This window comes from Microchirus variegatus (assembly GCF_963457635.1).
Source record: "Microchirus variegatus genome assembly, chromosome: 14".
Classification (NCBI taxonomy): Eukaryota; Metazoa; Chordata; class Actinopteri; order Pleuronectiformes; family Soleidae; genus Microchirus; species Microchirus variegatus.
In genome coordinates this window covers 236583-291054 of record NC_139815.1, presented here as the reverse complement: position 1 = coordinate 291054, position 54472 = coordinate 236583, and the positions used below count along the sequence as shown (strand labels likewise).

The window sequence follows — 54472 nt, the reverse complement described above, 5'->3', positions numbered from 1 at the left end:
AAGATGTAATTATTATAAAACAGAGCATTTGTATGTAAATATTACTGTTAAATAAAAAGTGAACATTGGCCTCAGGAAATCTTCACACACCCCTGGTTTTGACTGCACAGATGAAACATTTACATTTACGCTTTACGCATGTATTTTCTTTATGAGCTGAAAACTGATGTCATATATTCTGATGTGTGTGTTTATCACTAAATGTCAACAGTTGCTTTGATAAAAACTGTTGTTTTTGTCATCCTGTGTTTCCTGTTTTTGTGGAATATAAAGAGTGAATGTGTGAGATGACCTTTGTCATTTGGTATGGGCTAATGCAATATATGTGTGTGTGTGTGTGTGTGTGTGTGTGTGTGTGTTTATATTGTAAATCCACTTATACGTAACACAGTTCTGAAGGAAATTAAAAAGACAGAAGGATATATTTTCTCTCCGCTTCACTTTCTACATTATACTGCGTCGTGGATCCATCTTGTGTTTTCACCACATAGTTTATATGATTATTCCACTCTGTCACATGTGTTTATATTTACAGACACCATTTCACAGCTGCCTAATTTGGTGTTAGTTTTTTTTTATTAAAGTGAGTTGTATTAAATCAGTGTGGACAGTTTGTCCTGCTTTGCTCTCAAACCTTCTATTTAACATAGAGCTTAATCTGTATATAATAATATGTCAGATTTAAGGATGATAATAAAGAAGCATCCATTAACAATAGAGTGGATTCTTTCAGTGTTTTGTCTGGAATATGAAAAAATATGAGTGCAAAGATTCTTGAATACAGTGTCTGATGTGACGAGGTTAGCACAGAATAAACCTGGGCTTAAATCGGCCGATATGAGATTATACCTCAGGTTTATTATGGCCAAGGCCACTTTAAAGTGATAGTTTGGAATTTTGAACATAAGACCTATTTTCCAACTCAGCCGGTGTGATGGAGACGTCTGGAGACGTTTTTAAGAAATTTCATTCAGTTCTTCTAGTTGCTGAGTTCGCTAGCTATGGCTAGTGCAAGTCAATGGTACAAGTTAGCATGGCATTAAAAACACTCATACTGACTCCACAGTGAACCTGAGGCAAATCAATTAAAACACTAGAAGATTGATGTACATATCTGTGTTGATAGAATAATATTTGAAACAAAACTAACGTCGCATCGCATGGATTTTTGAGGGACTACTTTCTCAGCACTATACTTGGTATGTATGACACGCTGCTGCTGCTAACAGCACATAAATCCTTCAAATTGCAAGGTTGGTTTTATTTCAAACATTCTATCAACACAGATATGTACATCAATAGTCTGCCGTTACAATTGATTTGCCTCAGGTTCACTGTGGAGTCAGTATGAGTGTTTCTAATGCCATGCTAACTTGTACCATTGACTTGCGCTAGCCATAGCATCAGCGAACTCGGCAACTAGAAGAACTGAATGAAATTTCTTGAAAACGTCTCCAGACGTCTCCATCACACCGTCTGAGTTGGAAAATAGGTCTTATGTTCAAAGTTCCGAACTATCACTTTAACCCCGGAGTATGAATTAGCCTAGGTCCAGACTGTACCACTCTAGGTCCAGACTGTACCACTCTAGGTCCAGACTGTACTCCTATAGGTCCAGACTGTACCACTCTAGGCCCAGATTATTCTCCTGTGTTGTTGACGACTTTACTTTCTAATTTACAGGTTTATTCATAATCTGCGTTTAACTCTATTTAATTATAACCTACATGGTGCTTTTTTCTTGTACGTAGAGCCTCTAGAGTGTTTTGTCTCAGTATTTCACTAACAACAGTCTGACTGTGACAAAACCTCATCACCCCCCCCCCCCCCTCTATTAAAAATAATTGGACACAAATTGTCAACCTCATCCTTTGTTTCTGCTCCGTGATCCAGGAAGACGACGAGTAACGACATTTCAACAGCAACAATAATAATCTAAAGTATGAGGAATGAGCGTCAGGACGTGTTTTAAACATTTGAGCTTAAATGGTAAAAAAAAACGACGTGTCAGATTTATTTTACACAAAAAAAGTCGACACAAAAATGTGTTTGACTTATAAAGAGTTACTTTCACTGGCTTCAAAAACACAGAACGATCTCATGCAGGATTAAAATCACTGTTTTCATCCAAATACAATGAATATGTGAAGGGAGAAGATTGTTAAAGTCACAAGCTTTGAGAGGCGCAAATACAAATATAATTCTACACAATAGAAAACACTATTTTGAAATGTGAATTAAAAAAACTTGGAAAACATCGCTTATTACAAAGACTTCGTTTAAGGGCTGTATCGCCCTCAATATTGAGATTTTCCGAGACCACCCTTGGGAGCAAGGGCTACCCAGAATGCATTGCGTGTTTTCACATAAGAAAGATGGCGTCGAAAGCAGAGTACGCTACAAATGAAGTATTTTCTTTGTTAATAGAGATATAAAAATGATCTTAGTTTAGGCCCATATTATGGATTACTGACGTCATTGTTGCCTAACATTTATTTTTATTTGACCATCTTTTGTCAATAGTCGGCCGGTGTGGTTTACTTTTCAATAAGTCGTGGTGTGTGGTAACTGTCAGCTGAATATTTGTATGAGTATCATCTTATAACTAACTGACAACCTAATAACTTGACTGACAAACGGATCAGAATAAATAATCCTGACGTAAATGTCTTCTTCTTCTTCTTCTTTTTTGGAGTTGACAGACTGGACGCAGCTTTCTCGTTATTCTGCCCCCTACAGTCTGAAGACGTATCTGCATTTAAGGGGTGTCCCATTTCTAAGTGACAAAATAACCCTCAACACTTGTTTTTGAGGCCAGTTAAGATTAAGGGTTGAGATTGGAATTGGCCCTAAGTCTGTCATTTTTCTGTTGAGAAGACGACGTAGATGAGGAAATGTGAATCACGTAAGAATCAGACTATTATTATTATTATTATTATTATTATTATTATTATTAATAATAACACAGAGCTGACTCAAGAGGAGGAAGAAATTAAAAACAAAGACATTTCCACCTGCTGAGCTCTTCACACAATCACTGTAAAGGTCAGTGCAGCTGAAGTTCTAACTCATCAACATGTAGTCAGTGAGGATAGATTAGGATTATACAGTGTTACAGTATTTATTCCACAGCTGATGTCTCAATACTAAGGTTATTATGAACTCTGCTGACTCTGGCTCTCTGGACTCTATCATACACTGACATGTATAACTGTCATTTACTCCTGTTTATACTTGACTTCTCTTGTTGTATTATGGTCTTTTTCTGTGGTTTAAACTTAAAAAAAACCCTTTATTAATAAAGTGTTATTGCAAACACAGGAGACAACATTATTACTGCATCCGCCTCAGCTCTGATGACAAAGTGCTGTTTCTCCATGACCTTCTTATTGTATGTACTGTATACGACGATGGGTGGAAAATCCAGTCTGTTGCCCGAGAAAAGAAAAGGGAAAAACCTGTGCAGCTTCATGGTGGGAGTAAGAAAAAACAACAACCCTGGAATCGATGCATTCACTAAATAACAACAGCAAAATAAACACATTTACAGACGACGGCGGCGATTTTATGAGACTGAGCCGTGTTTACAAAGCACTCTGTGTTCAGGTCATTAGAGAAGATACAGACTCACCGTTTACATTAATAAATGCACATTTCTGCCACTGGCTGACAGCAAACATCACTCATTTATGAGCTTCATTTATATCTAAAAACATATAAAACACTGAATCACAGTTTCTTTTCACACAAAAAAACAACATGTAATTCCTATAAACATATAATCTCTATAAAGTGAATTAAGTTCATAAGTTACTGTAGGTGTTTTATTAGGATTTCCGCTGGCACAAGTTTTGGCTTTTCTTCTTTATTCATTTGTGTAATCTCTACCCCAGATTATAATATCTGATAATATTCTACACAGTCACTGTTCAGTTTTGTCTTTTCGTTTGTGAGTTACGTAAAACATTGTTTGTTCTTGTTGTTTTCAATTGTTCAGTTCAAGGTCTATGTAATTGTTTTCCATTATTCTTTTCAAATAATCTAATAATATTCTTGCCCTGCCATTGGTTTAGATGTTTCCCTGATCCAAACAGTCAGCTCATCAAAAAGCTCTGCAGAAGCCTGATAACAGCTGTTCTTCTGGATCAGATGTGCCATGAAATGCCACCTTTCAGCTTCACAGAGCTTGTGTTGACAATGAGTCGCTCACAATTCTGAAGACTAAGACACAATTCATTCACATTCATTGCAAAGTCAAATTATGAAAATAGTCTTTTAATATAAATGACATATTCAGTGCATAAAATACAAATGTACAAAAACATTGATGGAAACATCAGGGTAAGTATATATATTAAAAATCAATCAAATCACAATCTTGTGAGTTAATATCGTCTTCAATGAGTTAAAGTGATCGTCATAAATAGGACTGTAAATAATAAATAATGAGTCTTTCTTCTCTGCTGATAAACAGGTCGTCTAAATGGACTTCACAGTTGAAGTGTGGACGTCTACTTGGGCGATCTGCATCTGTCATCCAGAGGAAATATACAATCATTGTGAATTCAGACCAATTCTCCTCACACTGCACTATGAGAAATTCAAGGTTTATTTTAAAATCTGATTTAGATACAATTCAGATTTAAACAGCACAGATGCACCATCGACAGCAGACAACGGTCATGTTTATGAGACCATTCGCTACTGAAGTGGGAGATTATGGAAGATAAATAAGATGCACATGTACAACTTTATTGATCCTCTGCATTCAAAAACATCACATCTGAGACTGAAATGACTTGAAATGTTCACTAATAATAATGAACGAGGATCCATTGAAAATATGTGCAAAGTTCTTAAGGAATCATTTTTCATCAGTGGAAGAAAAATAAATATTGATCACTGATTTTCACGTTAATGTGAATGTAGCCTATGATGTTATTCCACTTGTTTTGATATTTATGTATTTTGACATATTTAAAGGTGCCATATGTAAGAATGTGGCCAAAAACAGTTACTACATTCAAATTCTAAATACAGAGGTCTTTTAAGTTTTCGTTTTCTGACGTTTTCAGACTCTACTGACTGCAATGATTGGTAGATGGCGGTAGGTGGCGCCACATGCCAAAACATGATTTCAAAACATAAACATGATTTGTTGTTGGTGAGTTCAGTTTGTTATATGAACATTATTCCTGAGTCTCTGTGACATATTAGGAGGATTTTATGATTTATTACATAATGCACCTTTAAACATTTGTGGAATAAGAAATACCTCAAATATAGTTAAAGCGGGTAAAATAAATGCATTTGGTGTTTTTTTTTGGTCCTGTCTGATAACATGGAGGAGACAGGGTTTATCATCTATTTTGCAGCCACCTGTGTGTATTTCATGGGAACGAATGTCTATTTCCTGCACAAATGTTGACATATTTCATGGGATTTACCTGCAAGAGGTTTGATCAAAGCGTTGACTCCTGTGGGCACAGATGGACGAGTTGAGCTGGCAGCTCTGGGTCGGCCGTGGCTGCAGCGTTGGCTCAGGAGGCGGAACGCAGTCGCACTGCTCCACATCTATTTCACAGTCGGGCATCCATGACCCGAGTGGAAACTCTTGAGCAGGAAAAGAAAAGATAAAGTATAGGTACAAAGAAGTGTAAGAAATCACTTTTCATCTCGTAGTAAACGCACATTTGCATACACACACACACCTGGTACACTGGACGGGTATGGTATGCATCTGTCAGTGGAACAATCCCAAATCAGTCCACTGGCACAGAGTCTCCTGGAGTCCTCGGCTGCTGAGAGCTGGATCATTGGAGAGCAGCTGTAAAATAATCCACACAGATTATGCGAAATATCACAAAAAATTCAGCGTAGAAATATAAGAGGTTTTCTTGGACTCACCCACTGATCCTGTGAGCCTGAGCGTTACGGCGTATGATGGCAGGCTCCATGCACCTGCACTCTGTGTGATTAGCTACTCTTATTAGCACGGGTTCAGGAGCAAAGTTGAAAGGAATCACACTGAGAACCTGAAACACAGTCAAGACTTTGGATGTGTTTGAAAAGTAAAGCGCAGAGATTTAGTTTAGGTTGAGAATGAGTAACAAAGATATTCTCAAAAGTCTGGCATCGCAAGGAATCATTATTAGCAAGAGGCATTTAAACAGAATATTAAGAGCCAGGTTACTTTACAGCAGGGGTCTCGGGGGCCACATGCGGCCCCCCCACATAATATCATGTTATAATAATGAAAACATGACCCATGACCTCAACACAATGTGTAGCTGAGGCACAGCTTCCATCGAGGTGATAGAATATAATATATGTTTCGTAGAAATGTTTTTTATAACAATAATAAGAAGACATTTGGTCATAATTATCCCATTATTAAATGTATCACATACAACATTCAGTTACATATATAAATACACTTGTTTTGAATTTTGATCACAGTTGTCCACACTATTATTTATGTCATTTAAAATAAATATCTGTTTTTGATATTAACACATTAATTTTGCATCATAAATATTATTATTAAGTATATGTGTGATATCATGATGCAATATTGTCAACAGTTGGTTTTTCCCCCACTTTTTGTTCTCTAGTCCGGCCCCCTCTTGACCACAATAGATGTTCATTGGCCCCCAGGTCATTTGACTTTGAGAGCCCTGATTTACAGGTTGCAACAGAAATAGTATTTCATGGGAACAGATAAGTATTTTGTGCACAAGTTTTTACCTATTTCACTGGAATTAATTTGTATTTCGTGGCAACAAATTAATATTTAGCGTCTGTGGCGCCGTAGGGGCTCCATATGCTTGTTAGTTAATATTAGAAACAACATTTGTCAATGATCAAACTCACAGTTTTATTCACATGAACAGTTGTCGTGTTCCTGCAGGTGATGCCCTCTTGATTGCAGCAGCCACTGCACCTGTCAGTGGGAAAATCACACGTGGGTAAAGCAACCTGCATAAACTGTTCCATAAATATATAATATATAATGTTATCGCTGAGCCCTTGAGATTAGATAATCCTCTATTAGTCCCACAACAGGTGCATTTTCTTCCAGTACCATATCACATATGTTGAGTTTGTGGTTTCAGGTCAAACAAACCTGTGAACAGAAACACAAGGAGGCTTGAAGAAGATTGAAGGGTCAGTGTTGAGCTCTTGGGCCACGTCCACACACGTCTCCCTCGGCATGCACTGAGTCAGCTGCCACTCGTCATCGATGGCTGTGAACGTCACGAGTTCACGTGAACACAAACACACACTCAGAGCTGCACAAACAAACCACATACGGTATCGTCTTTTCGAACCTTTCAGGATTTCCAGGCTGAAAGACTCTGCGGCGTATCGCGTGGATCGGTGAGAGCCCACTGACGGTGGAGAGGAGAAGGTTTCCGGCTGCTGCTGCAGCCTCATACGACACTTCCACAACTTCCAGTCAGGGAAGTGAGTGAGTCTGAGCAGCTCGTCCAGGCTGGAGGCCGAGCGCACCTTTCTCTCCCACTGCTTCATGACCTGATCAGGGAACACACGTGAAAGTTATATTACACATAATTATTGATGACATTAAGTCAATAATTACACTTTTGTTTGGATGTGAAACAATGTGTGAGAGTTTGAGTGCAAATTTTCAGGATATATGGTTGTTTTCTTGAAGTTTTATATAAGTGTGGTTAACCTGTATCTGTTTGGAATTACACTGGTTAAGATGAATAAATAAAGCATCTACTCTTTAAAGGTGCCATATGTAAGAATGTGAAAGTTTGAGATTGGGATAGAAGATGAATGAATAACTGAATCAAAAGTAATCTGCTGCACTGAGGTGTAATTCTGTCTCCCCCTAGTGGCTCTCTGCAGTATAGATTATAATCCCTGCTCCCTCCATGATTACACATGTGCCCAAACTTAAAAACCCAAGTCAATATTTTCATGTGAGCACAAGATGGCAGCACAAGCACAAGCAAGTCTTCACACGCACACACGCACACACGCGCGCACACACACACACACACACACACACACTAAAGCAGGGAATCCAAAATAATGTTCCTTGTGAGCGATTTTACTGTTTTGTTTTGATCTTCTTTCTTTAATTGACTTTAAAAGAGCCAAAGGGAGTGAGAGAGTGAGGGTTAGAGAGAGGGAGTGAGTGAGTGAGTGAGTGAGTGAGAGACAGGAGGAGGAGTTTCATTCTTCAAGTCAAAGTCAAAGCCAGGATAATAATGGACAGTAGTTTTGCCTCCAGAGGGCGGAGACACATCAAAGAGGACAGTCATGCACTTGTCTGTGGAATGCATTGTTTACTCTGGACGACTGTACGTAAGTGCTCTGATGTCTTACGTGTGTGTGTGTGTGTGTGTGTGTGGGGGGGGGGGGGGGGGTTCACTGCTTCCACTTACATCAGAGAAACAACAGAGGAGAAAACAGGGAGGTTTCCCTCCTTTTCAGAATGTCTACCAGAGGATAGACCTGCTCATGAAAAACAGAGAAGAACTAAAGGAGACTGAATCCACATGTGATGCCACTTTAATAGGAACAACTGCTGGTTAAAGCTACTGCATGTAACTGTTGATTATGTTGTTATTATTCTGTTTTGTCCTCATGAACACAAATGATGTAACACTAAGTGTACGCTGCTTCCTTTATCTGAAAACAGGCTCTGTCAAGCAATACTATCAGACCTGACTGAGGGAGCAGAAAAAAACAGCCTGTAACTGCTGATCGACTGATCATCACACACACAAACATCTACAGGGATTAAAGAGAACGGTCTGACAGAAGAGAGGAAATAACGCCGTGATGTCAGAGGAGAATGACCAGGGTTAGGGTTTGAGACGAGAGAGAAAGACAAAGACTTAGTTCAAATGTCAGACTCTGAAGCAGATGAAGACACACACCAGACACTTTCATTCTTTAACCTTTAACACCTGCAGGTGAATCAAAACTTCAACTTCAAATGGTCTGTATTCCAGAAGGAAGTTGTGGAAAAACAAAGACGAAGCTGAATTTATCTCCAATTCAATTTAGTTTTAGTTTTGATGAAATCTCATAATTACTTTTCATCGAATCAGGTTTGGCTTTAAAGTTGGCAGGTGTAAAATGAAATAAAAATAAACAGCATCATATTATTGGCCAACTGTGGCACTGACTTTCTAAAGCTCAGCATCAGCACTGGTCAGAGAAATACCAACATCAGTCAATCTATCCTGAACACCGTCTTTAAACATCAGCAATAAAAAAAAAAAACCACTCCACTATTATTATTATTATCTTTGTGCCATGCTTACCCTACTTCCTGCCTCTCTGTGAACACTGAGGCTCACGTCCATCCAGCTCAGCAACATCATCAAAGTCACCAAATAGGAGAGTCTGCACAGCGTCCTCCTCGTCCTCATCCTCTGTTTGGCTTTTCCCTCTGAGAAGAAGAAGAAGAAGAAGAAGAAGAAGAAGAAGAAGAAGAAGAAGAAGAGGGAACTCCTCGTCTTTCACAACGCTTACAACCGACTGCCTCTCTGACACAGACCACACACACACACACACACACACTGAGTCAGGTATGGTGCAACACAAACTCCTGATCCTCCAGCTGTACTGTCCAAGTGTGTGTGTGTGTGTGTGTGTGTGTGAGGCAGACGTCACAGCAGCCAAATGGAGAATGCTAAAGAGGCTTTTAAAAAAACTGGACCTCTTTGATGCAGAACCTGAGGTCTCTTAAAAATAACAGCACAAGCAGAAGCTGGAAGTTACGTCAGGAAAAGTGTTCCTTGAAGACTCTATAAATGATCTGCACAGTCTTCTTTGCGTCCACCTCCTGATACCATTGTGTGGAAGACGAAAGGCCACACAACCACTTCCTCTAAGATCTTGGCTGGATTGTGTATGTCAGTGTGTGCCCTTGTGTCTCTCCCACTGCTGCTCCAGCATTTCCTTCTCCGTCTGTCAAGTGGTCGGTTTCCCCTCGGCCGCTTAAATCCCCCATCAGTGTCCTCTCCGCTCTCTGCAGCAGCCAAAACCGCACACGGCCAGGAAGAGAGCGATTAACATGTGTTTTTAAATGTGATCCAGACCTCCTGTAACATGTGAGGGGAAGTGAGAGTCCAGAGCAGGGCCACCCCCATGTCCCACAGACACCCCCAACCCCCCCAACCCCCCCTCACTCACTCATCCAGGCCCTTTAGACTCAGCATGAAACTGACATAATGGATTAAATATGACAGTGGATAAAAAGTACACCAACACTTTAGGTTAGGGAACATATTCACTATTAACTAGGCGCCATATGTAAGAATGTGGCCAAAAACTGTTACTACATGCAAATTCAAAATACCGAGGTCTTTAAGATTTAGTTTTCTGACGTAACTGGCAACCCGTGGTTGCTCGGCAGCTGAGAATCTACTGACTGCAATGATTGGTAGACGGCGGTAGGTGGCGCCACATGACGCCAAAACATGATTTCAAAACATAAACATGATTTGCAGTCTGCAAAATATATTTTTTAATGCAAATATTTTGTCTGTACTGTTGTTGTTGGTGAGTTCAGTTTGTTATATGAACATTATTCCTGAGTCTCTGTGACATATTAGGAGGATTTTATCATTTATTACATAATGCACCTTTAACTAGGTGCTTACTAACATGCATATAAGTGGCATACTAGCCCTTTATTAGAAAATATTAAGCAATTAAGTGTAAATATTACACCTTATGTAGAAAAAATCTTATCATAAAACGTATTGTTAGTGGAGACAAGTTAAGCCAATAAGAGACATTTTCCCTCAAATCTGTCTTTTACAAATGAGAGGTTCAAGCTACGATTGAACGGAAATGGGAAAACTAGCAATACAATAAAAAGGCAAGGCAGCTTTATTTGAATGAACAATTTTAACAAAAGAAGCCCAATTATAACACAAATAAAACAGAAGAGTATAGAATAGAATAATAAACGAGAAGATGAAAACATAAAGTTTGACTAACATGGAGCATGAAATAAAAGTAGTGTTTTTAATCTGGATTAAAAAAAAACAAAAACCAAAAAAACCTGAGTCAGTGATTTGTCGGCAAGCAGCAGAACTTTAAAGTCTTTGTGTAATGTTTGAGGTGAGCAGATCCAGGTTTACTTTCATTTTAACTGCGACAGAAAGTGGACAAGCTTTTAACACAGCCTCAATTAATGACTGGTGCAAAACTAAATGTTTGTTAAATACAAATGTCAGGTTTTCCTTGGTTGACCTGAAATGCGTGTAGTGGCTAATGATTAGCTTAGTTGAGTGCATGCAGACGCACAGTAGCAGCAAAGCTGTGGCTTCACAAAGTTCTCCCTCTGAAAGACATGATGAATGACATGTGTCAGGCAGCAGGGCCTGGAGAGAGATTTATTTATTTGTTCTTGCAGCTGTGGTGATGCACGAGACCTTTTTCCTTTCCGATGAATCATGTTGCTTGGAAAGTGCACACGCACGCATGCACATTCTCACACTCACACACACACACACACACACTGCATCACTGTTTTTCCCCTGAAGTCGCCAGGAAGTTTGTCAGCGACCAAACACAAATGCTCCGGGCTGTGAACTAACAGGTGTACAGCAGGAGGGACAATCGTGCTTTATCACGTAGTTCACCTTCTTGTATAGCTGTACATTTTATTTATATATATTTCATCTCATATTTCTATTTCCTATATTTGAGTTGCCTGAAACCCTGCTGCTGTAACAGAATATTCTGAATATTTATAATTTTCCTGTTTTTAAAATCAATAAAGTCAATTTTCAATTTTCTATTGTCAATTTTCAAGCAATTTTACTGAACAAGTTTTGATAAAATTAAAGGAAAAGTCAGCTCAAACTTCAATAATGATATCACTAATTTCTTACTGTGAAGGATTGATATTGATTGATTAAATATTGATTAAAAATATCCTTAAAAAAAGATTTGATTCTCGATCATCATTATGACCCATATTTCTTCGCCATATCATTTCATCCTCGAGTCCAAAGCTGCTTTTCCACTACATGGTCCTGGCACACCTCGCCTCGGAACAGCACGACTCGACTCTACGCGGTTTGGTTGCTTTTCCATTACTACGGTACCTTGTCGATGTGGGGGCGGGGTCATCACAGCACGCACAAACTGGTGTCGCGTAAATGAATCATTAGAATCAGCTCATTATAAAGATTTGTTAGACTCTGTCTGACACAGTCACTGAACTGAAATACAGTGGCAAGGTTTGTGATGAAGAAAACGCTGGCTTCAAAGCAGTCTCTTTTTAACTGATCGACAATTCGGCATTGTTGGTTCTGACCAATCAGTGGCCGGCAGTCTGATGACGTCACGCACAGTATCGGCTCGGCTCGATTGGAACCTCGTCAGAGCAGGTACTAAAAAAGCACCATCGCTAATGGAAAAGCAAAAAAGCTGTGTTGAGGTGAGTCGAGTCATCGGGTGAATTCCAATTCCTTGCTTAACCCTCAATCTCAAAAACTCCCTCTAGTGCAAGTTCTGTCCCGATTCTCAGAAAAATTAAGTTGAGGGTCAAGTTTAAGGGCTGTATCGCCCTCAATATTGACATTATCAGAGACCGGTCTTGGGAGCAAGGGCTACCCAGAATGCATTGCATGTTTTGACATAACAAAGATTTGGATTTTACAGACTGGACGCAGCTTTGGCTTTATTCTGCCCCCTACAGTCTGAAGACGTATCTGCATTTAAGGGGTGTCCCATTTCTAAGTGACAGAATAACCCTCAACACTTGGTTTTGAGGCCAGTTAAGATTAAGGGTTGAGCTTGAGGGTTAAGATAGGAATTGGAATTGGTCCATCATGTAGTGGAAAAGTGAATATTTGTGTGTATGAGAGAGTTTGCACTGATTCAAAGATTGAGATGTTGTGTGAAGGTTCCCCACCCTCGGCTTATGAAGAGTCTCTGATCTTGGATCTCCAGTTTTTGGCTCTTTCAAAGCCATTTCTGCAGCTCTGGTAGTCTCTTAAAGCCTCTCTGATCTCGTCCTCTGTGGTCATCACAAATGGACCTGAGGGGCAAACAAAGGTGAGTTCTGCAAGTGACTCCTTTAACACACAAAGATGATTCATGTGGAGAAAAAAAAAAACCCCATGTCATACCGTGTTGGACCACAGGCTCTTTGATTGGTTCTCCAGCGATCAGCACAAAATGAGACTCTTCTGAGCCCTGCAGAGGAAACAGGAGGTACGGTCATCATCTTCAGCTGATGTGAACAAGTGGGGAATAAATCAAGAAGAAAATCGAACATTTCTGTTGCACAAAGGTTATGTTGTGTTTTTCTGACGACTGACGGAAAAAACCAGACACAATGAAATCCATGATTGGGAACTTTTCCTCAATCAGTTGGACAAAAACCAACTGCTGGTAGAATTTGCATTTTGGTGATCAAGATTTCATCAGACAGAAGACGAAAGTGGAAAAACTGACTACACAGAATTTAAATGAATTTAAAAGAAGAAAGCAAAACAAAACAAAAGTCCTCCAATATGTCTGTATACAGGAGATGTAAGTAAGTAAGAACACTTAATAGAGCACAGAAAAAAAATAATATTTTCTCTTCCATCTGCTGGTACAGGTTTCTTTTAAGGGTCAATGACATGACGTGCATATTTTTGTGTCTGTCCATTATTTAAAACAACAACAACAACAACAACAACTATTTAATCTTTTCATGACATCTATCACTTTATTCTATAAAACCTATTCATTTTCATACATTTTCAGTAAATTCAAATAATTATATTCTTTTATGTTTTGGCTTCTCAAACCCCTAAGACATCAGGTGAGCAGACTAAGAAAACTATTAAAAATATTATTTTAATAATGATAAATTCCAAATAAAATACTGGGAATTATTTAATGTTTGAAGTCTTTTGAAAAATGTTTTTTCCCTAATGTCAATAGTTTTAAAGCTGCTAAAATAACTGCAAAACATTTCCTAAATATCAGGGTGGTGCAACCATAAACATTGGACTTTATTTTGAAGTCAAGGTTTAGAATTTTTTTTTTATCATATAACTCTTTATTAAAAAAAAATAAAAAAATAAAAAGTGTTCTTGTGAACTTCATGAAAAAGGTAGAAAATAATGCTTCATCCAAACAGAAGCTTTTTAATTTGAGTTTAGTTGCAATTGTCCTGTGGCACAACTGCAAGGAATGTGACTATATAATGCTATTCAAAGCTCTAAGGTTATCCACAACACTTCTAGAATGTTTATTAGTTTTGAATTTAAAGATATTACACACTTTAAATCATTTTGGATGATAATTTGTACATTTTAGAATCCACTATCACTATCAATATGAGCATGACACAGGGCGAGCATTAACAATGATCCAGCTGCACGGGAAGCATATGTTGCAAAAAGAAAAGAGAGATAAAGTATTTTCCTGTTTTAAAATGTGAAATTGGATGTTTAAAACCTGACAAAACAGAGAGCAAAAATCTTAAACTATTGTAAAAAAACAAAAAACCCACAATGATAAATAAAATAATGTTTATCTGATGTAGACACCTTAAGGTATAGTTGCCAAATAATTAATTTTAAAATAAATATTAGGAATGTATATATATTTTTATAAATATTTGGTTGGGCCACCTGACATTTTTGTTGTAAAAAATGACATTGCATTACATCTACATTGAAGATACTTTAAAAAAATACCTTTTTAGAAGATTTATTTGTCATTGACCCTGAAGCAAAATAAAAAGGGCATGGTGAAAGTATGCAGTTCACACTGTTGACATCAGAACAAACAGCTTCAGAATCATCATTTATTCCAGACCTCTTAACTGGACCTTAAATGTGATTCCACGTTTATTCTATTAAAAATGCTGTTGTTAAAACTAAATATCTAACCCTCCTCACCTTGTTCTTGATCTTGACACAGTCTCCATCTCCAAACACCACGGTGTGATGAGACTCCACCTCCTGTTGCTCCTCATCTGGACCTTCAACACAGTTAAGTCAAGTTTTTACCCTTGAAGAACACTGTTTGAAATATTATTATTATAAAGATGATTGATTTGGTTTGTGGTCGACGAGTATATTTGAAAACAAATAGCAATCTATGACTCTCGGGAGGAGATGCTTCTATGTGGCAAATACAAGTTTAAGTCTCACTTTTTTGTGATTCACCAAAACCATGTTTAGGTTTACCACAGGTTTTGACACATTGTTTTAAAGGGACATATTATGCAAAACCAACTTTTTTAATCATTTTAATACTTATATACAGTTCGACTGTAGGCGCGCTAACATCGCTAAAGGAGCTAACAGACACTCAAAAGCGAACATATTATGAACAGGGCTGTTTTGTCAGAGTGATTGAACTGCTGTGGTGCTTCATCCTTAAGGTATTTTGACCAAAGCATGTCACAGACATGTTCATCAGGACACCAGGGAACTAGGTTAACTTGTATATGGGATAATATGAGTCCTTTAAAGAGAAATAGAAGCACCTGTGCGTTGACCTTACACTCTCTGCCTTGAGACTCTCATTCATCAGAAGCAGCTGCTTCAGCGTTTGGCCAGACAGCCTTTGTTCAAGTCCAAGACTACAAAATTCACGTAAATGTCTTTAATCTCAGCAGGCGTTTTACTTTGCGCCGTGTCATCATATCAACATCTGTCAACAATTGCAACTGGTCTGGGTGATCCTGCAGTGCAACACTGACGGAGAACAATTAAATCAGCACAAACACAAACTGTCTGACAGGGTTTGTTCTCATGACGTTGTCCAATAAGTAGGAAATACAAAGTTTGACAGGAACATGAGACAACAGGGCGTAGTTTTTACATGGTGTGATAGGTGACTGATCTGAAGCCAGATGTTAGTCATATTTTATACCCAAGAGTGTCATATTCTTTTCCAGTGAATGCCGGGTAAGTGTTTAAATTGAGCTGATCTCGTCTGACGCGTGAGGACGTCATTGTTTCGTGGCCCCGGCCGGCATGAATCCATCAGGCTTTAAAGTGGAACACATGGGCCTTTTTGGCTAAATGCGGGAAGGGGAAACGGCGATTGGACGGAGATCACACGCACAAACGTTTGTGGAAGAACAGCGTGAGAAGAAGAGTGTGTGAGTGATCTAAGAGGCCACTGATACAACCCAGGAAACCGTGAGTTCTTCTTGTTCTCGTGTTCCTCTGACGTGACAGACAACACAAGACAAGACACTGCAAAGATAAAAGAAAAGAAAAATAAAATAGGTATTCTTCACTCACCGACATGAATGGATCCAGATAATGTGTAGATGAACGCTGTCCATCCTGTCACACACACACAGATACTTAAATTAGTGCATTAAAAAAAGTAGTATCAAAAGTATCTGACCTTAAACTTGAAATAACTTTATTGACCACCTGGGGGCAGCAGTTTTTAACAACTGTGCTAATTATTGTAGCTGTGTCTATCATCGACTAAGGGTAATGTTTGACTCTTTGGTTAAATAAATAAATAAATAAATACATAAATGCTCGACTGTTTTCACTAGGTACTTGTTGTTAGGAGTGGGTCAAAATATGGATTTGGTGATATATGGTCGTCCTTCCTCGTGCACTATGACAATAGGTACTGGTTATTCTTGTGGTGGAAGTTACCCTGGCTGAAGAAGAGGGAGTTTACAGTTAATAGATTCTCCATTCACGTTCAATACATAGACTTTATGCACTTAAATCTCCATGTTCTGAAGAAATAGAGAAATCCTGCACTTTTGACTTTTCACTGATGTTCTGTTTTCTTCAGTTGGACAGATATCGTGATGTATTGCGATATGATCGTCTGTGATATTATTGGTATCGTGGACCATGTATCGTTAGCACCCAAACTTGCTGACTGAGTCCTCACATCTTGACAGTGATCAAATTCAAATTCAAGCACCAATTCTCCTCAAATTCAAGGACTGAATGTGCTGACACAGCAGCTTAAGATGGGAGATAATTTGCAGCACGCTCTGCATCTGGACAAGTGAGATCAGACTGGCCTTTCCATGTTTCCTATGTTCAAATACGCACTGACATCACGTCTGTTTGCGAGAACAAAATGATGCTTTTAGTGAGTCCGTCTGTCTGACTGCACAGATGTGTCTGATGTCAACGTGTTTGTGTGTCATGAGACAGGAAAAGAGACACAAGAGACTCTTCTCAAGTGAAACAAAGCACTACTCACTAGATTATTAAGATCAAAACCACAAAAAAGAAAGAGAACATATGTCATGACAGTGGCTAAAGTAAATCAAACGCTTATTAGTGGAAAAAAAAGGACAAAAGATGCTGCAGGTTGGACGACGTCAGCTGAGCTGGTGTTCTCTAATCCACCCCTGTCCAGCAATGATTGAGAGTCTTCAGACCTGTACTTAGTGTAGTCCTGGGTCGTAAAAACCAGTTCACATAGAAAAACTATATTTATTTATCTTTTATGATGTTAAATTTTCATATAACGCAAGACCGGTGTGTGAAATTCCGAACGTTCCACAGCAAAATACTGTTAGAGGGAGGACCCTTATCACTGCTGCACCACTGCATGATCAGGGCTTAGCTGAAGAAGTAACTGTGGTAGGAATAACAGGTGATACAAACAAACAAGTCAGAAACGGGACGATACAGATGAATTAGTGTTGTATACAATATAGAAAATACCATGACAGACATTCTTGGTCAACACTAGAACTGAAAAAATCTAACAATTTCCTTTAGAATATCGCTATAAAATGAGATTTATTCAAAACAAATCCCTACCTCGGGGAACAGGCTGCACATGCAGGGCTCCTGTCTGCAGCCGGAAATCCAGGTACAAGGTCGGTGTCCTCGTGAAAATCTGAGACTATGGGGAGGAAACAAAGAAGAAGATTATATTTACAGTCTAACACACAAACTGAAAACATTCTGTGGCATTAAAATCAACGTCAGAATCTACTATGGATTACATTGCTTCCACAGTTCATTTTGTGAGTTTACATCTATTTTATGACAGTTCACATATATATTTCACAAGTTTTACACCACTATTAGCATAAAAAACTCAGGTATTTATATTTAATAAGTGATATTTCTTTGTTATTGAGCATGTAAACTAGATATAATGGGTATTTTTTTTATCATATTTTTTAGGTGCACAAAAAACACCTTCTCAGACCCTTTTTCAGTGAGTTGTATATCGGGCTGCAAACTATTATTTATTTGACAAAATAATCACACGCACACGCGCACGCGCAAGCACACACACACACACACACACACACACACACACACACACACACACACACACACACACACACACACACACACACACACACACACACACACACACACACACACACACACACACACACACACACACACACACCTTTGCTCCTAAAGCCTCTCCAGATATAACAGCGACTGTAACTCCTCCCTGGCTGCGTTTAGGGACCTGTGAGTCTTTCAGATCTTGGTACGCTGGTTCCACCATCTTGTCTCGACTCGGCAGGTTCACCCACAGCTGTAGTCCCACCACCGGCTCCTCTGACACCGGCATTTCAGCGTGGACCACCCCCCGCCCTGCAGTCATCCACTGTGGAGGGACACAAGGAAGGATTTATATAATGTATACAACATAGTAAAAGGTCCGGTGTGTTACAAATTGAGTGTGCTACCCATTTATGTAGGTTAATAATTGCTTTAAAATAAAATAATTTGGTTTCATAGCCTGGGAATAAGCCACTTTAATGGATTTTAGACAAGGGCCTTGATTTATGGAGGCCGAACAGCAGACTTTCTTCATCTGGGCATGAGAGATGTTTGATGGAAGGAAGTGAAAGAGAAGGGAGGCATTGGTACAGCATACAGAGTAGAATATCAGAGAAGAAGACAAACACTGAGAGAAAACAGGGAGGAAGGAGAAGAAGAAGAAGAAGAGAGGAGACCAAGAACCAAAGGAAGAGTAAATAAAAGTAACACATGATGGAATCCAGAAGACGGCACTGAACGTGGGAACAAACAAGATGATAAAGTAAACAACTGGTGATGCGGCAGGAAATAAGAATTCAGTGACATGGTCCAACACTTTGCTCAAAGCAAAAAAAAACAAAACTAGTAAGATTAGTTTGACGAAATGACGTGTGTTTTAAATCAGGCAGTGAATCTAAACACTGGGACTAAATGAAGTTCGGTTAAAGAGCTTCTGCTTGGAGATGGAAATTTCCACTCTGTGTTGATGCAGTAAGTCATCTGTGAGTGTTCATAATGCTGCATGCTGGGATATTTACTCTCTGGATAACCTACAAGTCATGCTGAAATGATTTCATTGCAACTGTTACATAACTGGATGTTAAATAGTCATCATTTATAAAATACAATATATTTTCCCTACACTGATATAAAACAGAATCTAAGAATTCATCTTTTTCTCTCTTTTAATTTCATTTAATTTGAGACTTTGCCGAGTTTTCCCTGGAGGCAAAGGCAGGCGTCGAAGCATCTGCTTCTCCCACCAGAGGATCCACATGGTGTGTGTGTGTGTGAGTGTGTGTGTGTGAGCACACTCAGCTGACAGATTCAAGCTGAGTCAGCAGCCTGTGTGTGTGTGTGTGTGTCTCACTTTACAGCTTTAAAAACACAGGAAACTAACCCCAGGGCATGATATCCAATTAGTGTTAGAGTGCACAACATTATAATGCATATGTAATGTGTTTGTTTACCGAGAGGATTTAAGTTGCGTCCTCTGCTCTGCTATAGTACAGTACATATAGCTGTAAACATATCAGAATCAGAATAGTTTATTAATCCCCTCGGGGGGAGAAATTGTCACATTTGCTCCTTCGGAATCAAAATAACACACGGAAATTAAATATAATGAAGGGTGAGCAGCAGATAAAAGATAGACTTAAACATGAAATAAGTGTTTATTAGGTTCTATGACAATAGATGAATAATAAATATAATGTGTCAATGTAAAGTGTGTACATATGGATTATCGTAGCATGTATTAGCAATGTCCTTGAACTCTACCACATTTACACTCACTGATTACAGCTACTCTGGTAGATAATGTGTTTCTTCTGTCTGGAGAAAAACAGGAAACCTCTTCGTCTACCACTTTTATCAGCAGCAAAGGTTGGTTGTGTGTCGTGCACTGCAGTTTTACTGCTGTTGAGAAGATTTTGTGAACTGTAGGAAAAGATCCAGGCAAATAACATCCTCCATTTACAGTGTTTGTGTGAAGATCACAGTCTGTGGCTTCATATTCATATGTCGTAAAACGTGAGAGTAGCATCAGTCTTTTCATAAAGGGGATTCAAAATAAGTGAATCAAAGCTCTACTCACACTGCTATAACTTAAAAAAATATATTTTTTTCATCATCAGAAACAAATGTTAACATTTTGGGACAAAAAATCAACATAGTGGACAGATTGGATTCATGTATACGCAGGAATCTGGCAACGTGTCCTCGAACCACCTCCAAACGTGTTTTTCATGCACCACATGTGAGCAGATCACTCAGGATGAATGTTGACACTATGTCTAGGAACAGGCCTCAACTCCTTAGAAAGAAAGGGTGAAAGGGTTCCAATTCCTTGCTTAACCCTCAATCTCAAAAACTCCCTCTAGTGCAAGTTCTGTCCTGATTCTCAGAAAAATTAAGCTGAGGGTCAAGTTTAAGGGCTGTATCACCCTCAATATTGAGATTTTCCGAGACCACCCTTGGGAGCAAGGGCTACCCAGAATGCATTGCGTGTTTTCACATAATAAAGATGGCGCCGAAAGCAGCGAAGCGAGTGCGATACAAATGAAGTATTTTCTTTGTTAATAGAGATATAAAAATGATCTTAGTTTAGGCCCATATTATGGATTACTGACGTCATTGTTGCGTAACATTTATTTTTATTTGACCATCTTTTGTCAATAGTCGGCCGGTGTGGTTTACTTTTCAATAAGTCGTGGTGTGTGGTAACTGTCAGCTGAATATTTGTATGAGTATCATCTTATAACTAACTGACAACCTAATAACTTGACTGACAAACGGATCAGAATAAATAATCCTGACGTAAATGTCTTCTTCTTCTTCTTCTTTTTTGGAGTTGACAGACTGGACGCAGCTTTGGCGTTATTCTGCCCCCTACAGTCTGAAGACGTATCTGCATTTAAGGGGTGTCCCATTTCTAAGTGACAAAATAACCCTCAACACTTGGTTTTGAGGCCAGTTAAGATTAAGGGTTGAGCTTGAGGGTTAAGATAGGAATTGGAATTGGCCCATAACCTTAAACCTTACTTGTTCCTTGTTCCAAGACAATTGATTCAAATGAATGGCTCATTATCAGGCATTTGCAGTTCTTGCTGATGAGCTGACCTTTTGGAGGAACCCTGCCTTAAAATATGAAAATACCTTGAATTTCTTTGAAACACTATAAGACCAATTTCTACACACGTACTTGCAGATCTCCAGGTTTCAGACATCCAGAATGGCCACAGAAGTCTTCATGGGCTGAGATTCCCTGTAAAACATATGTTACCTGAGGGAAAACACATACACACACAGCGTTACTGTGTATCATGGGACATGATGAATAATATGGCTGTAAAGACTTTTTAAAGAGTTGTTCTTCTTCAGTCATTGCTTATTGCAAAATACTAATGTATATATTATACAATCATACAAAACATACTTATGGACTGCATTGTCAATTTATGCAAAAAAAAGCACCATATTTCCTGTGGTCAGGAAGGAAAAAAAAAGGTTTTATATGTGAGGTCACGGGTTAAAAGGTGAACATCTGCGATCACAGGCTCCTGCGACGAGCTGCCTGTGATCTGTCTCCACAGCTGTGTGATTTCAAAAAGTCATGTGAGCGTGAGCAAACACACCTGCTGAAATGCATGCTGGGAGTGCAGCCTGAACCTGTCCTCCCTCACTGGGAGATGTAAGCTGCGTCTGCCAAATCAAATACTTTTCAAGGATCTGGAGCTGGTGATCTGAGGACACTTTCTTCTCCTTCTTTTATAAAGTTTGATAACATCACACAACAGAGACATGTAACAATAATTATGGGATATGGTGATGTATATGGAATTTGATTTTAGTGAAGCTCGCTTCTTCATTTTCTTATTTGCGATTCTGACCATGAGCGGAGCTTAGGAAGCTGCTTAGGAAGGTAGATGTTTTTTTGTTTGTTAAATAAAGTCACCTCAAAATCCCTCCAACTGTCAAAGTGCATCAGGCCAAATCATGATGCTCATTTCCTCATTTTCAAAAAAATCATTAAAGTTATTCCCTAAGATGTTTGCTAATATTTTCAATGGATCCTTGTTTTAATGATTATTTCAACCCAAGCTTTTTTCTCAGCTGACCTTAAGAGGTTATGCACATTACTGTGTCACTGTATAATATACAGTAATAAACCTGACACCTCTGATATTCCATATAAACCCAAATCTTCATTTGTGGAAAAGTAGCACAGTCAATGTCCTCTCTTCACGGCGTCCCTTTGTCGCCATCTGGTGACAAAAGTAGGTAATTTGATCCTCTGCAGTAAATATTGGTCCTATGTTTTAATCGTTATGCTCCTTTCTTTTAGTTTAGTTGTCAGATCACATCTTAAGCCACTAGCCCCTTTTTAGAGGTGCAAACTTGGAGTAAACTTGGAGTAAGAAAATGTTATTCTAAAATTTTTGTTCCTCTTTGATAAGCTTAGATGATGTGCAAAGCATACTTCGTTGTTTAATGAAAATGAAAACACCCCCGCCTAAAAAATGGTATCATCCTCTTCTCACCGTTACGTTCTGTGTACCTGCACAGGTGCACCGCTCTGCAGCCCCTCATCACGTGCGAGCGAGTATCTGTGTTGTGAATCAAGTAAGTTGCTCTCAAACTTTTAGTTTAAATAGTTTAAACTATTTAGTCAGTCCATAATGACTGAATATAGTAGGTAATATAAACCAGCTATATGCATGTTGTATCAAATTACTTTTATTTATTATTATTATTCAAACCCACAATGAAGAATACAGCTTCTCTTGTGAAAGGGATTTGTGCTTTTAACAAATATTGTGTTTATAAGCCCAATAATAATAATAATAATAATGATGATGATGAAGATATTTAAAATGACACACATCTGTGTGTTTTTGATTAGGGTTGAACAATTCATTTAGAAATGTAATCGAAATCGCAGCTTAGTGGGTCGTGGTGGTGAAGCTCATGACCCAAGAATCACCCCGTCTTAAGCTCATTGTGTTGTAATGCATACATACTGTTTTTAGCTGTATTAGGTTAAGATGAACTGTACCGTTTCAAACCCTCTGTGAGGATGGTCTGGAAAACCTGAGGGCTTGCTCACTCTGAACTCATCCAACATCAGGAAGGGATCCAGGTTCCTCAGCTGCAAATAAAAAACGACTAATGAAAAGCAATATGGGAAAACAAAAAGGTGTGTTTATGGAAGAAAGAATTACAGTTTCACACTGGTTAGGAGTCACAACTCCTAACCATATATATGGTATTAAACATATATATATTATTACAATATAAAACATTAGAAAACACTTAAATCAAATATGAAAAAGGGTGCTTAGTATTGTGTGGCTGGATTTGACGATGAAGCCATTGAAAATATAAGAAATTACTTTATTTTACAACTATTCATCGATCAATGGCTTTTGGGTGTTTTTTTTCTTACTACTTGAGGTTTGGACCAATCCACATTTTACAACATGCATCCATCATCTACCGCTTTATCCTCCAGAGAGGGTTGAGGGGGTACTGTGCCTATCTCAGCTGACATAGGGCGATAGGCGGGTTCACCCTGGACAGTTCACCAGCCCATCACAGGGTCACAAATAGAGACAAACAACCATTCACACACTATGGACAATTTAGAGTGACCAATTCACCTAATCCCCATATCACATGTTTTTGGACTGTAATGTATGAAAACACTAAAATCAAACCAAAAAAGAGTTGTTTCCTATTTGTCTGGTGCAGGTAAATATTTGACATTGGTGCTTGAGACACTGGGTCACATGATGAAACTATGGATCAAACATAAACATGTTGGTGACTGACTTACCTCCTTCCTGCCGATGCTCCTGCGGACGTGAGCACCAACACCCTCTGACTGCTCCACACTCACAACGGCCTTTTCCACTTTCCTCACGTCCATTGCACTGGGGAAAGAATTCACCATTAAGCATCAAACATGCGCTAATGGTGTTTAAAATCACTTGTTCTTGTTCTTTCACACAATCATAACATTATATTTTGCACCCATTGTTCATTGGTGTTGGTGCAATTCACCTCTCTGGTACATTGTTGAACTCAAATTAAAATATTATCAATGGGGATAAAACTTAAATACTGAATGAATCGACAAATTCCTTTGATAATCACTGCTGGCAAATGGAATAGTGGACATTGTTTGCACTATCAATAGGTAAAAGGGTAAAAGTAAAAGGGAGTGCGATGATGTTTGAAATGTGTCAAACCTCAAATGAAACTTTCCACCAGCCACAAGGTTAGCACACAAATCACTTTTTGGCAAGTGGAATACTGCAGGTTATTGTTTGCACTAGCCCTTTACAGGTAAATCAACAGGTAAAAGGGACTGAGTGGCTATAATGTATGACATAGATTCACCTAGCATGAAACCCAGTGATTTTGACAGAAAAATATCCCCTCATCCACAAAGTAGGAGCACAGATCACTATTTGGCAACTGGAATTACACCTGCCCTGACAGGCATTTCACCAAGTAACAAAGGTTGAGTTGGTAAAATTGTAGCACAAATCACTTTTTGGCAACTGGAATACTGAATGTTATTGTTTGTACAAGCCCTTCACATGTATTTAAACAGACGAGAAATAACACATATTTCTTTTGTATTTAAGGTGAAGTAAGTAGTTTATAGTGCCATCTAGAGGAGAGGCTGAAATTTACAACAAAGAACTGCTCCTCTGCTCACCCCCTCCCTTCCCTGAGCGCTACGGTGTCCTCAGCTGGTCAAATGTCGTCCTCGTCGTCTTTCTCCGTGTCAGTAGATGAGGTCCGTGAGGTGAGGGAGAGGGCGGAGCTACCGCGGCCGTAGCAGACGAAGTGGAGAGAGAGGAGGCGGGACTTCAGCTACAAGTAAAGAGACGCTTGATTTGTTCTCTCACGTTTGTCCTTACAGGCTCCTGTAGAAACATGGCGTCTCTCTGCTAACAGTGACTATGCAACCACGGTCATGTTATTTTACATGACTTTTTGAAACACTACGAAAATGAAACAAAAACTATTATACAGCGACTAGACAATGCAGGAGCACATAATATGTATAAAAAAGTGGATTTTGGGTTATATAAACCCATAAATACTACACAGTGTCCCTTTAAACAGACGAGAACACATATTTCTTTTGTATTTCAACCAACAACAACAACAACGAAACAAAAAAACAAAATCTGTAAATCATTTTTAACCAAACACAGACAGAATATTTGTATAGGACGGTTTCATTGACATAAAAAGCACCTGTAATCGCCAGAATTCGCGCGACACAGCTTGGAACAGGTCCAGTTTCTGGCTGTCTATCACTTTTTTGACACGACACTTGTGCTGAAAACATAGTTCTCAGAGACCAGAGCGCAACAACTCAGCTCATTCAGCCCTCGCTGTTTTTGTCACTTTCCTGGAAATGTATTTTCACTGTGTGACATTTCTTTTCCTGACTGAAAAACGGTATTTTAAGTGACGCGGTTTCTTTTCTCGGGCACGTTGGTGTATCGTTTATTTGAAGCGGAGAACACACAGCTTTAATCCGCGTTTTAACCTCGAAAGCGACCTTAAATACCGCAGAGGGTGAAGTGACTGAGATATTGAACATCTACTTAGCTGCTTAACATCCACGTACCTGATGTAAACGAGCAGAATTCCCCGTGAATGTTGAGAAGAGTTGTTGGTTTGACTGCTCTCGTGCTCCTCAGGTGGATAACAACATGGACGTCACTCAGGGGGCGTGGCTTCATGGGAGAAAAGTGCAAGTCATTGTTCACGAACATGACTATGGAAAAAAGTGGGGGATTGTGTTTGTGGGTCATTTAAACTTTGTGTCATTTAAAAACAACAACAACAAAAAAATTATATTTCAATTTTGTCATTTTTTCCTCAAAAATGTAATGTTTCAACTTTTATCAATTAAAAAAAAAAAGTTTAAACTTTTGTCAATTTTTATTTAAATTTAATGTTTCAACTTTTGTCTTTTTTAAATTAATGTTTCAACTTTTGTCTTTTTTAAATTAATGTTTCAACTTTTGTCTTTTTTAAATTAATGTTTCAACTTTTGTCAATAAAAAAGTTTAAACTTTTGTCCTTTAAAAAAAAAACTATAATGTTTCAACTTTTGTAATTTTTTCATTTTTTTTAATTAATGTTTCAACTTTTGTCTTTTTTTTATTTTAATGTTTCAACTTTTGTCAAATTTTTTTATTTAACGTTTCAACTTTTTTATTTTTTTTATTTAATGTTTCAACTTTTGTCTTTTAAAATTTTTTTTTAATTAATGTTTCAACTTTTGTCTTTTTTTTTAATTTTAATGTTTCAAATTTTGTCAAATTTTTTAATTTAATGTTTCAACTTTTGTCTTTTTTTAAATTATTTTTTTAGTGATGCATGCAATGATAAAACAGAATAACAAAGCAATGGCAATGACATCACTGTTGTATAACAAAAAGAAAAAAGATTACCAAATCCAGATCAATTTTATCCGGATTAAACCTTTTGAAAAACCAGGCCCTGGTGACACGAGAGCTAGACAAATGGTGATGACCAAAGCCAAAAATAAAATGTTGACATTAACTTGTTTTATATACAGTATATGCTTTACAGATTCAATTTGCATCATCAATTTTTTTTAAATATGAACTATATATACATATATGTATATGTATATGTATATACAGGCACCTGAGTTTGAGACCCCTGCTGTAAAGATTAAGGCAGGTATGGAAAAAAAAATAAAAAATCTTTATAATGATTCACAGCAACAATAAAAAAAAAAACAACAGAAAAAAAGAAAACATTGAACATCTTCCCTGAATACATTCATTTAACAGCAAGGCTTTTATTGTGAAATATTTCCAGAACCCGTGGGTACTGCTTCAAATGAACATTAATATACAGTATAAAAGTATGCCATTTAAATACCAAGGAAAAGCCCAATGTGAAACATAGTCATCAGTTTTGAAGAGGCTGATAAATAGTGATAATAAGAGCTGATCAGCAGCTGACTCACACACTTACTGCACACACACACACACAGTCATGCTATGAGGGAATGAGACCTCACAATGAACCTGTTATATCACATCAGACCAGAGCAGGAGGTTTACTCTTGGTCACAAATATCCCCTCAGCCACGAGACAGGAGCAAAAAAAAAACAGATTAAAAAGATCAGTTTCATCAGAGGATTAAACTCCCTGCAGTCTCAGTTAAAGCCACAGCAGTCCTTGCATTTGTTGAATGTAATATTCTTTAGTTTTAGATTTCTCCCCATTCAATTCAGACGCAGCGCCGTCGTCCTGCTGCCTGTGACGCACGATGGCCTCAGCGATTCTCGTGCTGGCAGCCTGTCCTCCTGCAAGGTTTACTGCATGAGGTCCAACCTGTGAGAAAGGTCAAAGAAAGAGTGAAATAAATGTGTCATTTTTATTAGTTTTAGTGTTAGTTTTCTTTTATTTATTTATGGTGATTCCCATAATAAGTATTCTGTGTCATAAAAACCCAGCAAGGCGAGATCTACTAATCTTGTTAAATGTTTATTGGACATTACTGGATACAGACCAATAAGTGTAAACAAAAATACTGGGTATTTACCTGGTTTCTATATGGTGAATTTAAGTGTATCTGGTCATTAAAATTATTACAAATGGGATTTATTTCTGTTTTTTTTCCTTTGGTGGCCCTCAGTCCAATGTTGGGTTCATAAATTGGCCTCAGGTATCAACACTTTGAGAACCCCTGACTTAGATGAATCAGCTCAACCCAATTAACTAGATGTTTCACTTGCATAACCTCACGTCACACATTAAAAAAAAGATTTTTATTATGTATGAAAATATAACCTTTCAAAATAAATACACTTCATATGAACCCAAAAGGATTACGTATGCAATACATTTACAAATACAAAAACTAAGCACATTTTCGATCCAGTTTAAGTTAGTTTTAGTTTGTTAATTCAGTTTCAATTAGTTTTTAACTCCAGTTTTTATTTACTTCAGTTTAGTTTTGCCTATTTCGTTATAAAAACCTTGCAGTGGACGCACCTGAAGAGCAGTGTACTGCCCCATCAGATAGAGTGGACAACCTTCTGCCCACTGTAAACTCTCAGAGATGCATGGCCAGCCATCAATCGCCTTAATGGAGGACACAGCAGATACATTTAATGAGTCTCTTAAACAGTCTATTTTCACATGTTTACATTGTTTTACCTGAATCGGGAAATCCTTGATCACTTCAGAAAGCAACGGGTCCTGGTTCACGTCGAGTTTGCAGCCAGTGGCGAGCCAGATCATGTCTCCAGTCCAGCGGTCTCCAGTGCTGAGGGACAGACTCCAGTCCTGGCTCCTGTAGCACCAGGTGGCCTCACTCACCTGGACAGTTAGGACTCGTCTCACATATGGAATCTCACAGGGTCGTACCTATGTTCCCCGGGTCCTATGTTCCCCGATCGGGGAGCATCGGACCTTTTTTTTTTTTAAAAAAGGGTCCTATGTTCCCCACTTTGTGGAAGCCTGGGTGTGGAGCTCCAGGGTAAAGGGGTAGGGTTAGGGTCCTATGTTCCCCGGGTCCTTTTGGGTGAACAGCGGGGAACATAGAACCCTTTTTTAGAGAAAGGGTCCAATGTTCCCCCCACAGTTACCTGACAGTATGTCCTCACGTCCACCTGTCCCTTCAGTATGAACGGCTGCAGGTGGATGTAGGCCTCCGGTGTGACGGCCCCTCCTTTCCTTGCCTGGCGAATCATTGCCAGCCGCTTGTGAAGATTCCGCTCACCGTAGAATTGTCGCAGGTAGGCTTGGCCGTCCATCTTGATGCCGTGCTCCACGTGCGAGTAGCGGCCCACCAGACTCTCCACGTCGCCCACGTCGAACTGTTTCAGCTGTAGAGGAAACAGTGAAGCAGACTGAAGGGGGAGCAGACAGGTGAGCGTTGCAGTAACTCACATGCAGTTGCACACTGCGTGTCACTGAACCTGGAGGTGTTTCCTCATGACCCAGGTGACGTGACTGGCACCTCGCTGCAGGGCGAGCGAGACGACATGAGCGCTGGTCAGACCTCCGCCTACGACCATCACTCTCTGCCGTCTCTCACACACCACACACAACTCTAGACACACAGAGAACTTGCTGAGTGCAGAGGTCCAGACACCTCAGGTTGGATACAATTCATATTATTCTTGCAAAGCAATGTTGATTATCTTTATATTTACTAGATAAAAGCAAAAACATTTGACACCTGACTTGCCTTCAGGGACTAAAGCCTCTTCCTCTTCTTGCTTTGCGTTTGACAGACAGTGCATGAGCCGCACAGTGTGCTGCAAACGCTCCTCTGGGTAGCTCTCGCCAATGCTTTTGACCCACGAAGGGATGTTTGCCATCGAGGCACGGGTCGGTCCTGTCGCCATGACGACCCGACGAGCTTTTAAGGCGATGCCTTCTCGAAGTTGGACTTGAAAATACTTGACTCTCTTCTTGTCAGTCTTTTCTTCCCCGGGCTCAATAACAGGGACGATGCGCTCCACAGTTCCCTTCACCAGCAGTCTGTCCAGGTTGTATCGCTGCACCTGCAGGAGTTCACATCCATCAAGTCAGAGATCTAAAAATAAAAGCAATGATCTCACTTCTGGATCTCATGCTGCTGGATTTTCCAACAGTTTCCATCTCATGGTAAACGAACCACACACAAACCAAAACCAACAGCTATTTACTTCCTCCATCTCGTGTTGTTGTCACGTCATCATCACTCCTACGTTTGTGACCAAAGACTGTCCGAAAATGATGTCATCTTTCAAATATGTTAAAAAAGTGAGGCAATCATAACTTGAACTTGAAATGATGTTATGTTTCAAAGAAAAGCTGCTATAAAATGATGTTAAAGCTATACATACCTTTCTTGCATTTTTACACTTTTCTTTTGTAATCTTAAATTGCTCCTAATAAGCATATGTCACTCTAAAACATAAGATAAACCCACCAGGTTTTGAAACTCATCATTATTATTTATCATATTATTATGATCAAAGTATGACCAATTAGGCAATTCGGACCGAATAAAATAATTGGCCGAGCTTCCTGTCTGTCTTCTGTCGCATCTCTGACAGAGCTGTGTTACAAACATCTGCTGACTTTTGTGGTGTTTGGAGACTCTCATGTGAAAGCACGTATCAAGAAAGGTAAAGTATAGCTTTAAGTTTTTAAAATATGTTTAAAAACTATGACCAAAAAGTGTCCTAAAATAATGTAAATGTTAAAAAATATGTTTAAAAAAAAATAAAAAAAAGTGAGAATTTTTTTACTTTTGGCACCAAAAATTGCTATAAAATATGTTATGTTTCAAAAAGTAAAATTCTAAAAAGAGCCTAGGCTGCCTAAAGAGTATTGTAACTTCTAATCTAATCCTCCCTGTGTATCTAACCTGATCTCTGAAGAACTCCACGCTCAGTTTGGTTCCTGGCAGACTGAAGGACAAACTCCTCTTCAGTGTCGAGGTGATGTTCAGCCGTTTCTTCTCCTTCTTGCCAAGTCGCATGTCATTAAAAAAGGCATTTTCATCCAGAATATAAACCTGGTCAGGGAGGCAGTGAAGCTCTGCTGAACGATCACTCTTTATGACAAACTCCTGCAGCGCTCTCTGTCAAAGAAAACGCACAAACTTGTTCATATTCGTGCTGTAAAAAAATCACCAATCGGTGTCTTTGAGTTCATGTACCTTATTGAGAGGGTCTGTGTGCACCAGTGTGTGTGAGCGCAGGTGAGGGATCCTCAGTGCAGTGAACTGGCTCTCCCACAGAGTGGTCCACTCGCCATAGGAATCTACCACTTGGAGACTCAGCGGGGGGGAAACAGGGCTCCTCGATACTGACGGTTGTTCGTCCTCCAGCGTCCTTTCTGTAGACAGAGACACATGCGAACGGAACAATGACGGACTTCAAAATGATGGCAAAGAGGAACACTTTCAACCTCACCAAGTTATTAAATGTCCTCTGTACCTAATAAAGTGATTGTTTTTACGTTGTTGCAGGTAAATATGACCTTCACAAAGTATAGTGTTCATTGTTTCCTAGAGCTTGGGATCGACAGACTGTTGAGCGTTTCTTCATAAGAACATGTCAGTTATCAACAAAATTGTTTTCGCTCTATATTCAAACTTGCTCCTGGATGAAGTCTTAATCAGGCTCATCGTACCAGTCGTTGGCCTCCTCTGCTTCTTCTTCTTGCCACTGGAGCAGCTGTTGCTGCATGTTTCAGGACGTGGATCAGACCTCAGTGAGTCGTCGGGAGTTTTTGGACGACAGAGCAGGGTCGCGAGGGTCAGGGCATGAGGGCCGGCCCCCACGATCAACACATCCACTGTCACCATCTGAACACACACACACACACACACACACACACACACACACACACACACACACACACACACACACACACACACACACACACACACACACACACACACACGGAAAGGACATTATACACTTCATTTTGTTTGGTAAAGCTCTATAGTTCCATCACTAACCCTAAGTGTATTAGTTTAGTAGCAGAAGCTTCACATGCAGAATGTACCAGTGAATCTTCAGGACCAGGTCGAGTTGTCGACGTCTCCTGTGGTGGAACCGTGGTCTCTCTCTCTCTCTCTGTGTGTGTGTGTGTGTGTGTGTCCACTCTGACACACACTGCAGAACCTGTGGCATGTTTTCTGTCATGTAACTCAATCCACCTCAGTACCGTCTACAGATTTAGCTTTAGAGTTCACAAGCTCAACAGGGGAAAATCTGGAAATAGCCAGCGTGTGTGTGCTCGTGTAAAATTAGCCACGCAACTCATCTCTGTGTGTGTCGACAAAACAGAAAGTTTATTTATTTTTTTTAATCTTAAAGATGTCGATGAGAGTGACATCAGAGAAGAAGGATGTTCTTAGGAGGTTCCTACAAAGTCAAAACACTTCTGAATAAAGAATTCATGCACAATTGTTCACCTCCAAAAATATAAGTATATTTTTCTTTGAAGCATAACCTAATGTACACTACTGGACAATGTCAAATCTGTTGCCCACAGACAAACACGGCCACGTTGGCCTAGGGTTAGGGTTAGGGTTCATGTTCAGGTTATTGTACGTTAGTCATGTGTGTTCACATTTAAAGGAACCAGGTCAGTAATTGTGAGATAAACTTCTGTAAGAGAGTCAACACAACTATAATCCACAGGGTTAGGGTTTATTTCTCCAACACCTTTGACCAGCTATCTATCTATCTATCTGTCTATCTATCTATCTATCTATCTATCTATCTATCTATCTATCTATCTATCTATCTATCTATCTATCTATCTATCTATCTATCTATCTGTCTGTCTGTCTGTCTGTCTGTCTGTCTGTCTGTCTGTCTGTCTGTCTGTCTGTCTGTCTGTCTGTGTCTGTCTATCTATCTATCTATCTATCTATCTATCTATCTATCTATCTATCTATCTATCTATCTATCTATCTATCTATCTGTCTATCTGTCTATCTGTCTGTCTGTCTGTCTGTCTGTCTGTCTGTCTGTCTATCTATCTAGCTTGTGAATGAAGTGTTAATTATCCTGGAGTAACATAAATGAACCTAACAATAATAAATCAGGTGATGTTTCACTCTCGACTGTTACAGAGGAAGTCGTTCTCTTCCTGTGGTTCCCCTCATTATTAATACTTCCTCTTTTCTTTGTGCAAGATTCAATATCTTGATGTTGACTGACACAAACACATGTTTACAGCAAAAGCAGGAAGTCATCATGAGTGTAGAAGAAAGTCTAGTTCAAGTGTCATTCCAATAAAAATCCTTGTGTTACTCAATTTCTGCCTGGTATCTGCATATTTCACTTCTGCTTTCTGACGAAGTGTCCACGACATGTCCCATCATCTTCATCTATTTCCCACTTCTGACATGGGTTCCTCCTCCAGTGTCCCTTCATGTACTTCCCCTTTGATTCATACAAAGTAGAAGCACAAGGGAAAAAAAGGGCTTTAAAAACCTGCCTCAGTGTCTGGTGTCAGCTTTAGTCTTCAGCATTAAGACAGCGATGGATCTGACGGTGGGTTTAATCAGGATTTATATTTATATATATATATATATATATATATATATATATATATATATATATATATATATATATATATATATATATATATATATATATATATATATATATATATATATATATATATATATATATATACGACTGTGTGTGCTAGCTGATATTTCTATCTATATTTACTTATTTTTTTACTCAGGATTCCAGGGTACACGGCGGCGTGATGATCATCCACACGATCCACGAAGGAAAGCATCAGTATGAAGTGGAAAAGGTGGTGAAGCCCAGGGAAGCAGCTGGAGAGAAGATATTTATCAGGTAGTTTCGACTTTGGCTTTAGCCTCTTTGTGTAAAAGTCAGATGACTGTGGTGACACATACACATAAACACCTGCAATAGCTCCATGTTTGTTCATATTATTATGAGGATAAGAATAACTATGTTTATAACTGAGAACGCTTTATGATTTACAAAAAGAATGACAAAACAGTCATTGTATGTGAGGAAAAAGTATTTCTTTTATTGTAATTGTTGTCAGGAGAGGAGACAAACTGATGCAGATAAACGGTGTGGACCTGAGAGGACTCACACCTGAAGACCTGGCACAGATGTTAGCTGAAGGGAATCCAATGCTGGTGAGTTTATCAAGACTTCCTTGGTTTCCTGGGTTTTTAGGCTGCGTTTGACTCATTTTTTAACTTTTATTTATGTCACAATAATGTTTATTCATATAAGTGAGGCAACAATTTTGATGTTTTCATTACATAGTGAAGAGACTATTATTAGAGCCTTTATTGCTCTTGAACTATAGCTGTGGACAATATGGTCAATACACAACATGGATAACACAATATAGACAATAATAAATGTTTCTAAATACACAGTCACTTTGATTACTACTGCTGTATTTTTCACTTTAACAACATATATGTGTGTGTGTTGTTTAGATTTAACTCTTGAGTACATTCTTGGATTAAAGAAAAAGTCTGAATTCTAGAGATTAAAATCAGAATCTGAGATGAAAGTCACATTCTGGGATTAAAGAAAAAATCAGAATTCTGAGATTAACTTCAGATTTCTGAGATTTAATCTCATAATTGAGATTTCTGACATTAAAGTCACATTCTGAGATTAAAGTCAGATTACTCAAACTTTTGTGATGAATAAAACTGTTGAATCTTAAAGGTGAACAAACCTCCTGTGTTAGCTTTCATGGCCATTTAGTTGGAGCCAAACTGAGTCAAACTGACCTTCTACCAACTAACTCTAAAATCATTATGGATAATAGTAAAATATCATATTATATATTTTGGTTGTCTAGTGATACTAGTAACATCTATTCTGATTATATTTACAGTTAACATAACCTTTTATTTCTAGACTGTACACAAGGTGAGCAAGACGAAGATCAAGGATCCGCCTCAGAGCGATGGAGACGTTCTGCTTCCCTTCTTCAAGGATTACACACATCTCAGCTTCACCATGGAGATGACGAGGGAGCGCGAGGATGAGGATGAGGAGCAGGGAGGAGACGGAAGTGAGGGTGGGGCTGTGGAGGAGGAGGAGAGGGAGGAGCAGGAGGTTTGTCAAACTGAAACTGAGGAGAAGCAGGATCTGCTCATCGTTACCATGACGAAAACCACCATCTCCGTGGTGACGGGGAGAGGCTGCGATTCCGTGGGTCAGTGTGAGGGATGTCAGGGCAGAGGATGCACCTTTCATGACGTGGTCATGGTGTCAGAGTCCAGCACAGTCACACTGGGTGAGTAACTTTGACTTCTCTTCTCTTAATAACTAAAAGAACACCAGGTGCTATTGCTAATGGAATCCACCGAGACTAGAAAAGCACTTTATAAATGAAATACTGAGCATTTACATTTATCCTGTTTAACTTTCAGTTCCCAGAGGAGGCGGCAGTTTCAGACGGGACAACTCGCAAGACACCACGATCGAACACGTGGCCACGGAGCAGTACCTCCGAAGTCTGTGTTCACAGAAAATTCCCTCAGCTTCATCAGTTCCACGTTTGTCCTTCAGAGTAAAGTCTTGACATCGTTGATGACACAATTGGAATTGTATGTTGACATTTTGGTTTGTTCCTTTCAGAGAACATCACAGTCTACTATTACAGGTCGACTGTGATGGAGAAGACGTTCAGAGGGATACCAGTGGTCCTAAACTTCACCGACTCTGACTGCTTCCTCAGGTGCTACAAGGAAGGACAGAAGGTGTGTCTTCAAGTGGAGGTAACGTTCAACTAAGTCTACACTACAGTTCAAAAGTTTGGGCTCACTTAGAAAGTCCTTATTTTTGAAGGAAAACATTTTTTTTTCAATGAATATAACATTAAATGAATCATAAATACACTCTATACATTGTTAATGTGGTAAACGACTATTCTAGCTGTAAACGTCTGGTTTTTAATGGAATGTGTAGGTGTATTGGGGTTAACAAGTTACAAAGTAACACATTACAGTACCAATATTACTCTTTTGGGGAACAAAGTAAAGTAACGCATTACACTAAAAATATCGGTAACTACACCACTTTACTTTACTATAGTAACGCGCTTTTCTGCGTCACCCATGCTGTGTGTGCCTGTGTGTAAAGTTCTGATCTGTTTAAGTGATGTGTGTGCATGTGTGTTGATTGTGTGTGTGCTTGTGTGTGTGCTTGCCTTTTGTCATGGATGTGGGGATAAAACTGCGCATAGAGAAATGATCCAGTCTGTGTTGGATCATATGGTTTTACATGTCATTTTGTATACATTTATACAATAAACACTATGTGGTCAGGCTAAGTGATGTTTGTCCATGTATCTACACGGTTAATTAAGAAACGTGAAAGTAACAAGTAGTGAAGTTACTTTTCAAATCCTGTAACTAGTAAAGTAATCTCATTACAATTTACAGAAGTAACTAATTTTGAGTAACTACCCCAACACTGAGTGTATAGAGGCCCATTTCCAGTCTTCTAATGGTACATTGTGTTTGCTAATCGCGTTCGAAGGCTGTTGGATGATTAGAAAACCCTTCATTTCAGTTCAATCAGATTTCAAACACTTTGAGTACTTTTTGTTCAGGTGGGTAATTTCTATTCATATATAAATATATAGATTTTTTTTCATCAGATAGACACGTTTCACATTCTTATAACCTCTGTATACACTGTGCTGTGTGTTACTGTTACACATCAATGTGATAGTGCTGAAGTAAAGTTATATACAAAATAAACATCGGAGCTTAAGTAACAATTAACTTAAAATTATTTGACTTATAATTTATCTATCTGAGAAGCCATAATATGTTGTAGAGCTGGAACAATTACTCGATTATTCGATTATTAATTCAATAGAAAATTAATCGTCAACTATTTTGATCATCGATTAATAGGTTTGAAGCTTTTTTCATGATTAAAACAAGATTTCTAATTGTTTTAGCTTATTAAATGTGAATAATGTCTGGTTTCTTTGCTCCATAAAACAAGTAAATCATTTCCAGGTTTGACAAACACTAATCAACTTTTCCTGACAAACCATTACTCGATTAATGGTGAAAATAATCATTAGTTGCAGCCCTAAGATGTTGTGTTTGCAAATAAAAATAGTTTATCTTCAAAATATGAACAATGACATATTTTAAGAGGACTATTTCAATACTTAGAATAAAGAATACAGTATATGCTTCCGATGTCCACTAGAGGGCGGTGGTTAACACTTTCAGAATCTCTGTGCTAACGTTTCAATTATGTTAAAGGTGAAGTAAGTAGTTTATAGTGCCATCTAGAGGAGAGGCTGAAATTTACAGCAAAGAACTGCTCCTCTGCTCACCCCCCCCCCCCCACCCCCCCTTCCCTGAGCGGAGGCGGGACTTCCGCTACAAGTAAAGCGACGCTTGATTTGCGTTTGTCCTTACAGGCTCCTGTAGAAACATGGCGTCTCGCTGCTAACAGTGTCTATGCAACCACGGCCCGTGACCATGTTATTTTACATGACTTTTTGAAACACTACGAAAATGAAACAAAAACAATTATACAGCGACTAGACAATGCAGGAGCACATAATATGTATAAAAAAGTGGATTTTGGGTTATATAAACCTATAAATACTACACAGTGTCCCTTTAAATTGGCCTCCATTATAAAAAAACACTTGAAAGCAAAGTAATGCACACATTGTCGTTGCAGACGTGCCAAAAGCAGACGCTGCGGAAGATTTCCATGAACGACGAGACCAAACTGGCCTTTGTCTTCTACATGAAGTCGGACCACGTGGGCCAGAAGACTTTTGAGTCGGCGGCGCACGGCGGATGGTTCATCGAAATCATCAACACAGACACGGTGACGATCGAACCTGCGGAAGGAATGACCGAGGAGAACACGTTCCGCTTCGTCATTCAGAAGAGTCTCCAGTCGAGTCAGTTAAAGGCCTGAAGTTCACTCAGGGATTGCGGCGCGATGGCGAGGAATCAAAGACTTTTGAGATATATATTTGTTATATACTGCTCTAAGTATATGACAAATACTCCTGCAGCAGTAGGGATGTTTCCAATGCTGCATAAAATCCAATTAATTTTGGAAAAACCTCTCATTTTGAGGAGAGCAAACTGCAAAAAAAGCTACACGTGAAAAAACTAAAGATACAGCCGTCGAACACCTGCTGTGTCCAACTTCTTAAATGTGACTTTTTGCTGTTTTCATGATCATATTTCTGTTTTTGGCGTTCACCAAACAACATAGCTGGATTATTTCTTGCCTTTTACGAAAAATGCATTAAATCAGTTTTTTTCTACGAGTGAGAGATCGTCAGGTTTGCTGTGGGAAATGATCCAATTTCACCTAATTGGTCTAAAAACATTTTTTGAAAACAAATAATTAATTAACTGCAAATAATATGGATATAAATATTCAAGACACTTTGATAAGAATGACTTAATTGTTAATATAGGCTACAGAGTATCATTTAAAAAACACATTTTGTTTGGTGGTGTGACTCGTGATTTGTTCAATGAAAAAAATGTACCTTGGCTCAAAAAAGGTTGAAAACACTGCATTAAATAACACAAGCATAAGATGATATTTTGATCAATTTATCAAACAGCAGCTCTTAGAAATGTTATATTATGAATGAATTTGTTCTTGTTGTGATACATATGTATATATATATATATATATATATATATATATATATACATACACATTTTGAATTGGGTGCAGATAGTTGAATTAAATCTGTGTATAAACTACAGAAGATTGAGGAGCTCTTTTGGCTCAAAACACAGAAATATCACTGCTATTGCAGTAGTTATGTATCATACGATATGTCTCATTTGTTTGTATTGTTTAAACTGTTTGCAAAGTCCTGCAAGTACTACATGTTATTTTGTGTAATATATTTAATTTTTTATTTACCTAGGGAAAGTCTTTATGTCTACTTTCACAATGTCATGAAATGCACTTTTACTTCATTATTTTGAATGAAGTAAAAGTATTAAAAGCCATTTACTAAATGATTCATATTAAACAGTACGTGGAAAAAACCTGTGTTTTTGTGTTAAAAAAAAAAAAAAAAAGACCTTCCACAACACAATAGAAAGAAATAATATATGAATTGTACAATATTACGAGGTTCTGCAAATCATAAAAAAAAACTTGAAAGCATCAACACAAAGATAACGCATCTGTGAAAGTCTGAAATACATTCTCTGCTGAGTTATCACATTTAATTGGTAAAGAAAGACATACATTTTTGGCATAATTTATCACTAAAAGTTAAAAACAGGCGACTTTAGTGGACTAATACACAGCTTTAGTTTTAGGAGCCTCATTGTTTCACACTTAAATCATACTTTAAAGGATGTCATCTATAATATAATGACTTTTATTTACTGCGGGGATTCGCTCTACAAAAACAGTGAGGGTGAACAGACAAATCATTTACACATGTACATGTACATTTAAGTTCTATTGTTGTTTGACATTGGAGGGAAAAAGCTTTATAAAAGCAAAACTGTCTAATTTCTTGAACATTCTGAGCCGATAGAACGGAGGACGTCGTCTTCCTCCTTCTGTTCTCTGTTGACTCAGAATCCAGTTTGTTCCCCTTCACTGTCGTCAAAGGCTTTGTTCAATTGCCCGTCGAGGGTTGTGTCGTAGGGATTCTCCACAGCTGACCGTGCAGATTTCCTGCAAACAGGCCAAGGAAAAAACACAAGACGTGTCAGGGTGGAGTCAAGTCTACAATAGAGGATTAGGGCCACACAGGAAAACAATATTTGAGTTCTGACTTGAGACTCAGAATTGTGACTTTATTCTCAGAAATCTGACTTTGAAACTCAGAAATCTGACTTTGAAACTCAGAAATCTGACTTTGAAACTCAGAAATCTGACTTTGAAACTCAGAAATCTGACTTTATTCTCAGAATTCTGACTTTTAAACTCAGAATTCTGACTTTTTTCTTAGAATTATGAGTTTAAACTCTGTGTCCTAATTCTGATTCTGAGTTTAAACTCATAATTCCGTACAAGTCAATAAGTGATCTCTTAAAAAAAACAAAAAAACAATGCCTCGATGCCAAACTCACCCCCTGCGCTGTCTGATGCCAGAGACGATCAGATAGGCGCCCATCAGAACCACGACTCCCATGACCACGCCGAACACCACGAGCCACACCTCCACCGGCTGCTCCACGGGAGGGGCCAGCGTTGCCGGGATACCCACAAACTCCAGCGTCCAGTCGTCCAATTGGAAGGCGTCGTTGATTCTGCCTCGGCTTAACCTGGGATGCAATTCAACATGGGTTCATGAGCAGATGATGATACTATATTGGTCAAGTGTTAGCTGTGTTCTAATCTAGGGGTTGAATTCCTCAGAGGAACCTGGTCCACTAGAGTTAGGGGGGTAGGGTTAGGGTTTAGTAGAAGGGTTAGGGTTTAGTAGAAGGGTTAGGGTTTAGTAGAAGGGTTAGGGTTTAGTAGAAGGGTTAGGGTTTAGTAGAAGGGTTAGGGTTTAGTAGAATCCCATATGTCAGGGGTGTCCATAATAGAGAACACATTTCATTGGCAGCTTCCATCTATTATATTATCGTAATATTGACTTTTTACAGTAAACATCAGTGTTTGTGAAGAGTTTATGGTCTCAGTCAAGTGTGTCGTCCATTTTACAGTTAAGTAGAAGATTATCTTTAGGACGTGACTGTGTTGGGATTGATAATGGACGTCAAACACAATGACCTGCTGGTCTTTGAGCGGCTTCATCCCCTAGCTCCGCCCCCTCTCTTATCCAAATGAACAAACCAAGATAGAGAGTCTTTATGATAAAAGAAAACCCTACTCCTGTTTCTGAAGCCGGCGTTTCACCTTATTGCAGCCTCCAGGTCACTTTTTGGGACGTCCTTTAAGGGACTCAATGGGTCTTTGGCTGCGATGAAGAAGGAGATTCTAGGCGTCTCATCGTCGACGATGATGTTCTCTGACCTGCAGGTTTACAAAAAAAGGGAAAATCCCTTTAAAACAGACGTGAGAACAAAAACATGTGGTTGCAAAACAAAGCACAGTGAATAATACTGACGTGAAAGGAAGAATCTGGTTGTTTTGGCCGTAGTACTGCCTCAGAGCGTACGCAATGTTGCTCTTGAACAAGTACATCTCGTTTTTATTCCAGGAATACTGAAAAAAACAATTTCAGTTCATTAATGTAATGTCGTGATATGCAGTTAATTAAAGCTGCCAAAGCCCTATGGTAATAACATAATAATAATAATAATAACAGTGACTATGAATACTCACTGCATTATCGCCCATGGCAGCCTTCAAACTGATTCTTACTTTAATAGCATTTGAATCTGTAAAGCAAATCAAACAATGTATATTAAAATAGATTTCCTCATAGAAACAACAGCGACATATACAGCATTTGTGTTATTTTTTCACTTCCTGAAAATAATTGACAAGATTTTGGATTTTTTCTTTCCAGTTTGCCTCTTGTCACTAAATAAAAATCTAGCCATGAAATTGTGAAAACTACCAAAAAAAGCAGAAAATCTATATTTGTTCTATCAACCACATTTTGATTTTGTGTAGATGAAACAATGGTGATATCACTTCATATTAGAGCAGCCTGCTCGTATTCTACTCCCTGGTCATGGAATATTCTCATAACACATGAAAACTTCACCTTCCTCCAGTGTTTGGTATAATCTGACCAATTTTACAGCTTTACCAACGAGAAAATACTGTGTTTTTGCAGTAAACACAGTATTTTGGTGTAAACAGATCCCATTTGATTGCAAACACTGAGGAAACGGTGGTCGTATGGTGTATAATAATCATTTAACACTCACTTGGAGCAGTTCCTGGCTCCCAGCCCACCGTCCTGTTGTGTTTACGGTTCTCTACCTTCAGCCACTCGTGCAGTTTTTCAAAATAATTCAACAAGGGTTTGGCGTCCATTCTGGTGTCACCGGATATCGTCTCCAAAGCCTTAGTCCAGGACTGGGACCTTCCCAACTCCAACATATTCCTGATGATGATGATAATGGTGAGGGTCATCACCAAAACAGACACACAAGACATTTCACCACTGCTGATTTCATGGACAACAACAAGTAAACTAAAGACACCAAAGAGGCACAGGAAGTGGTCCATACCTCAGTTTGGTTCCTGCCACTTTGTTACCCGTTATGTCACATTTAAATAATTCCTCTTTGTGATTGGCTGCGTCACAGAGCGCTTTTTGGAACTGGAACTGGTAGATGGTTCTTGTGAAGTATCTGTCAAATACACATATACAATATTTTACCATGTGTTATATTTGTATTTCCTGTGTGTGTGTGTGTGTGTGTGTGTGTGTGTGCGTTACCTGATGAAAGAATAATCCCCAGAGACGTGGAACAGAGCAGGAGGATCACAGTAAGTCTCATCTCGAGGCACCGGCTCCATCACGCCCACCATCTCCCTCCTGTCATGGTCACAGAGAGTCAGCGTTCACTTAGTCTGAATAAAACCTTAACTGGACTCAAACTGGTGCAGATGCTCGTGTGACTTTGACACACAAATAGAGGGAAGAAGACAACAAGGCAACATTCAGAACAGTTCTTTTTCTGGAGACGGATGAGTTATTTAATTCTTCTGTTAAATGAATGAAATATTTTATTCCTCTGTGGCTCACACCCAAACCTTAATAAACCATGACTCTCATCAACGCACGGATCATTTCACGTACACATGTGAACATGGAGATACAAAATGATGACACCTGCTATTTCTTTCTTTAAAAAAATATCTATCGTACACATTTTACAATCCCTCCATCTGACCTTGTGTAATGACCATAAGGATCCTTTCCTTCCTTCCTTTCCTTACAGCAATTTAAAAGTGAATTACAGAACTGAAAATTAAAAACATATGTATTTATATTTGATGACCTTACACGACCCACCTGCATGACTGTTATTGCTGGTATAGTAGTATATTTAGTCCATAATTTGGACTTTCAAAACCACAACATAAAAAAGCCAACATGCCTCATTTGTCTGCATTGTGTCCCGTTTTATCTCCAAATGTGTAAATTTGATTTACAGACACGTTACTCACTTCATCTCCCACCACTGCTTCATCCATTCATCCTTGGGGATCTGTCCTGCAAACACTCTCCATCTCCAGTCCTCCAGCATGTATGTGAAGGGCAGCGTGGCCACGATGGCGAGCGCCTGTTTCAGCAGGAAGTTGATCTCTGTTTCTAAACGACAATGGAGGCCAAAGAGGAAGTGATCACACACAGAGACTGTGAGAGTTTGTGGCCCTTAATGAATATAGGGGTGAAAATGTAAAACTTTTAATCTTGAAGAACATTTCCTGAAAATAAAATCTAGGTGTTATTTGTTCCAGGCTGTGCTATGTCTATATATATATATATATATATATATATATATATATATGTATATGTACAGATCATTTTTCTTCCACTCCCTGTTTCTGTTTAGTTTTCCCCTCTATTTACATGACCACGCCCACTTCCTGTTCCTGTTGTGTTCACCTGGTCAACCTGTGTACATACAGTCCAGCATTCACCACATGTCCTTGTTCCCCTGTTGTCCACTGCTTTCTCTCTCTTGGGTTCTTCTCAGTGATTGCGTTGCACATTTAGTTTTGAGATTATTTGCCTTGACCCGATTGGTTTGCCTGGTTTTTGACTGACCTTCCTGTGTATGACCTTGTCGGCCCACTGGATTAAAGTGTTTGAATTTTGAACTGGACTTAAGCTTTTGTCTTCTCTGCATCTGAGTAATCTGTTTTTTTATCAGGTGTATCTGGTTGGATGCCCTCTTCCTTGTTTGTGTACTAAGCTTCTCCTTGGAAGCACAAAACATGGCATGTTGGCACAAGATGGTGGACAATCGTACAGTAAAATCTGTAATGGTAAATTCAATTTCTCTGGCTCAGAGCTAGAACTGCCCAATAAAATATTGTGTATTGTGTCTACCCTGCAACTTCCTGCAGCACCAGCAGGGAGCCAGCTCCCCGATGCCTACAGTAGACAAAGAGCACCATCTGAAGGTAGAGTCTTTGTCTATTGGAGGAATGAGAATGGGAAGTTGCTCAGGTATAAATGTGGAGTGCACACTTTGCTCGGGGTCTTTCTCCAGCAAGGATCACTCCAGTGAAGATTGACCTTTTCCTTGCGACGAAAATAAAACCTTGTCGGTCGGCAGAAGTTCTCTATTTCATTCTTCACCAGCAGCAGAGACATTTCCTGAACACATCTGTTGTGTGCACAAATGCTCATTCTAAGGCTATGAGAACCTTTTTTTTTTTTTACATTAAAGTGATGAAAACACACTTAGGGTCAGTATAATCCACTTTCTGCAATTAAACACATTAAATATGGCCCTTGGAGAACCATGGTTCCAGTGGAAGGACCTCAGCCGTACCATTATCATCCGTGAAGTCTGCAGGCAGAAGTTCCAGGCTCTTCAAGTGTTTGGGAGTGGCTGCAGAGAGGGACATAATCTCCCCCACGGCTTCGTGGAAACCTTCGTTGGCTCCGTCCCTCAGGAGGTAGGACAGGTCCCTGTAAGCCATCTGGTACTGGTTGTGACCCATCTCGTGGTGCACGGTGAGAAAGTCCTCCATGTTGACCTTGGTGCACATTTTGATCCTGCAGATATCACATGGGAGAACGCGTCAGTGTCAGCACTTGAATTCGCGTGACATGATATCGTATCAGATGTGCTGCGGCAGTAAAACATGTTCCCGATGAGTCACACACAACAAAGCACAAGTTTATCAAACTAACAGAATCTCAGAAGAATCGCTCCATAAGGTCATTTTTAGCATGAACTGGTGTCAGATGGAGTCTGAGGAAACCAACGTTTGAACTCTTTGGCTTGGACTAACATCACAACAGACACTCAAAGCTCTGTGCTGCTTATATTACGGATTAATGTTTGACACCATTTCACCTTTGGTTATCTTTTTTACGAGAAGGAAAACATTAGCGATCAACTCAATTGTTCCGGCAAACTCATAATGATGTACTGATTTGCAATCAAATGACTTTTGTAAGTGCAGCATAAAACAAACACCCAGATAATTCACGTCATGTTTTCTCATTGTGAATATTATCATTGTTCTGTAAACCAAATAAAATAGGTGGGCGTCCCTGAATCTATGTATGACTGCAAGAAAGCACTGAAACGGATGAGGATTTGGATAAATATGGAGCTAATCTGTCAATAAAATCTCCTTTGGTCTGTAATAGTGGTTAAAGATAATTAAAGCTGTAGTGCGTAACTATTGTTGTTTGTTTGTCACCAAGACGGACGCGACCTCCAATTCTGAAATCCTCAAGATGACACATCTGTTATTCTCATGGACTGGAATGACCACAATGGTGCCAACTCTGAAACTTACAAGAACATGTTCTCCTAACAGATTTGGGATTTCAATGTTTACAATAAAGGATATTTAAATAATGATCAATCTGTCTGTAAATAAGCTCTGTTGATCTGTACTATCAGGGAACAACAAGTGTTTAACTCATCAAAGTCAACATCCTGGTAGAGTAGAGTTCATCTCTGGAACATACCATAATCTGCTCAGTGTCGTTGTTGCCTCTGTATTTTAATGGAATTAGATTTGTGTCGATATTTTCAAACAACACTTTTTAAGAAGCTATTTTTCTGGTCCATTTAATCATTGAAAAATATTGTTATATATATAAAATAATATATATATATATTGTTCCTAAGGCCCGCCCACAAACAAAAAACCAAAAACGCAAATCACAAAAAACAAGTGTGTTTTCAAACATTAAAATACAACATTTGTAGTGAATTTATTTTTTAAAAGTCTAGTTCTCTTTTACACTTCCACATTCACAGTATTTGAGAGGATTGCATTTCCAAGTGTTTTCTTCCCTATACTGTATATATTGAACATATTATACACATTAATACCTGAAGTCCTCTCTGTTTCCCATGTCCCAGGCCGTGGGGTGACACACGACCGTGCGTCCGTCATTGGGTTTAACCAGCATGGAATCATTCCAGAAGTTTTCGAACATCTTGTACAGACCCACGGACGTGAAGAATGTCTCCGCTTCAACGAAAAGACGACGCTCAGTCCAACCCTAAAAAACAAACAAACAAACAAACACATTTTGTAGATGATTTCAGAGGATTCTCTCTTTTCCGTGCACTGTAGCTCAGTTAGCGTAACTCAGTCAATGCACCTTCTCAACCATGGTTTGGCTGACGTCGATGTCTGTTTTGTCAGGGTAAGGGATGCACAGAGGGTACAGGTTTGTCCAGAATCTTCCCCACATGTCACCTGAACAAACAACACAAATTGTATTTTATATATATATATATATATATATGTATGTATGTATAGTAGTTTCAAAGGGGTATTTCCGCGAAAGTAAATCATGCTTCATTATATCCTGCTACTTTTAAACAACCAACAAATATTCCTAACTATGTCTATACGAAATCATTAAAACATATTAAATTCACATACCTGTCGTAAAACACATCTAAATCTCAATTTATAAGCTTTTGCTCTGCTTTTCTTTACCTTTAATCAAACATTTAAAGGGTCATTGTGATGTGAAATGATCTCTATTCTTAATAATATTGTTGTTTTATGTCTGAATTAAGTTTTATTTATCGATTTATTCTGTCTTTTATTTATTATTCTCTACATCTCTTTGGTCCACTGTGGTTGTCTTTAAGTGCACATACACATAATATACAGTGACAACATTTACTGCTCTTTATGACCGTTTAGCCGTCAGATCACTTCCTGGAATCTAAACTGATGCTGTTATGGAACATGTGCTCTTTAACCTAATCGTAATGAGGAAGAACTTAATTTATGAGGAACTTTCATTAAATTAAATTAAATTAAATTAAATTAAATTAAATTAAATTAAATTAAATTAAATTAAATTAAATTAAATTAAATTAAATTATTAGATGTTAGGGTTAGACAAATATGGATATGGATCAGGGTTTGGTTAGGCTTCCTGGTTCTGGTTGTGTTCTGCTTTTTTTTTTTTTTTTTATCTTCCTCATTTGGACTTTCCAGTAATTTGCGTCCTCAGAATGATTGTCTGCTTGGAAGTGAGGACTTGTTTCTCTGTTACTGTGTTTTCCTGAAACTTTGATATTTCATGGCAGTGAAAGTCCCTGTGTGATATGTGCTGCCCTACAGTAACCTCAGCAGGTCAAATATTTACACTCAGATATCTGTAATATATACATATATGAATATATATACACATATACACATATACATGTATACACACACACATATAAATATAACATGATCATAATTCTGAATGTACCCAGCAGGTGAGCCGGCAAAGGTCCGTTTGCTTCAATGCGTCCTGGGTAAACCTTCATAAGCTTAGCTCTCACATAAGCATGTAGCTCCTTATATAACGGCAGGATCTGTAAAAAACAAAGAGACACCATATTACATTTTTACATATTTATACCAATAAAAAGAGAATTTTATATCTTCTTTATATATATATATATATATATATATATATTTATATTTCTATATCATATAAGGTGGTAGAAACACAACACAAATTAAAACTCTAGGTTTACGCTGTATAATTAAACATTTTCTATTTTTTACTATATAACTATAACAACAACTTTTCAGCGTCTTGAATGTGGACAAAACAAGACATTTGAGACATTGATTATTTCTGAGCTTTGGTAAACAGATTAACATTCTAACAACCAAACCAATCAACAAATGGACAAAATAATCTACAATATATAATGGACAGTATATAAATCCAGACAAAAGTCATACCTGGAGGTATATTAACTTGGAGTCTTCCATGAGCTGGTCTGCAGTGTACTTGTATTTACTGTCCTCGTCAATGGTCTCATAGTTGTATCTCCAGTACGCTCCATAGTCTTTGAAATCTGAACAGTCAGAGAGAAACACATCAAGATCATGATTTATTTCTCATTTCATTTGATTTTTTTTTGGCCCCATTGTTTTCGCTCTGATTATTCTCTTTCTTTTAGTGAAGGCCCTGGCATACCGCGGACCCTGGTGTACTCAGGATCCTGTAGTATCTGACTTCTCCATCGGGTGGCGGTACAAGTCTGGACGCAGGGAATATGATGCATTCCTAACAAAGACGAGTAGAACGATGCTAAAGGTCGCTCTGGTTCGCGGGGCTCATCAGATGGAAGGTCCGTCAGGCAGGGGAGTCAAGTTATCTGCTGGTTCCAGGGTTGCCAGGTCGAGGCTCGGCTGACCATCCTTGGCGACTACTTCTTCTGTTGTTGAAATGTTTTTTTCTGCTTGGTGAGCGCGGTTAGGGATAGGGTTACTGTCCCCGTGCACCTAATGTGGACAACTCTTTGTTTCGTCATTCCAAAATCTGGGCTGGGCAGCCTGCATGTTAATGCGCACGGTGCGCGTTGGGTCCATGTAAGAAAAACTTGGGGACAATTCCTATCTTAACCCTCAATCTCAACCCTTAATCTTAACTGGCCTCAAAACCAAGTGTTGAGGGTTATTTTGTCACTTAGAAATGGGACACCCCTTAAATGCAGATACGTCTTCAGACTGTAGGGGGCAGAATACTGAGAAAGCTGCGTCCAGTCTGTCAACTCCAAAAAAGAAGAAGAAGAAGAAGACATTTACGTCAGGATTATTTATTCTGATCCGTTTGTCAGTCAAGTTATTAGGTTGTCAGTTAGTTATAAGATGATACTCATACAAATATTCAGCTGACAGTTACCACACACCACGACTTATTGAAAAGTAAACCACACCGGCCGACTATTGACAAAAGATGGTCAAATAAAAATAAATGTTAGGCAACAATGACGTCAGTAATCCATAATATGGGCCTAAACTAAGATCATTTTTATATCTCTATATCTATATTAACAAAGAAAATACTTCATTTGTAGCGTTTCGCTGCTTTCGGCGCCATCTTTGTTGTATCAAAACACGCAATGCATTCTGGGTAGCCCTTGCTCCCAAGGGTGGTCTTGGAAAATCTCAATATCGAGGGCGATACAGCCCTTAAACTTGACCCTCAACTTAATTTTTCTGAGAATCAGGACAGAACTTGGACTAGAGGGAGTTTTTGAGATTGAGGGTTAAGCAAGGAATTGGAATTCAGCCTTGGTTTGAGCATGAGGACCTGAGCTTCAACTGCGATCTGATTAATTTAGCAGGAATTATAGCTAAAAAGTTCACATTTTGTGTTCCTACTAGCCACTCGTTAGTGGCCACCACCTACACCTTCCTTTATCTGTATGTGGGTTATTGCAGCAACAGTTGTTCACCAAAAGCTTTTTCTACTCGACTACTTCTTTTTAGGGCCAATCGTTCCACAATGATAAGCCATTAAGCCACCTACTGGCAACAGGAAGTACACCTTCTGTAACAAACATGGTTTCATTTACATGAAATTCTCTCTAACATGACACATAAAGTGTTTTGTTTTCGTCTGGAGCTTCTTTTTAGGGGGAGGAGGAAGTCAGCAATTACGACAGCACACCCGATGACCCTGCTGAATATGATCTAAAAAAGTCTCTTAAATGTGACCGCAAAGTGCGTTACCGTTGAGTTGTGCAGCTTCGTTCTTCAGATCCACATAGTCTTCATACAGAGGCCTCATCCTCTTGCCCACCTCTTTCCTCCAGCCCTCCCACACGTGCAGACGCTCGTCATAGTTCTGGCTGTTGAACATCACGTTCTCCAGGCCTGCAAATATAAGTCATGTGTTTAGTTTCAGGGTCATTTGAAGACGCACCATTAGATAAATGTGTTGTAAGCGTCCAATAATAACAAGAAAATGACCTACATTATGTTAACTTAACTTAAACGGCAAAGGATGGAATTTGATGATTAAGTTATGAACACATACATGAGGACATACCTCAACCATAATCCAGTGATCCAGTTATGCATATGGATGTAGGATTATTTAAAAACTATTTTTTACCCTGTGAGATTTCTGATACTCTGCAACATTAAACTTTTATCACTGTTTGAGCTACAAAACCATTGACCTCAAAACTGCATGTAAAGTAAAATGCACGTGTAACCCTCAAACTGCTTTTTGTCACAGTTAGAATCTAAAGAATTGCAACTACAGATTATTTTCTAGATTAATCGAGTAATCGTTTGGTCCATAAAATGTCAGAACGCTTTAAAAAGTTTTGCTCGGAGCAAAGAAACCAGAAAATATCGATTAATAGATTATCAAAAATAGTTGACGATTAATTTAGTAATCGAGGAATCGAGTAATCGTTGAAAATGATTCTGTTTTTCATGATTTCTTTGTTGTATGGAGCAAAATCAGAAAATATTCACATTTAAGAAGCTAAAACAATCAGACATCTTGTTTTGATCATGACAAAAAGCTTCAAACTGATTAATCGATTATCAAAATCGATTAATCGAGTAATTGTTGAAAATGATTCCGTTTTTTATGATTTCTTTGTTTTGTGGAGCAAAGAAACCAGAAATTATTCACATTTAAGAAGCTAAAACAATCAGACATCTTGTTTTGATCATGAATAAAAATAGTTGACGATTAATTTAGTAATCGATTAATGGAGTAATTGTTTCAGCTCTAATTAAGATAATATGTAGAATACACATGTGTATCTTTGTTCTTTGTTGTTAATTTCTTTTAAAAAGTGCCTTTTCTCCAAGATGTTGTCTCTGTTAATAATAAACTGCTTTATCTCCCTGTGACAGTAGCAGGTCATTCATGTGTACCTGGCTCCAGAGTGTGGCAGGAAAGAGGGTCGTCCATCAGACAAACTGTGGCCGAGCTGTAGATTGTGCTCATCTCGCTCATGGCTTTGTTCAGCTGCAAGAAGATGGAACAGCACAGTGTGAGTGTGAGTTGAAAATCAACACCTGACTGACTTTTGACCTCCAGCAGCAGACGACAGTACTTACACGTTCAGCCTTATCTTTGGATAAAGCACCAGAGCCTTTGTCCTGAAGGGAGATCAGCTGTAATTTGATTTCTGGATTTTTGATTTGTTCGACGGGGAATTGCTGAGCCTCCTCTGACATCTTGGCGTAAAATTTGCCCCAAACTTGCCCCGCTTCACTCTGCATACAATAAAAGAGAGGGGTTAGTCAAAGTCCAGGACCCTAAATGACCTTTTGTGGGGGGTCAACTATGAGGTGTTTCCCCTTTGCTTACCAGTTTGTTTGAGGTCTCAGTGCTGATGTTGGTGTTGTAGGCCCACGATGCCAGAGAGTACTGATACATCTGGTCGCCGGCTTCTGCATCGAATCTCTGCAGAAACTCCTCGGCTCTCGTCTCCAGGTCCGACTGAGCGGTGACGGAGCAGGACACCGCCAGCAAAGCTAAAAGAATATTAGTAGCGAGCATCTTGGGCTGCTTGAGCTCCATCCACGTGTACGAATGATCTCACTCTGAGACGTTTGGGACACTGTACTTAGGTTTTACAGTTTCAATAACCACTGTGTGCTGCCTTGGCCTTTGGACGGCAGAGTCATAACTGAGGGTGTATCTGAGTTTTCATTTACAGAACGGGTGAACGTCACAGAAAGATTGTCAAGTCAAGTCAAGTCAAGTTTATTTATAAAGCACATTTAAAAACAACCTCAGTTGAGCCAAAGTGCTGCACAGTTCATTTGAACACAATACAACCACACACAACACAACAACAAATAAAAACAATAAAGGAATAGTAAGAGCTTAGTTTAAGACAAAAACTAAAATTAGAATTAAAAACAAATAAAATCGTGTTGTGAGAAAAACACTCGATGACCACTTGAGTGGTGATGTGTGAGGTAAATATCCTGTTCAAATTCATGGTCATTTCAAGATTTAAATCAAATGCACCATTAGATAAATGACCTATGTTTATTAATAATAACCTTCATCGTGAAGGTGATTTCTGGTTTTTAGCAGCATAAGTTAAAAAGTAAAAGGCAGATTTTGATGAAAATCTCCAGAAGTTGGATTTCAGTGGGGATTCAGTTACAGATATGGATTCAGGATTATTTCAAATCAAGTGTCAAACCTTCCGAGGCAACAATTTTGAGGCAATATCAAACTTTTGTGTTTAAACACATCATTAGCCTCAAAATATGCATATGTGTAAGTGTAATGTAAGTGTAATCTTCAAACATGTTTTGGACAGAATATTCTCTTTTTCTTTTCTATTTGACCATTTGTCAGGTGGTTCTGTTACCACAATTTCCTCATTTCTATGTTATCCTGTTTATTTTTTTATTATTCAAATGTTCAAATCAATAAACGTGTTTGAACTTTGAAATAAATAAATAATAAAAAAAGGAGAAACAGGAAACAATAGCTGCAGTTTGTCTGCTGATCACGCAGCAGTGAATTACCAAGCACTAAATAAAAAACAAGTCATGCAAGAATGCAGATAAGAAATCAGCCATAAGGCCAAAGTTTATTATTTAGATTTATTACTAACCCTTAGAAGATTACTTAATACCTCCTGTGTTTGCTCCAAACTGATAAATAATCTACCAAAACAATAAAATGGAGACATAAAAAAAACGTGCTGCTGTGGATGGAAAGACACGGCAGCACGTTTTTTTCAGCAGCATCATCGCAACAACAGTTCAGGAAATCTGGAATGAGTTTACCATCATTCACACGTGCATTTATCTCCTAAACACCTGTGCTATGAAGATCTGTTGCAATATGAAGCTGATACAACAGTGCCCTGCTGTGGAACTTTCTGGAATAACCAGGATATACATCCATTTTCTACTGATTTATCGTTTGAGGGTCACGGTCACGATAGGTGGGGTCACATCATGGACACCAGTCCATCACAGGGACACAAACATAGAGACACACAACCATCATCTATAGTGTCTGCACCAAAAAGAATCACATTTTATTTGAATATCCTGTTATGTTAATTATCCTGTGTGGCCCTGAGGTGCAAAACACAACACAAATCACAAAACACAACACAAATCACAAAACACAACACAAATCACAAAACACAACACAAATCACAAACGCAAATCACAAAACACAACACAAATTACAAAACACAAACGCAAATCAAAAAACACAAAAACATTAACTCAAAACGGAAACGCAAATCACACAACACAAACACAAAAGCAGAAAACACGGAAACATTAACTCACAACGCAAACACAAATCACACAACGCAAACACAAAAGCAGAAAACACGGAAACATTTGTGTTTGTGTTGTGAGTTAATGTTTTTGTGTTTTCTGCTTTTGTGTTTGTGTTTTTTGATTTGCGTTTGTGCTTTTGATTTGTGTTGTGTTTTGTGATTTGCTTTGGTGTTTTGCACCTCAGGGCCACCGTATATAAGGCTGGGAAGACGTGCAGGGAGTTGGAGGTCATCACATACACATAATATATGAAATGAATTAGAATTCAAATAAAGCCTGAAAAGGGAGTTAACGAAGGTGATGCTTGGATCAGTTATGAATGATATCAGACAGGCTTTAAAATGTGTGGTTACGGGAAACAGGAAGCAGGGTTTCCTCTCTCTAGTACTCTGAGGTACTCGGGTTACAGATAACTGTATATCTGTTTATATGAGGTGAAGCATTCATTTTAGGACACACTCGCATGGCTCGTCTTCTCGGGAACTCTGGAGTGAGGCCTCATGATAGTTTACTGTCAATCTGCTGCTGCTTTAAATGTGCTGCAGCAGCAGGTTTTTTTTTTTGCCCCCGCCGACACGTCTATATACAGGCTGAGCCTAGAGGCTGTAGGATAATCATGGTGAATGAATGAGACAACAGCCAGGCTTAACACCCGGGAAAGTCACATTCAGCACAAAAACAAAAAAAGAAAAGAAAAGGGGGGAAAAACCCTGGTGGTCAGTGAGTGAGTTATTCTGAGAAGCTTATACTTGAGCAATTTAGTGTTTAGTTAAAGTGGAATTTTCCAAATTTATACTGACTGTGTTGTATTAATATTACTGTGTGGTTTTCTAAATCATCTACTTTGTCAAAAACATGAAGGTGTGTGTTGACTGTTATTTTGAAGTATCTTCTACCTGTGTTTCTGTCTCCTTTCAGCTGGATTTACTTCCTGTCTGTGTTCAGTCACACACACCTGAGTCCTGTGAGACACTCACTAACGGGCTCCACCTGTTTGGACCCAATCCTGATCAACCTCCACCTTCACAGACTCTGTGGTGTGTTCATGGTAAATCAGTGAAGGGTTAGTTCTGCACCACTGTGGAATCATGAAGAGTGTGAAGGTGATATTTTTTTGCAGCTATTTTAGACACATGACATCTTATATAAGTCACATTTCCATATAGTTGGAATCTTTGCCAAAGGGAATCACCCACAATTCATAAAGTATGTGTAAGAAACCACTCTGCAGTGTTGAAACTGTAGTGTAAAAGGTCAAATGAGGTCACACAGTGCTGATTAATCAGCTCCACATGATTGTGTCTGTGTTTAAAGGGACACTGTGTAGTATTTATGGGTTTATATAACCCAAAATCCACTTTTTTATACATATTATGTGCTCCTGCACGCATTGTCTAAGTTAAACCATGGTCGACAACCTATACAATGACTTTGTTGTGATTCCATAAACTATCTTAC

At 38.7% G+C, this 54472-nt stretch overlaps 4 protein-coding genes across 6 annotated transcripts; all 4 read right to left on the bottom strand.

Moving 5' to 3' along the window:
• Nucleotides 1-4395: 4395 nt before the first annotated feature.
• Nucleotides 4396-9416, bottom strand: vegfd (vascular endothelial growth factor D; the record flags this gene model as incomplete). Its single annotated transcript, XM_083900711.1, has 8 exons — nucleotides 4396-4530; nucleotides 5448-5613; nucleotides 5712-5827; nucleotides 5908-6035; nucleotides 6874-6943; nucleotides 7127-7247; nucleotides 7332-7536; nucleotides 9309-9416. The coding sequence occupies 8 exons, from the start codon at nucleotides 9414-9416 to the stop codon at nucleotides 4512-4514; spliced, it is 933 nt and encodes a 310-aa protein (XP_083756837.1). The 3' UTR covers nucleotides 4396-4511.
• A 1542-nt stretch (nucleotides 9417-10958) lies between these two features.
• Nucleotides 10959-26011, bottom strand: pir (pirin). Of its 3 annotated transcripts, XM_083900714.1 has the most exons (12): nucleotides 25906-25979; nucleotides 24979-25136; nucleotides 24088-24184; nucleotides 23308-23400; nucleotides 21454-21534; nucleotides 18388-18594; nucleotides 17781-17865; nucleotides 16269-16313; nucleotides 14910-14992; nucleotides 13140-13206; nucleotides 12923-13048; nucleotides 10959-12415 (listed from the first exon to the last, which is right to left on the bottom strand). In XM_083900714.1, exons 3-11 carry the CDS (start codon nucleotides 24178-24180, stop codon nucleotides 12930-12932), a joined length of 873 nt encoding a protein of 290 aa, XP_083756840.1. In that variant the 5' UTR covers nucleotides 24181-24184; nucleotides 24979-25136; nucleotides 25906-25979; the 3' UTR covers nucleotides 10959-12415; nucleotides 12923-12929. The 3 variants fall into 3 exon arrangements, with proteins under 3 accessions (XP_083756840.1, XP_083756838.1, XP_083756839.1); XM_083900712.1 differs by having other exon boundaries at nucleotides 10959-13048; XM_083900713.1 differs by lacking the exon at nucleotides 24979-25136 and having other exon boundaries at nucleotides 10959-13048; nucleotides 25906-26011.
• Nucleotides 26012-27195: 1184 nt separating this feature from the next.
• On the bottom strand, nucleotides 27196-31925 carry LOC310936626 (uncharacterized protein). The gene is made up of 10 exons (XM_083900709.1): nucleotides 31839-31925; nucleotides 31461-31635; nucleotides 30985-31163; nucleotides 30691-30906; nucleotides 29521-29839; nucleotides 29249-29382; nucleotides 28916-29155; nucleotides 28485-28646; nucleotides 28320-28409; nucleotides 27196-27656 (listed from the first exon to the last, which is right to left on the bottom strand). Exons 2-10 carry the CDS (start codon nucleotides 31633-31635, stop codon nucleotides 27483-27485), a joined length of 1689 nt encoding a protein of 562 aa, XP_083756835.1. The 5' UTR covers nucleotides 31839-31925; the 3' UTR covers nucleotides 27196-27482.
• Nucleotides 31926-39420: 7495 nt separating this feature from the next.
• ace2 (angiotensin I converting enzyme 2) lies at nucleotides 39421-51269 on the bottom strand (the record flags this gene model as incomplete). Its single annotated transcript, XM_083900987.1, has 18 exons — nucleotides 39421-39523; nucleotides 39922-40116; nucleotides 40697-40813; nucleotides 40908-41005; nucleotides 41126-41181; nucleotides 41680-41858; nucleotides 41986-42108; nucleotides 42198-42296; nucleotides 42932-43076; nucleotides 44269-44495; nucleotides 45796-45968; nucleotides 46071-46168; nucleotides 47187-47292; nucleotides 47672-47787; nucleotides 49451-49594; nucleotides 50618-50711; nucleotides 50804-50962; nucleotides 51057-51269. 18 exons carry the CDS (start codon nucleotides 51267-51269, stop codon nucleotides 39421-39423), a joined length of 2445 nt encoding a protein of 814 aa, XP_083757113.1.
• Nucleotides 51270-54472: the final 3203 nt, after the last annotated feature.

Coding starts and splice junctions, on each gene's coding strand:
- LOC310936626 (XM_083900709.1), bottom strand. CDS start 31,635: ATGGTGACAGTGGATGTGTTGATCGTGGGGGCCGGCCCTCATGCCCTG. Junction 31,164..31,460: donor GCAGAGGAGGCCAACGACTG/GTACGATGAGCC, acceptor CTCTGTCTACAG/AAAGGACGCTGGAGGACGAA. Junction 29,156..29,248: donor TCATGAGGAAACACCTCCAG/GTTCAGTGACAC, acceptor TTTCCTCTACAG/CTGAAACAGTTCGACGTGGG.
- pir (XM_083900713.1), bottom strand. CDS start 24,180: ATGGACGTGAGGAAAGTGGAAAAGGCCGTTGTGAGTGTGGAGCAGTCA. Junction 21,535..23,307: donor CTCACAGAGGGTTTGAAACG/GTACAGTTCATC, acceptor GTTTTCCCTCAG/GTAACATATGTTTTACAGGG. Junction 13,207..14,909: donor GTGTCAAGATCAAGAACAAG/GTGAGGAGGGTT, acceptor TTTCCTCTGCAG/GGCTCAGAAGAGTCTCATTT.